The sequence below is a fragment of the Azolla caroliniana genome, unplaced genomic scaffold (assembly GCF_043228905.1).
Source record: "Azolla caroliniana isolate FFs.n. ecotype wild unplaced genomic scaffold, voAzoCaro1.0.p SCAF_12, whole genome shotgun sequence".
Lineage (NCBI taxonomy): Eukaryota > Viridiplantae > Streptophyta > Polypodiopsida > Salviniales > Salviniaceae > Azolla > Azolla caroliniana.
In genome coordinates this window covers 11,842,560-11,914,648 of record NW_028230447.1, presented here as the reverse complement: position 1 = coordinate 11,914,648, position 72,089 = coordinate 11,842,560, and the positions used below count along the sequence as shown (strand labels likewise).

Below are 72,089 nucleotides of genomic sequence, written 5' to 3'. Positions count from 1 at the left end.
ATAATATACATTCGTTGGAGGGAGAAAATACAGAGATCTCTTATATTTACATGAGGAGAAGTCCCTCTTTATAAAGGCCAAGATCTGGCCGTTGGGCTAACTAGCTGTTGGAACTAACTAGCCGTTGGGCTAGCCGTTACAACTTTTAAACATTCTCAACACTCCCCCTCAAGATGGGTGAAAAATATCCACTAAGCCCATCTTGTCACACAATCTAGTAAGACTTACTGGCCCAAGTCCCTTTGTAAGACAATCTGCTACTTGATGTTCAGTAGAAACATGACTCAATTTTAATATTCCATTATCAAGCTTTTCTTTGATAAAGAACCTGTCGATTTCGATGTGTTTGGTCCTATCGTGCTGTACCGGATTGTTGGCAATGCTGATTGCTGACTTATTGTCACACCACAACATCATCTGATTTTCTTGATTCACCTTTAGTTCTACTAGGAGAGTTCGCAGCCATAACATCTCCGCAACTCCTATAGCAATAGCTCTATACTCTGCTTCAGCTGTTGACCTTGCTACTACTGACTGTTTCTTACTCTTCCAAGAGACTAGATTGCCTCCAACAAACATGCAGTATCCTGATGTGGATTTTCTGTCATCAGCACAACTGGCCCAATCAGAATCACAATAGCCCTCAATGTTAAAATGACCATGTTTTCTGAAGATTAATCCCTTCCCTGGGGCACCTTTGAGATATCTCAGAATATGGTACACTGCATCCATATGATCTTTCCTCGGATCATGCATGTAGCGACTTACCACACTTACTGCAAATGAGATATCTGGACGGGTGTGGGTCAAATAAATCAGCCGACCTACCAATCTTTGATACCTTTCACGATCAACTTTCTCTCCCGCAAGTTCAGTTAGCTTGATCTTTTGGTCGATTGGAGAAGCTACAGGCCTACAACCCAACATTCCAGTTTCTTTGAGAAGATCAAGTACATATTTTCGCTGAGATAGAACAACTCCTTCTGCTCCACGAGCTACCTCAATTCCAAGAAAGTAGCGTAGCAATCCTAGATCCTTCACCTCAAACTCTTTACCCAATTGCATCTTCAGTTGGGCAATTTCTCCTTCATCGTTACCTGTGATAATTATATCATCCACATACACAGCAAGCAATGTAGTATGGTCCTTGTGTTGTCGAAAGAACACTGTATGGTCTGCATTCGTCTGTTGGTATCCCATACCCACCATAGCCCTTCTTAACCTGTCAAACCAGGCTCGAGGAGATTGCTTTAGTCCATAAAGCGACTTCCTAAGTTTGCAAACCTTACCTACTGTTTGAATTGTACCGAAACCTGGGGGAACATCCATGTACACTTCCTCCATCAACTCTCCATGAAGGAATGCATTTTTTACATCTAATTGATGTAATTTCCAATCCTTATTCACTGCTAAGGAAATAAGTGTTCTAACAGTGCTCATCTTCGCCACAGGTGCAAAAGTCTCATCATAGTCAATGCCATATGTTTGACTATATCCTTTAGCCACCAATCGTGCCTTGTATCGATCTATTTTTCCCTCTGGGGTCTGTTTTATTGTAAACACCCATTTGCACCCAACCGCCTTCTTTCCCGGTGGTAGTGACACAATCTCCCAAGTTTTGTTCTTCTCAAGAGCTCCGAGTTCTTCTTGCATGGCTGCTTTCCATTTTGGATCTTCTTTAGCAACCTGCCAACACTTGGGTAAAGTGACAGAGTCTAATGATGCAATGAATGCTCTATGTGTAGCTGATATGTTAGAATAAGAGATAAACTGAGCAATATCATGAGGAAAACCATAACGATCAGGAGGGACCCCTGCATTACTGCGAGAGGTCCTCCTAATCTCGATAGGAGAAGGAGAGGAAATCATATCACCTGTGATTTCTAGGTTCGGGAGTTCTGTAGGTATTTCAGAAGTCGAGGCAGGTCGGGACATGGAACTTGATGGCACATGTGGTGCTGAAGACGTGTTCACATTTCCGTCTTTCTGCCTCCTCTTCCTTGTATACACCTTTAGCTCCCCCTCAACTTGAGTCCCAACACATATAGGCTCCTCGTCTTCATTTCCTTCTTCTTCCGTACCTCCTACGCTCACTTCTTTCTCAGCTGATGTAGGGATCAGCAAAGGAATTGATCCTATTTTTAGCAACCTCTCACAATTATCTCCTTCCCTCATATTTTCAGTCTGAATTAAGTCATCAAAGGGTGAAGTTACCCCTTGTTTATAATATGGCTCTGACTCTCTGAAATGCACATCCATGATCACAAATAATCTCTTCTCTACTGGACTCCAGCAAACATAGCCTTTTTGTGTGGCAGAGTATCCCACAAATACACATTTTACAGCTTTAGGATCAAGTTTTCCTACTGATGGTCTACTGTCCTTTACAAAACACACACATCCAAACACCTTCAAAGGAAGGATTCCAGAGTTATTGCCTTGCAACAACTCACATGGAGACTTCCACTCCAATACTCTAGAGGGCATTCTATTGATCAATGTGGCAGCCGTCAAAACTGCCTGTCCCCACAACTGCTTTGGGACATTCATAGAAATCATCATGCTTCTCGTTACCTCTAGAAGATGTCTATTCTTCCTCTCTGCTACTCCATTTTGTTCTGGTGTATATGGGCATGTAGTTTGATGTTGTATTCCTTGATCTGAGAGGTATGCCCTAAATGTCATGTTAGCATACTCTGTTCCATTATCAGACCTCAACACTTTTACTACTGCACCATATTGAGTTTGAACTGCTCTATGAAAATCTTTAAAACAAGCAAATACTTCATTCTTTTTCCTCATCAAATATAACCAAGTCACACGAGAGAAGCAGTCAATGAAAGAGACAAAATATCGATATCCATTAATAGAACTTGTGGGACATGGTCCCCAAACATCGGAGTGTATTACATCAAATGCATGGGAACTCCTATGACCCGAACTAGCATATGAACTTTTAGTAAGCTTACCAAATTCACATGCATCACAAACAAGTTTTGTTTTATCCGCCTTTTCAAAAAGGTGTGGATACACCCGACTCAAAATGCCATAAGAGGCATGTCCCATGCGTTGGTGATGAAGTATTAACAAGTCCTCATAACTCATTCTAGATCCCCTTACATCTATTCCCTCTACCATAGATGCTAATGCTGAATCCAGCCCTTCACGATCCAAATACCATAGTCCACTATGCCATGTGCCAGTCCCAAGTCTCCGACCTGTCCCTTTCTCCTGGAATATCACCTTGGGAATATCAAAAGAAACAACACATTTTAGTTGGTGTATGATAGAACTTATAGATAATAAGTTTACTGGGAAAGAAGGAGCATGCAACACATTAGACAATGTCACAGAGTCGGTACATTTTACTGTACCTATACCCACTACAGGTTGTATAGTACCGTCAGCAATTTGAATGCTTTCTGGCATTGATAAGTGAGTATATGAGGAGAATTCACTAGCATTACCCGTCACATGCCTAGATGCACCAGAATCAATTATCCATTCTGGTGTAGAGGCAAGAGTATTTGTGTTGCTAGTACTTGTGGCCGAATAAGCATAGGTGGTAGTGTTACCTCTTGACATGAATGAAGTATCATCTGCGGCTCTTTGCTTCCTCCTAAGTATTTCTAAGAGAGCTTGATCCTCTTCGGTGAACACCACCTTAGTTCCTTCCTCTTCTTTTGCTACCATCAAGTTTGCTTGGTAACCTCCTCGTGCACCTCTTCGGCCCCCTCGACCACGACCTCTAGTTTGTCCACGTCCCCCATATTCTCTCTCCTTAGATGGTTTAGGGCAAGCATTCTTGAAATGACCAGCTTCACCACAATTGTAGCATTTTCGATTTTCACTTCCGCTTGTATTGGATACCATTAGTGCCGATCGTACCCCTGGAAGTCCGGTAGTGTCAGAGAGCAGCTTCATTCTACTCTCCTCTTGTATCATAGTCGCGATTGCCTCATCAAGTGTAGGAATTTCTGCCTTAGCTAGAAGAACTGCCCTTCTTTGATCAAATGACGGGTTGAGATGTTTCAAAAATTGCATAGTTCTTCTTTGAGCAGAAATTTCCTTGCTCTTACACTGAGGATCATTGCACACTGTCACAGGCGAGAAATGATCGTATTCTGCCCATAGACGCTCCAACTCTATGGCATATTCCTGGACCATCCTATCTCCCTGGCAAACAGCATCAATCTCCTGCTCGATTTGAAATACTCTCATGTTGTTTCCCCTCCCTGCATACGTCTTTTGCAATTTCTCCCATATCTCCTTTACACTTAAAATTCCATCAACTGTTGTGGCGATTGATGGAATCATGGAGTTTAGGAGCCACGTGTACAATGACATGTGGGTAGCTCTCCATGCTTTCCATTCATTGCTCGTTTTGATAGGAGGCTCTTTCTCTTCTCCCGTAAGGTAGCCGTCAAGGCTTCTTCCTGCCAAGGCACCTATAATCCGACGCGACCAGCTCAAGTATGTGGCTGGTCCATCGAGTTTGAACTCAACTGGGAGGAGTTCAAGTCGGGGTGGTGGTTGCATTCCTGTCACACCTCCAGATGCTACTATCTCAGCCTGTTTCATGTATTTCACCAATGTTTTCACCTCATCTTCATTCAATTTTGAGAACACATCATCCATCTTGTCAACTTGGCCTATCTCTGCTTTCCTCTTCTGACTTTTTTTCCCAAGTCACCTCTCAATCACATAGCAATGTCATCCCAAATGAAACAAAAATCCCCCTTTCCTCTCTTGAATGCTAGGACAGTGCTGTTCCAATCACTGTCATTTCAGCAGAAGGGTAGATCTAGGGTTCTGCAGAGGACAGATCTAGGGTTTTGCAGAGGACAGATCTAGGGTTTTGCAGAGGGGCGGATCTATGCTCTGATACCATAAAGAAATATGAGAAAGCACATCTGTTCTGTAATATACATTCGTTGGAGGGAGAAAATACAGAGATCTCTTATATTTACATGAGGAGAAGTCCCTCTTTATAAAGGCCAAGATCTGGCCGTTGGGCTAACTAGCTGTTGGAACTAACTAGCCGTTGGGCTAGCCGTTACAGCTTTTAAACATTCTCAACACGGACGCATTTCCTTTACCCTTCACCGATAACGTACTAGACGTCGTCGCGGGACATGAGATGTACAGTTTTTTATATGGCTTCAGTGGGTATAACTAGGTGCGCATGCATCCCGAAGACCAAGAAAAGACGGCATTTGTCACGGACTGGGGAGTCTATGTGGCAGTCATCATGATGTTCGGACTAAAGACGGCGCCGGCAACATTTCAACAGACAATTACGGAGATCTTTGGGGAATACATTCCGGCGTTCATGCAAGTTTTTTTAGACGACTTTGCGGTATATGGGAGAACAATAGACCATTTTACGCACTTACAACTGTGCTTGGAACGTTGCCGCATTGCACGCTTAAGCCTGAAACCCGCGAAATGTGCTTTCGGCGTGACCAGCGGGACTCTCCTGGGCCATATAGTCAATAAGGAGGGAATAACGGTCGATCCGAACAAGATCTCCGCGATTACACAAGCCAAAACTCCGACAAACGCTAAATCGCTCAGCCGGTTTTTAGGACAAATACGGTGGCACAGTCGGATAATACGATATTTGGCGGACTTCGCCACGCCGTTACATGCTGCCGTACACCGGACTCCTTTCCAATGGACTGCAACGGAGGATAAGGCCTATGAGGCACTTAAGATAATGCTCACACAGGCCCCGTCGTACAACCCCCAGTTTGGGCGAAGCCATTCCACGTGTTCGTCGACGCCTCGGACATAGCAATAGGAAGTGCACTAATGCAACTCACCGAACCAAACTGGTACCGGCCAGTGTACTACGCTAGTCGTAAATTATCAACAGCAGAGCGTAACTATTCCACAACGGAGTGGGAGGCGCTAGGGATGATCTATAGCATCAATAAATTCCGGCATTATTTACTAGGGAGGAAATTCACGTTCCACGTGGATCATTCGGCGCTGTTGTATTTGGTGGAGAAACAAGCCTTGACGGGGAAATTGGCTTTTTTGAGCAAAATCGAGAATGGAGAAACAATACAGAAAGATGACGACGATTTTCCGGACGCCGACATCCTCCGGGTAGCAGCACTAGCAGAAAGAATGGAATCAACCTTTCCGGACCGGTGGTTTATGGAAATGACGTAGTTTTTTACTACGAGACTGCCCCCACCACAATTACGTACAGACGAGAAGAAACGACTAGCCGTCCGAAGGCGTCACTTCTGCCTCGTAGAAGGAGTTTTATATCACAAAGGAAATGACGGCATTTGGCGACGTGGGGTACGTCAGGATGAGAAGCAGTTTTACGGGAGGCGCACTGTGGCACGGCAGGTGGCCATTACGCGGGCGATGTTACAGCTCGGAAAGTATGGCATGCAGGCTTATGGTGGCCAACAACGCAAAAGGACGCATTCGAGTATTGTAGAAAGTGTGATTTGTGTCAACGGATGGGCCAGCCCGCGGAGGGCGCAAGGATGCCACACCAGCCCGTATTATTGCTAGACCCCTTCCAAAAGTGGGGATTGGATTTTGTGGACCCCTTCACACCGGCGGCAGCCCGTACGGGCAATAAATACATATTGGTAGCTACGGATTATTGCACCAAGTGGGTAGAAGCAAAGGCACTACGTGAAAATACGGCGGCCATCACAGCCAGATTCCTTTACGAGCACATCTGTGCCGATTTGGCTGTCCGATTGAGCTCATCAGTGACCAGGGGAGTCACTTTCTCAATACGGTGGTTCGGGAACTAACACATCATTACGCCGTAGTCCATAAAAAGAGTACGCCATATTATCCACAAGCGAATGGGTTAGCGGAATGCACCAACAAGATGTTGCAGACCATCTTGAAGAAAATCTTCAATGAAAATAGAACGGACTGGGATACCAAATTACAGAGTGCGTTATGGGCGTACAGAACCAGCTACAAAACAAGCATACAGTCAACACTGTTTCGACTAGCGTTTGGGCTGGAGGCTATGATGTCGGTCGAATTTCAGGTACCCAGTTTGCGAATTTGGGTACGGGATCGACTATCGAAAGCCAAGTCGATGGAGGTACAGCTTCACCAACTACTTGAACTCGGGGAAAAACACGTACACAGCATGGCTGTGTTGGAGCAGGAACAACGACGGCGTAAAGCGTTTGTGGATCGACATTGGAACGCAAGAGAAAAGGAGTTCGTCGTCGGTCAGGTAGTGTTGGTTTTCCAAACCCGAATGGGCCATATGCCAGGGAAGTTACGCTTCTGCTGGAGCGGAACAAGGCACATTCCAACTAGGTACGCTAGCCAGGGAAGTAGTACGACAAAAGATGAATGGGTTCCGCCTTAAACCTTACCTGAGCTCTATGCCACCTAATCCATTCACCGCCAAACAAGACAAAGTCGGAGAACCCGCGGCGTAAATGGGCAGCCCCACTTGTACCATAATGTAAAAATAGGTTGTATATAACCGTTACAAAAAAAAAAAAGAAAAAAAAGAAAAAAGAAAAGAGAAGATAGCAACTATTAAAAGGACTAAATGCATGCACAGACTCCTAGTTCAAGAACACGCGGCACCACGATGGCTCACTGCCCAATGAACCCTAAGCCACAAAAAGAAGGAAATAGAAGATCTTCTGCACAAAACAGAAACCCACCTTCTAACTTTCAACGCTCCCATCGCTCCTCCCCCTCACCTTCTCCTCCATCCTATCACAGAGCTCCAGCCCACCGCAACCACCAGTCTCCTTCCCACGAACCTATTCTGGCGATGTTGATCTTCATCTCTACTGCCTTACGCTGATGGCTCGTGGAGAAATGCCTGGATGGGTACATCCGGGTCGTAGAGGCACCCCCACACCCGGATGCCATGGACATCGTCAGGAAATTGAACATCGACACGGTCACCAACTCTTCCATCCGGAAAAAGTTGGACCTGTCATCGCTAGGCGAAAGGCATTTCGAAATCCCTCTTGTAGAGGCACTGCAGCGATATTTTGGGCCATACTCCTCCTCCGCCAAGGCCTATAGAACAAAGCAGATCCCGGATCCCTTCTTCCGTGAAGTTGCCAAGTTCCTGTTAGAGGTCGGCTACGTACATGTCAATGCATACGGGATGCCCAAGCAGAAGGCGGGCATCATTATCGATACCTTTGAAGGACGTGCGGTCAACTGGGGGGTCATCACAGGGCTGGCGTTACGGGAAGGCCTGCATGCGTATCAGGCAGGAAAAAAGCTCAGGCCGATCATACAACAGTACCTTACGGTACTATTCCCACCCCGAGGCCTGTCGGCACCACAACCCAGCCGACCCACGCCCCCGCCCCGATCTGCGAAACGCAGGTTAATGGAGTTAGCGGCCCCAAAGTAGGAAGAGGAGCCCCAACCCGCCCAGCCAGACACACGGACAACGCAGGAGGAACAGCCGACACGTTCCGTGGTAGCAGCCTAAGAGCCCAACACCGAAACACGGCAGGATAGCCCCAGACCAAAACGGCGTAGATTGGACAGGAAAGATGGGTGGGGATTGGTCAAAGACGTCCCCACGACGGCAGAAACAACGACTGACGGCAAAGGCTCTGCAGCTACGGCGCACAATATCACCTTCGAAATCATCCGGGAGCCACGGCCGATCATTACGACCCAGTCCCAACGAGGGAAAGCCGTATTGACAACGGAAAGCGAGGTGTTGGCATATCCAGATATCCCAAATACGGCCCATGAGTTCAGCGCCCTCTTACAATTCGGAACCTCTTTTGAGATCATGGAATTCCTGGCAACACAACAAATAAAAGCCTCCCAACGAATGATCGAGGAGCACGCAGAGCGCCAGATGATCGAGCGCGCCCTGACACAAACGGCAGAGAGTGACGATGACGACTGGCTAGCCAGGGTCGGCAGATAGAGGAACGCCGGGGTACGCCGAGTAGGGATGGAGCTACCCCCATTAAACACGGCCCTAGATGAAGTCCATAGGGAACTGGCAAAGGTCAGCACGGGCGCCAAGGAGATGGCCATTAAAAATAAGAATGTTTGGAAGAAGGTGAAAATGACCCAAGCCGAGCTGCAAAAAGCCAACGAACGCATCACGGAGTTGGAAGCTAACGCGACTACGGCACAACACACAACTCCGCCACCAAACCACGCCATCGACTCTTTGAAGGAAGAAATTGAGGCTCAAACCGCCATCGCCTCGAAAGCAAAAAGGGTCGTGCAACTTGCGGAATCAAAAATTGACCACCTTCGAGCTGAACTGCGCCAATCCTCAAACAGAGAAAAGGAGATTCGGGCTAACGGCCGGAAGGCAGTAAAAATCCTTGAAGAGAAACTCACTACGGAGGTAGCTCAACACATCTGGACAAAAGACGAAAACGCCCAAATACAGGATGAAGCGAAGAAATCGGACACAACAATCGCAGGACATCGGGCCTTATTAGAGAAAAAGAAGGTATGGTTCGACGAGCAGCTGGTGGTCGAACAGGAAAGAAGGCATCAGCTCGAAATCTGCCTAAACAATGAAATGGGGAAATTAGAAGAACAACATGCAAAGGAATCCCAGCTGTGGGCGGGCCTGAAGGCCATGTACGAAGAAGCGGTGGCGGTTAAATAGCAAGAAATTGCAAACCCCCAAAAGTCGATGGAGGACGCACGCAACCGTTGCCAGGCCATCACAGACAACGTGCATATCCTTCTCCAAATAAATCGGGAGAGGTTCACAACGCAATTGAAAACGACGTTGGACAAAGGATGGATGGCGTGGGCAACCCAGGCAGCGGAATTGCACGCGTATCGTGCGAACTGGGAGAACTGGCAAAAAGACAGCCGAGGTTTCTATAAACTAAATGAGGAGAGCATTGCGACCGTACGAGAGGACCTAGCGCAAGACTATCGTGCACTAGCGGACCAACACTCCGAAGAACTCGCGCAGCTCTTAGACAATTTTGGTGAAATCCAGGAGGAGCTATTTCACCATATCACACAAGCCGGCAACACGCGAACAAATGAGGAATCCAGCGCGACGCCAATTCCGGGCACGGCCGGAGAACAGGAACCTCAGGCCAAATCACCAGAAATTACAACGATGGTGAACAACACGGACCGACGAGCGGAGTCCCCCACAGTACCAGACAGCGAAACCATTGCCCAAGAGGAGGTTCATCCGCACGAGCCCACGCTATCATCGGACCACACGGAGAACAGCGCGAGCCAGGCGGAATCACAGCCCCACTCCCTGGAACGTACAAAGACGGTCGACACCACGGAGGAAGTAACGATTGAGACAGTCGACACCACGGTAGACTTCTATGTAAAGGAACGTATCATAATAGAATTCTATCTTCTCTGAAAGTCTGTGTATAGCTATGGTTAATCTACTGTATGTCTGGAATACCTGAGCGTGTAAGAACGTAAGTGTAACTATTGCTAAGGAGTTGGTTGTAGTCGTCTCCCTTATACGTTGATAAGTTACAGGGAACATTCCCCTACGCATTACGCATAGACACCTATTCGTCGTTCCACAACCACTTGGAGGTCTAGGTCAAAGGACTGACCGTAGACCGTGTTCCTAATCGGTAACAATAGTCTCAAACATTGTCTACGTGATTGTGAAGAATATAAAGACATGGAAAATCGAGACTTGGTGTATTGGAAAAATGGTAACATTTATTTAACTAAAACTAGAAGTCCGCTTACAAAGAACTTTGGTGATGGTGGTGTTAAGGTTAAATTTGAAGAAGTTGAAGCAAAGAAGGTTTCCGCAATGCACTACTCGGCAACGGCAGGAATGCGCCTCGATGACATGCCATCCCGATCATCATTCTGGGAGAAGGTTGTAAGTACCGCACAAAAGCAAAAGATGAAGATGGAAGACCTTCGTGTTGCTGGAGATTTTGTAAGGAAAAACACTGGAATTAATGTTCCAGTAGATGCTATGACGGTCTATGCTCAGATGGTAGAACACCAAGAGCATGAGGTGATAGTGGAAGAAAAAAGGAAAAGGCCGGATGATGAGATTGGCTCAACAAAAAAGCATGAGACAAGAGCAAGCAAAAGAAAAGAGATGGATGCAAAAGTCGAAAAAGGTAAATCTGGTCCTTCATTCAAATTAATGTTTGATATTGAAAAGGATATAGATTTAAAGAAAGTTTTAGAAATAAGAATACTAGACAGTCGAGTAGAATTTACACTAAGAGAAGTGTTAGGTATTGCAAAAAAGGAATTTCATGATGAAATAATTGATATTGTGCAAAGAAAGAAGCAAATAAATGAGCAAGTTAAAGAGACAAATCCGAAGGTGGCATATGAAGTGGTAAGCAACGAGTCGAACAATATCATTGTTGACTCTCAACATGCATCAACCTCGATGATAAGTTCAACAAAGACAAGAAGCCACTACTGAGCATCATGTGAAGATTGGAAATGTTCCAGACCCAGTGATGGCACTTATTGATCATGGTTCTGAAATAAATATAATGAGTGCTGATTTTTACAAGAAAGGTAAATGGCCAATTGATACTTAGCATGGTTGGCGCGTAAAAGCGGCCACATTAGTCACCGAAGATTTATTTGGTGCATGCCCAAATGTAAAGGTTACTATTGGTGATATAGAGGTAGATCAACATTTCTTTGTGTAGGAAGGATCTACCTATCCAATAATCTTGGGGCAACCATACATTACAACGGTACGGATGGAGACCAACGTCCTCGACAATGGTTCTGCCTATGCGAAAGTCCGTAGCCAAGATGGACGACGAACTGTACAATTTATGACAGTTCGCCCAAATCATGAGAGGAACAAGCAAGAGCTTCTTGATCATTCAATACCAAACGATTGTGATGATTTTGATAATCAGGTTTTTGACTAGGACTGTTGCGGGTGAGGGTTGCAATAGTCCCATTATTAAAAGACCATCATATAGGGCATTATAACATATGAATAAGTCATTTCATGTTTCTGAAAGTGGTGCTATATGTGTGACTAGGATGTATGAATGCAAGAGGAACTTGAAAAAGAATGCTAATCTGTTTCAGCATGCATTGAAGGATAATGGAGTACTTGAAATGGAAGAGCAGATTGAAAGTGTTATGGAAGAAATTTCTTTTGCAAATACTTTAGAAGAGTTAGAAATGTATTTGAAAGAAGATGATGCGAATGTTAGAAAGATACATGTAAACTCGGTTGATATGTATTATGAAATTGATAAGTATAATTGTAAATATGAAGAAGTAGAAGGTTTATGTAACACAAAATATAAAACAATAGATAAAAAGATTAAACCTGCTGCAATACCATTACCTATTGGTAGCAAAGAGAAGATGAAGGCAGCATCAACTAAGCTTATGCTTCGACCAATAGAGAAGATTGGACATCACTTCACTCCATATACAATAAATAACTTAAGAATCAGAGGGGGTGAATTTCTTCTGCAATCAAAGATCGCGACTTTCAAAGACATGATCTTTAGGCATGGGAAAGCGTTCGCATTCAAAGTTGAGGAGATTGGTTGTGTAGATCCAAAGGTGGTAACGCCAATGGTAATATTTACTATCCCTCATATTCCTTGGAATTTTAAACCTATTGCAGTACCGAGAGCTCAATTACCTCAATTGTTGGAGCTACTGAAGGATAAAGTCAAGATGAAGATTTTAGAGCCTTCAAATGCACCATACTCCAACCGATGGTTCACCGTTCCAAAGAAAGATGGCTCTCTAAGATTCATTCAAGATCTACAACTAGTCAACAAAGTCACAATCCGAAATGCAGGAATTGGCCCGATCGTTGATGAATTTGCAAAAGCTTTTGTTGGGAGAGCAATTTACTCTATGGGAGACCTATATTCAGGATACGACCAATTTCAACTAGCAATTGATAGTCGCAATATCACAACAATGAGAACACCAATTGGGTTGGTTCGAATGTGCACTCTACCTCAAGGTGCGACAAATTCAATTGCTCATATGATGAATGCAATGAATAAGGTTCTACATGAGTACATCCCAAAGGTAACTATGCCATTTTTAGATGATATTCCTATCAAAGGATGCTTAGAAAGAGAGAAAGATGAGACTATGGTTGGAACTGGTTGCAGAAAGTTTGTGATGGATCACATTAATGATTGTGAAAGTATTTTAAATAAGCTTGAGCAGGTACATTTGACACTATCAGGAACAAAGTCAAGCTTTGGGCAGAATGAAGTTCTGATAGTTGGTCATATGTGTGGGTGGTATGGGAGGAAGCCTTCACCGATCAAAATTAACAGAGGTGTGAGAATCAGTAACAAAGGTGAGAAGATTTTTAGGTGCATGTGTATTTTATCATATTTGGTTACCACACTTTGCACATGTCTCAGATCCTCTCTATCAACTTTTAAGAAAAGGAAAGAAGTTTATATGGATTGATGAACATACACAAGTTGTTCAACAATTGAAAGAAGCATTATTGAAAGCTCCAGTTCTTCGTCGACCAGACTACAAAGGTGAAAGACCAATTATAGTGACAGTTGAGTCTAGCCCAATCGGGATTGGTTGGGTTATCAACCAAGAAGATGAAGAGCAACATCGATATGCTATCAGGTTTGGAGCAAAGATATTAAATGATAGGGAAAGAAATTATGCGCAAGTTAAACGAGAATTGTGGGGTTTGCTTACTGTACTAAAAACAGATAGAGATTACTTGATTGGAGCAGATGTAGTGGTTGAAACAGATTGTTTGCCACTCATCGGAATGATAGCAAGTTGCACGACACCAGGTATTGCAATGCTTCGGTGGATTGCATGCATCAAAACCATGAACCCAGAATTGCGGCATATAAAGAGCAAAGAGAACCCTGTCACAGATATGTTGTCAAGGGCAAGGTTCATAAATGAAAAGCTAATGCAAACTGAAGATAAGAATTGGGCAACTACAAGCCATCAATTTGTTCATCAAGTATCTATTACACCTCATGATGAGTTTAATGTAAGTATAATGTTCAAAGACACAGAGTATGAAGGTCAATAGTTAGAAATAAGAAAATTTTTAAAGACTCAAGAAGCCGACCCATCATGGTCAAAGAAACAACTAAATGAATTTCAAAGAAGAGCATTCAAATTTTTTTTACATAAAGGGCATCTATGGAGGCGCCCAAAAAGGCCAACCGAAAATCCTCTTCGACACATTTGTAAGGATGATATTAAAAGAAATTTAATTACTGAATTCCATGATAGTTTGTGGGCAAGACATAGAGGCATATGGGCGACATTTATGAAATTAAAAGAAAAGTATTGGTGGCCCCATATGTATAAAGATGTAATGAAATTTGTGGAAACTTGTGAAATATGTCAAAGGTATTCAACTATTCGATATTGAGATGAGCTAAAACCAACATGTTCATCATTAATGCATTATAAATGGATGGTTGATCTAGTGACAATGCCACTTGGGCAAGGTCAAATGCAATATTTAGTACTAGCAAGAGAAGACCTTACAAACCAAGTAGAAGGAAGACCACTACAACAAAAAACAACTAGAGCTGTATGTAAATTTTTGTTAGAAGATGTAATATGTCATTATGGGTGTGTTGGTAAAATAATTGCAGATAGAGGAGAACTTGACTCTGATGAAGCTAGAGAATTCTTTAGCCGAATAGGGGTCAAATTATCACTTACAACTGTGTATAATCTAGAAGCCAATGGAAAGATTGAAAGAGGACATAGCCCAAGTGTTAAGCGATCATGAGAAGTTGTGAAGGTAAAATAAGAGATTGGCCATGCATGCTACCTTATGCACTATGGGCAGATCGAACAACACATAGCTTAGTAACAAGATATATGCCAACTGAATTGATACTTGGCCAAAAGCCCATCATGCCAATAGAAGGATCAATTATGTCATGGACATCTATTCCATGGAAAGAAGAGTTGAGCACAGAAGAATTATTGGCTTTGCGAATTCAACAATTACAGCGTCAGCCTGAAGATGTAGAATTAGCAGCCCAATGATTAAAGGAGGCTCGATTGAAGAATAAAATTCGTTTTGATAAAACTCACAGGATTCGACATAAGAAGATAGAAGAAGGGGATTGAGTGCTTGTGTATGATAGCAGTTTAGATAATCAACATAGCATCGTCCGCAAGTTCTCTAAAAGATGGTTTGGGCCTTACATAGTAAGAAAAGTATATGATAACTTTACTTATAAGCTTAGTGAATTGGATGGGACACTAATCCTAAACGTGCTAGCTGGAAAGAGGATAAAAGTATTTAAGAAAAGGTTTGAGCTTGAACCTCCTCCAATAGATCAACATGAAGATGAAAGATAGTGGCACATGCTGGAGGATGTGCAGGTCTAGAGGGGGTGGATGTCGTGAAGTACGAAAGCTTCACACTAAAAGTCTACAATAAGATAAATACATAATGAAAAAAAAAAAAATCTTTATAATGTTAATAACAAACTATGACAATATTATACATTATATGTAGAGACAAAAAAATATATATCTATTATATTACATGGGCAAGAGAGGACCTGAACTAATAAACCCTAACTTATGACACTCAAAGGTTACCATTTAGCCTATACTAATAATTTACAAAATAATATATGATTTGAAGTAGTATTTTATAGTCTAGACCATGTAATATAATACATGCATAAAATTACATGGGCAAAAGAGGACTTGAACCAACAACCTCAACCTTATGGCACTCACACCGTACCATTTAGCCTATACTTATAGTGTATGTAAGTATGTGTCTTGTTTTCATTTTAATTAGTATTATATGGTTTAAACCATTAAACGTGCTACATGTGCACCATATAGCACACATGCAAGAGCCTCTCTGCATGTGCGCCACATGGCCCACATGTAGAACCATCTCTTCCCTATAAAAGGAGAAGGAAGTATAGACAAAGGGAGGCAAGAAATAAAATGGAAATGATTATATTGGATCTAGAGAAAGATACATTGTAATAGAGAAAGAGAGAGAGAGAAAGGTATTCTTAAAAGAGAAAAAGAACAACTAGCTTGGTGGTGGTGGTCCTCAACTCGCAACAGAAGGGCGGCGGTTCGAATCTTATACTTGTCAAGAGATTGAAGGGAAGACTATGGTCTACCATTAAGAAAGAGAAGAGTGATTACCTTGTGAGATAAAGCTCGAAGGTTCAACGAAGCTCACAATCATTTTGTAACTCATTCATCAAATAATTATAAGTTTCTTTCATTCCTTCAAATATCATTCTATATCCCATCTTGTCATATCTTGTTGATCTCTATTTACTCCATCTCTACTCTTTCGTCTCTTCCGTCCATAATCCCAGTGATTCCGTCCTCACTTTCACGATATCTTTTGTCTACGCAACGATACGCTTCTAGGCGAGCCATGCCACGATAGTGTGTTGAGAGATCAAGCTCAACTTAGTTTAGTTAGTTAGTCAACCATGTAACTTCGTAGTTACCTAGATAGAATCTAGTTAGAAGTGTTGACTATAACACCTTAAATAGGACCTTGTACTTAAGTGGGATATTCTAGATCCTCCATTCCTAAGTACATTTAATATAGGACTTACACCTTAGTACCTATATTCAACTCACACATGTGCACCTTTGCACATGAGATGTATATATACCTCATTGTGGGTATTTTTGTATTTGATGATAATAATGCTAATTTAATATAGTTACTCATCCCCCATCTTGTGTTCTTCATAAGTGTTAACTTCCTCTCTCTCTCTTCCTCTCACACACATACACACACATATCACTTAATCTTCTGTTTATCAACTAATCACATAATTAGGTACTAATTAACCCTTGCTTAATTACTTACCTAATTCTTAACACACTTCACCGGAGAGAACGTGCTCGCGAACAAAATGATAGTGCACCTCAATATGCTTAGTACGGGCGTGAAAGACGGGGTTCTTAGCCAACTAGACGTTGTTGAGGTTATCGCAATAGATCATCATCGGATCAGATACCTCCACATGCAGATCCTTTGATGGAAATAATCGACACTTTCCAAACTTCACCTCTCGGCCACAACCAAGGAAACACACGAATCGTTGTTGCAGAAAATGGGAAATGCAAAGGTAAATAGGTGGACACACGATTTAACGTGGAAAACCCTGTACGGGAAAAACCACGGGAGTACAAGACTCCGAACCAAAACTATGCACAGAGAAATATACAATGGCGAGCTGCAAGGCGACGACCTTGAGCTCGCTGTCCTCGCCACAGGCGGCGGAATTACACAGAGGCGTCGACCTCTTCCTCTCTCACGCTCTATCTCTCTCACGGCTGCTCTCTCTTCACTCCTCTTGAGTGGAAAAACAGAAAAATGAGTAGCAACATAAAAACTGTTTGCCCTAAGTCATATTTATACACATATGACTTTAGGGCTATTTACAACTATAGCCTCAAGGGCCCTTGGCAAACATATTCACAGATATGTCCCCGCATCCGGATCTCTCTCCGGGTACATTCGTCATCCGGCTCCGAAGCCGGGGTCTTCATCATCCGGTTCCGAAACCGCAACCGGGCTTGTCGTCATTCATCTCCGGACATCCGACCATCCCATCCGGAGGGACCGTAATCCCAACAAACTCCCCCTTCACTTCGGCATGGGATGTCTCTCCAATCCGATCCTCTTCCGGCATGCTTCCAGCTTGTCGGGTGTGAGCACCTTGGTCAGCATATCCGACCCGTTCTCGTCCGTGTGGATCTTCGTCAGCACGAACTCCTTGTCTTCTATCCTTTCCCGGATCCAGTGATATCTTCGCTGGATGTGCTTCGTCCGGGAGTGATAGGCCGCGTTCTTCGCAAGGTGGATTGCACTCTGACTATCGCAGTAGAGTCGGTACTCCTCCTGCCAGATACCGAGCTCTCTAATGAAGTCCTTCATCCATATTATTTCCTTGTCGGCTTCAACAGCCGCCATGTACTCCGCCTCCGTGGTTGACAACGCAACCGTCTTCTGCAGCCTCGACTGCCATGAAACAGCTCCCCTTGCATACGTCATCACATACCCTGATGTGGACCGGCTGGTATCTGCATCAGCCGACATATCCGAATCGGTGAAGCCGTCGAGTTCGGGCTTACCGGAGCCGAATCGGAGGCACACGTTTGCCGTGCCCTTCAGGTATCGGAGTATCCACTTGGCCGCGTTCCAATGCTCTTTGCCGGGATTGCTCATGTACCGGCTCACCACTCCGACTGCATATCCTATGTCCGGTCGGGTACACACCATTGCGTACATCAAGCTCCCGACGGCAGAGGCATATGGTACTTTCATCATGTCCTCCTTCTCAGCCTTTGTCTTGGGGCTCTGCTTGCTGGACAGCTTGCAGTTTGCCGGGAGTGTTGACCCGACCGGTCTTGCTTCCGACATGTTGAACCGGTGAAGCACCTTTGTCACGTACTTCTCCTGTGACAGCCACAACTGCTTCTTCTTCCGGTCCCGGATGATGTGCATCCCTAGTATTTGCCTCGCCGGACCCAGGTCCTTCATTGAGAAGGTTCGGTGAAGAGCCTTCTTCAGCATCCGTATCTTGACCTGGTCTCGTCCGACGATCAACATGTCGTCCACGTACAGGAGGAGTATTAGAAAGTCTCCTCCTTCGAACTTCTTCACAAACACGCAGTGATCGGACTGCGTTTTGTGGTACCCTTCGTCTGTCATGAAGGAGTCGAACTTCCGGTACCATTGCCGGGGAGCCTGCTTTAGACCGTAAAGGCTCTTCTTCAACCGGCATACCAGGTGCTCCTTCCCTTTCTTCTCGAATCCTTCCGGTTGCTGCATGTAGATCTCTTCTTCGAGGTCACCGTGAAGGAATGTCGTCTTCACGTCCATCTGTTCTATCTCGAGGTCCATGCTTGCCGCTATGCTCAGCACCGTCCGGATGGAGGTCATCTTCACTACCGGGGCAAATATCTCGTCGAAGTCGACGCCCTTCTTCTGCTGAAACCCCTTCACCACGATCCTGGCTTTGTATCTCGGGGGGTTTCCGGCATCTCCCGGTTTCAGCTTGAACACCCACTTGTTACGGAGTGCCCGTTTTCCTTTCGGCAACTCCACAAGTTCATATGTGTGGTTCTCATGCAGGGAATCCATCTCCTCCTGCATGGCACTTAACCACCTGCGGCTATGGGTGTCATGCTTCGCTTCTTCAAAGCTCTCCGGCTCCCCCTCGTCGGTTAGCAGCACGTGCTCTGGTTCCGGAAATCTCCGGGGAGCCCTTCTCTCTCTTAGAGGATATCTCCGTTCCGGAGCTTCGGTAACCGGTTCTTCCGATTCTTCTTCATCCGAATCCATTTCGGGATCGGGGCCGGTTCCGGTATCATTTTCATCTTCTTCGGCCGGTTCTGTTTCTTCACCATCTTCGGCCGGATCTTCGAGTGTTAACCGGTCCCTTGCCGGTCGGGACTGCTCCTCGTAGAGTTTATCCTCACCGGTCGACTTGGAGCTCTTCATCTTCTTCTCCGACTCCCAGTCGGCGAGTGTCTTGTTCTCCATGAAGATGATATCACGACTCCGGAATATCTTCTTGTCGACCGGGTCCCATACTCGGTAGCCGAACTCGTCATCGCCGTAACCGAGGAATATGCATGGCCGGGTCTTTGGATCTAGCTTTCCTCTCCGGTCCTTTGCCACATGCACGTATGCGAGACACCCGAACACCTTCAGATGCCGGTAGGATACTTCCCTACCGGTCCACACTCTCTGCGGCGTGTCTCCGTCCAAAGGTACTGAGGGTGATCTGTTTATCACGTATGTCGCCGTTGACATCGCCTCAGCCCAAAACCCCTTGGGTAATTCCGCATGCGCCAGCATACTCCGGACCCTCTCCATTATGGTCCGGTTCATCCTCTCGGCCAGCCCGTTCAGTTCCGGCGTCTTCGGCACAGTAAACTCGAGCCAGATTCCCTTCGAGCGACAGTACTCTGCGAACTGCCCCCGGTATTCCCCTCCGTTATCCGCTCGTATCGCTTTCAGCTTCTTGCCGGATTCCCTTTCCACTCTCGCGTGGAGTTCTTTGAAGACGCACAACACTTGGTCCTTTGTCTTCAACGGTGCCGTCCACAGCTTCCAGCTGTGATCATCAATGAATGTTACGAAGTACTGGGCTCCGCCATGTGACTTCGTTTCTACCTGACACACATCAGTGTGCACCAACTCCAATGGTGCGCTACGTCTCGTCGGTGGCCTTGAGTGGAAGGAGGTTCGGTTCTGCTTACCGGCCAGGCAATCGGTGCACTTCTCCAGGTGCACATGCTTCATTGGAATAAGGTTGTCTTCTGCAAGCCTCTTCATCCCCTTCTCACTCATGTGGCACAGTCTCTTGTGCCACAGCTCACCGGCAGTGTCGGCTGCCACGTTCAACTCTTCCGGACACAACCAGGCATTCATAAGGTACAGTGTGTTGACTTTCCGGGCCCGAGCCACTATCAGGCTCCCCTTGCTGAACTTCATTACGCCGTTCCGGATGCTACCTGAGTAGCCTTCATCGTCTAGCCTCCCGGCCGAAATCAGGTTCAATCGAACCTCCGGAACGTGTCGGACATCCTTCAGCAGCATTTTGCATCCGGTCGAGGTTGTCAACCACACGTCTCCTATGCCGGCAATCCGGCACGTACCTTCATTTCCCATCCGAACACAGCCATGCTCACCGACTGTGTAGGATGAGAAGTATCTTCTCTCCGGGGTCAGGTGGAACGATGCTCCGGAATCGACCACCCAGGTCGTCTCATCGCCGGCAATGTTTAGTTCACCTTCTTCGGTGATGAGCATGATTTCTTCCTCACTTGCCGCGAGTGCCGTCGTTCCTTTCCGGTCCTGCCCTCGCCGATCCGGACCTCTCCGGTCCGTGGCTCCCCGGTATGCACCGTTTCTCTCCGGTGACTTCTTCGAATCGGTGTCGTCGGCTCCGTTGTCCTTTCGGTAATGCCGACAATTCTTCCGGAAGTGCCCCGGCTTCCCACAGTGGAAGCATGTGGGTCTTCCTCTTGACTGCGACTGGGTCCCCGACTTCTCCCGTCTTTGCGGACTCCGGTTCCATTGTCTTCCCCGTTCCGATTCGGTAAGCAGCGCCTTCGAGTCGGAGGCCGGTTCTTTATCTCTCCGACGCGCTTCTTCGTTCAAAATACTTGTCTTTACCGTTTGTCGGGACAAGTTATCTTCCGTGCAGGAGGTGCTAAGAGTCACCACCAAGTTCTCCCAGCTTTCCGGCAATGTACACATCAGAATGATGGCTTGCATTGCATCCTCCAGCGGGAACTTGATCGTCGCAAGCTGGTTCACGAATCCCATGAACGTGCTTACGTGTTCCACCATACTCTCGCCGTCCCGGTACTTGAGGTTCACTATCTTCCTCATCAGGGAGGTCCGGTTCAACGCATTCTTCCTCTCGTAGAGGCCCGACAGCTTCCGCCACATCTCATATGCGTTGATGTCGTTCGCCACATGTTGTAGAACGCTCACGTCGACGTATTGCCGAATGGTTGCAACGGCTTTCCGGTTCAGAAGCCTCCATTCCGACTCAAGTACCCCCTTCGTTATTTCCGACCTGTCAATCGGTTCGTACAGGTCCCGAACAATCAAAAGATCCTCCATCTTGATCTTCCAGTCGGCGTAATTCTGCGCATTCAGCACCATCATCCCCGGCTGCCCGCTGTCGCCGCCTTCCATTTTCTGCAGCAGCCTGCTCTGATACCAAATTGATGGAAATAATCGACACTTTCCAAACTTCACCTCTCGGCCACAACCAAGGAAACACACGAATCGTTGTTGCAGAAAATGGGAAATGCAAAGGTAAATAAGTGGACACACGATTTAACGTGGAAAACCCTGTACGGGAAAAACCACGGGAGTACAAGACTCCGAACCAAAACTATGCACAGAGAAATATACAATGGCGAGCTGCAAGGCGACGACCTTGAGCTCGCTGTCCTCGCCACAGGCGGCGGAATTACACAGAGGCGTCGACCTCTTCCTCTCTCACGCTCTATCTCTCTCACGGCTGCTCTCTCTTCACTCCTCTTGAGTGGAAAAACAGAAAAATGAGTAGCAACATAAAAACTGTTTGCCCTAAGTCATATTTATACACATATGACTTTAGGGCTATTTACAACTATAGCCTCAAGGGCCCTTGGCAAACATATTCACAGATATGTCCCCGCATCCGGATCTCTCTCCGGGTACATTCGTCATCCGGCTCCGAAGCCGGGGTCTTCATCATCCGGTTCCGAAACCGCAACCGGGCTTGTCGTCATTCATCTCCGGACATCCGACCATCCCATCCGGAGGGACCGTAATCCCAACATCCTTTAGGAGCCTCTTATGTTACGGGCATGACCATATAATATCCCGTGGTGAGAATTTACCGTAGTATTTTATACACGTGGATAAGTGTGAGGGTTAAACGAGAGTGTAAAGAAGGGGAGTATTACTTTTAATCCTCGGGATTGAGACAACCCATTAGGCCAAGTGTGAACTTGCCTAGGGGCCTTGGGTCTCGCTACGATCCGCTTGTGCCACAGGTCGATATCTGATTCGACCTTCTATCCTTTTGCGAACATTGTGGTGCCGACGTCGTTGGTGTCGAAGATGAACATCCTCCCGTCCCGACACCCTTGCGCAATGATCCAACCCTCTTCCTCAATGAAGCACTCGAGGTGCGTAAACCGCACCTACATCCCCTGGTCAATGATCTGCCCAACTGACACCGGGTTCTTTGTGATTGTTGGGACATGTAGTACGTTCATAAGCTTCCCTTTTTGTCCGACATGACTCAAGGGAACTTCGCCAACATGCACGATCGAGTGAGGAATGTCGTCTCCGGTTTCGACAACTCCTGGTTGCTCCGGCTTTTCCAAAAACGAGAACCACTCTTCATGGCTCGTCATGTGGTTTGATGCTCTGGAGACAATGTACCACACTTCCTCTGATCCAGAAGTGGTCTTCTTCATCGAGTTTGCCTTGTGCTTCATCACAAAGGTTGGCCCTTTTTAGGTCTTACCGGTTCCGGATCCTTCTAATCCTTCTACGTAGTGCGAGCTTTGTTGGTTCCCTTGTTCAACCTTGCCGGATCTGAATTTATCCAAATTGTCGCGCTTCTCCCAGCACTCGCTTTCTAGGTGGCCTTTCTTGCCACAATACCAACATTCCGTGTCGCTTTGACTCCCCTTGCTTGTGGAGGGTCTGGAATTGTCGTCGGCACTATCTCTGTGCCTCTGGTTCTGCTCTTGATCGGAAGACATGCTATTGGTTGGATGAAAAGTTACTTTCAGTTAAATTGTGAAGTAATGCCCACTACATGTAGGATGCACCTCTCTGATAATTACACACGTTGGGAAGTTTATGATGTCTATCGATCTGATATGGTGGGCTCACATAATAAGTCTTTCACATATAGCCAATTCACAAGATTATGGAGAGCTCGGTTTTCAAATGTTATCATTCCACGTAAAGTACGCATGGGGTATTGCTCCATTTGTGCAAATCTTAAAAGTTTGGCTAAAGGTGCAAAGACATCAATGGAAAAGAATATGAGTAAGAAGTTACTACAAGAACATCGTGAGGCACAATCGTTAGAACGAAAGAAGGCGATGGATGCATCATAGAGAGAAGTGTTTGAAGAGGCCCGAACAATACATGTGCTTAATGATAGATGGCATGGACCAGAAGAAGACGTGCTTGCCGCATATGTGGAGGCTCCCCAAAGACGTCAATGATGAGTGCCTTGTTCAAATGCACTTGGTGGGATGCTTGGCTTATAATAGGTCAGTTGGACCTCACGTCTTCATTACATACCCCAATGTTCACAATGACCCTAACCTAACAGTTACAATGATTCACCGAGTTTTGATGTCTTGGGGCCAACCTTTCCCCCTTGTTCTATACATTCAATTGGAGAATATTGCTAGAGAGAACAAAAATTCAACTGTGTTTGGCTATCTAAGTATGTTGGTCAACCAAGGATTGTTTAGAAAAGTGAAAGTCAATTTTCTTTTGGTTGGCCACACACATGATCATATAGATCAAATGTTTAGCACATTCTCCAGACAGTTGTCTCAGTATGATGCTTTCACATTACCTAAACTATTTGATGTCATTTGTGATGCATATACACCACGCCCAAAAGTGTTACACTTGAAGGAGGTATATGACTTTAAGAGATATATATCAGATGGGGGTGTTGGGAATGTTAAAGTGCTTGCTCAGTTAAACAATATAAGCTTCAATCACATTTTTATGATAAAGAAAAATGAAATAAGTGGTTCTACGCTTTTGTATGCTAAACAATATTCATCTTCTACAACATGGGAACCTGAAGGTGGTTGCCAATTATTACTTTATATGCCGAGTACAATTGTTCATGGAGCTAAGCAAATTCCAATTGAGAAGAAAGGATAGTTGCATAGTGACTTGGTATTGGAACAAAAACGGTTATGGCTCCAAGCCTTAGAAGAAAAAAGAAAGCATATTGAGGTTGCCAAGAAATACATTGCACAACAAGACACATCATGGTGGGATGTATTTTATAGTGATCAGAAAGGAATTATAGACAATTGTGTATTTGGTGAAAATTGGAATTTGGAAACGCCATTCACATGGTCGCTGCAACATGATCGTGTAAATAAAACTCTGGAGCAACCAACAAATGCAATTAATGACAGTTTGGTCCATCCACAACAAAGAGACATTTATGTGGGACCAAGGATGACCAAAGCAGCCGAAGCTAGATGGCAAGGCAATTTGCAAGAGCTCACGGCGGGGATGTTGATTGCAACGGCCCACTATTGCGTGTCGACTCACCTCGTCCTCCACGCCCACGGCGCCGATCCGCCTCCGTGTACAGCATCCAGCTGTCCAATTGAGTGGTCCTCAACCCACTCACGTGATTTTCTTCGACCATCAACATAGATTGCAGGTCGAAGAAGGACGATGGTTTCTCTCAAGTGCAAATCATTGTTCAGATTGGCCTGTACTGTTGTGCTACACCATAGAGGCATATCTAGGTCGTCTCCTCCTCATCCACCGTCACGTTGATGAAACTGAGCATATCTGTTATGGGCATGACCATATAATATCCCGTGGTGAGAATTTACCGTAGTATTATATACACGTGGATAAGTGTGAGGGTTAAACGAGAGTGTAAATCAGGGGAGGACCATGTTTTTGAGTTTGAACACATGCTTTGCAATAATAAAAAACTATGAGCCATCATATGCATAGATAAGTCCAATATTGCACATTCTTTCTTGTGGGGTAATCTAGTGTGTCTAATATGTGCTCCAAAGTGTATTGCATGTGTATAATCATGGGCTTGTAATAAGTTGTAGCCGATTCGACGGGATACCAATTATTGTGTTCCTTACGAAGTTCTAAGAACAGTTTGTATCTCCAAGTGCCGTGCAAATTAGACGAGCTGAACATTGCTTTGTTGAGTCTCTTTGATGGCTATCATTCAAGGCGGAACAATAATGGAAAGTACATAACTCTGATTATGAATGGTGGCAGATCTTAAAATGTAGTTGGCATTCTAAATTACTATTTGTATTTGGAGAGTTTTGATTGGAGGTTTGAATTTGGGATTAGCTCTAAAGTGATGTGGAGTAGCAACAAACAATTTGCATCTTTTGCGGTGTTCAAATGGAAGATAATACACATCGTTTCATACAATGTCCAATTACTTATCAGATTTGGAGTTACATTTCTCAAATTTGGCAAGTTTTGTCATGATGTTATTTGATGCTGAGACAATTAGTGTTTGCACAAATCACATAGGTTGACCCAAAATCGGAGATGGAGATCATTTTCCTATTTCTAAGGTATTGGGGATTACATCATAAATGGGATATGCGTAATGCTTTTGTATTTGATGGTAGGTAGGCATGGAATGGAGTCAAAGAATATTTACAAAAGTTGAAGGGAGTTCTAATGTGGCAGTTTTCTTTATTGGAGCAAATAGGGAATCTTTCCTCAAAGGGAGTTCATCATGTTGGCTAATGACAATTCAACATGTTCCACTACTACTACACGTGTAGTGTGGTTAGTGGGTGACCATACTCACTCCATCCATTGTAAGTACAATAAACATTCCGTTAAGTGCACAATTTGATATTGGGGAAAAAGTTTCTCTCTCATTGCAAAAAGTGATGTGTTATTTCAGTGATAAACTAATTGCAATGTTGACATTGGAGATGAGGGACTCTTTCTACCTGATTAGGGGCACGTCCAACAAGTTATAGGTGGGTCGCATTGTAGCGAAGGAGATCAAATTATGGGCACATTCAACATGCTATAGGTGGGCCACATTGTAGCGAGAGCCATTGTTCCCAATGTAGCCATGATCAAAATCACCACAATAGCTGGACGGGAGTCAATGGTACCTCCTCTAATGATACCATAGCCACAAAGTTTATGGTTCCCAATGTATCCATGATCTAATTCACCCACAACAACTGAATGAGAGCCAATGGCACCTCCTCTGATGATACGACAACCACAAAGTTACTAGAGAGTGTTGCAACATTCACAATCAATTGGAATTTGAAAATTTTCTGTATGTTGCAATAAATCCATTGACTCCATAACGAAATTGACATCCATAACCATGATGTTGAGCTCTCCTTTGCAACTTTTGTGCCTTGATGCCCATGTCAAGACTGACATCCATGGGATTTGCGGGGGTGGTGCATGCATTCATTAGTACCCATCACCTATCATGGCAACGACCTCTTCCCTCAATGTCCTCACCATCAACAACTACTTACATATCTCTCACAAAGATGACCTCCCGTCCCGTTCCGTCCTATGGATGGATGGATCAGGATGGATGGAGATGCCTGCTTGGCAAATGTCAATTTCTTTCCTCCTTTCATGAAGGTCACAAAATTCTCTTCATTCCACCGTCGTCATCAAGGATACCCACACAAACTCCACAAAATTGCTTAAGTTATGGTCATGGCGTTGTCGTACCTTTTTCTTCATACCAACTAAGTTTTCCAAACATACATACATACATACATAGAACGTAATATTCGTGTTCGTGCAAGCATTCAAACATTTGAAAAGGAAAAAATGTGTGCTTCTTTTTTTTTCTTTTATGTAATGAATTTATTTTCATTACAAATTCAGCTCACCCTAGTGGTAAGGAGTCGTGTTATTGGTGTCTATGTCTTGGGTTTGATTCCCACTTTTTTCATCTCTCTCTCTCTCTCTCTCTCTCTCTCTCATTAGTACCATGTCATAGCAAAATTTTATGTTAGTTATCATAGTTTTTTTCTTTTTCTTTTCTTTTCCTATTATTGGAACTAAGTACAACCTAGTGGTAAGTTGTCGTGGCAAAATTTTATGTTAGTGTCATGTTCCTTTTTTTTCTTTTCCTTTCTTTCTTTCTTATTAGAAATTAGCTCACCCCAGTGGTAAGTTGTTATGCTACTACTGCCTATGTCATGTTTTCTTCATATTCTCGAATATACATTTTATGAGTTTTTGAATGTTTGATTATAATTTATAATTTATAATGACATATTTTGATTCAATCTCAATAGTTCATACTCATTTTTTTGTAAAGTTCTAAAGTGAGGATGATAGAGATGTCTTGATTCTTTTTTTTCTTTTTTTTTCCAAAAAAAACTCCTTCCATTAGTTATACAATTTTACAGATGAGATTAGTATATACAAATCCCTATAGGGACACGATAGGCCCATCTTATGTGGATGCCCACCGACTCAATAAAGGGGGAGGACAAGCATTGTTGGATGAAGGCTAGTCGTTGTCTTTCAACTCCATCGGAGTCACCCTTGAGGCCATCATATTGGCTCTTTAGAGTGGCTACCACTTCACTCCATATCTCTTGCATTAACACTATTGGTTGCACGGTTTGGTTGGAGAAGACCTGTCCACACCGTTGTTTCCATAGAATCCAAAGAGTTATTGGGCTGACCAATTCCAACACAGCTTGAGATTTGGCATTGATAGGAGTTGAGTGGACATTGTCGATGGTGGAGAAAAAAACCTCTTGTGCTTTTATAACCAAAGTCATCCCCTCTTCCTGATTCTCATATCTGTCAACTGGGGCCTGCCATGATAGCCAACATACATTCCCCCACTTGATTGAGCCTTGCACCTAACATAATTGCAATAAGCGGCCAACCCCCCCCCCCCTCGCCATATTCGATGGGACTTTGGGCAATCCCATAGAGCGTGTCGTATTGATTATACTACAGTTGGACACGCTACATAATTAGGAGAGCTAAGGTTCCCACACTACCATGCACCAACCGGTAGTTACTTATGTATTAACAGCCATTGGAATGGTGATTCGCCTCGCATGTTGTTGTTTCCAGAGTTTATGTTTTCTAGAACTTTGCAACAGCCGGATCTCAGGCAGATTGAGCGGCTATAATATGGCGACCCAATCTAGTTGTGAATTGAAAGAAAGGGATAGGTTTGCTTCCTTGCCCCCCGTAAGGATCACACCATGTCCATTGCAAAGGGTCCCAACTGACCTTACGTAGCCATGTGTTTTCATGAGTACATATGTGCCAATCTGGTTATACTTTGATCAGATCAGGATCTACAATCCATTTATGCCCAATATATACTAGTACTCGAATTGCCTTACATTGTGTTGATGCCTCATTGTCCTACAGTTCAGAGCCTTCAATCTTGTCCGGTGTGTCCCTACCTCTTGGGAGCAAAGAGCCCTCCTCCTTGTAGCCTATCCATTTCTCCGTTGTCGTCCTTTGATGAGCAACTTCCCTAATCAGTAGAGCGTTAATGATATTAGATCTCATAGCCCATCTGCCCCTGATTCCATGGAGGATGTTGGCCTGGTCTTGTATTGGCAATGACATAAACAATCTCCAACATTCTATACTTTTTCCTGGACCTTCCGACATGTATCCCCATGACAACCCCTTACTTGATCCAATTAGTTGATTAGATTCATCCCTAATACATGGGTTCCAAAGGATACGTTGACTGAGCTAGGCAGGTTCGGAATTAGGTTGATTGCACTTGAGTCCTCGTCTAATGTCACATCACGCCTTCCACATGGATGCACTAAATCTATCCTCTAGTTGGTGGGAGAAACTAGGTTTGAGATCCATGTTTAGAATCCATCCAGTTTGGGGGGCCCAATTGGTCCCTTTTCGTGGCCTAAAGTAAGTGACGCATAACTACAATAACATTTTCCAGCAGTCATTCCCTGGTTGGAGTCCTCGCACCACAAATTTGGCGAGTAGGGCTTTTGATTATGAGAGGGGATCAATAAGACCCAATCCTCCTCTCGACTTAAGTGATGTGAGTATGGGCCATGCCACCTTGGCCCGAGTTGCATGATCTTCCTTACCATACCAAATGTAGTTGCGTACAGTCGTTGAATTTGGTGTATACTTTCCTTGGAGATTGTCCAACATGATAGGCTGTATCATGCTGTCGCGAGTAATACTTGGTTTGCCACTATGATGCGCCCCGCTAGCGAGAGTTTTTTTGAACTCCAATGTATTAACTTTTGTCGTATGGAGTGAATAACTAGTCTAATCATAGTCTCCGAAGGTATGTTGAAACCAATTTGGAAACCCAAATATTTGGTGTTCTCACCTTGATTGATCCACTTGAAAGTGGGATCTGGGTGCCACGCAGGATGTGCATCATGAGAGGGCCATATTGCACAAGATTTGTGCCATTTGATCATGGCATTGGATCACTTGCAAAATACATCTAGACCACTTTCTAGCTTTTGTAAATTTTCCAAGTCACCTTACAAGTAGACCGCGGTGTCATCTGCAAATTCTATATCTAGGAGGCTTTGGTGAGAATGCGGCACACGAAGAACACATAGGCTTAGATGTCACGAGTTGAGAAAGCTAGAGAGTGCTTCGGCGTATAATAGAAATAAGGATGGAGCCAATGGGCATCCCTGTCGTACAAACCGCGATATTAAAAAGAAAGGGAGATGTATTGATTCTTAAGAAGCATCCCAAAAGTATGCATGTGATACAATGCAAATTTGCAACCATATTTATGTTGGTGGTTCACAATGGATTAGAGTCCAGTTATTGGGATTGAGAGTGAATCAATATATAATATAGACCATAGTTAATCCAATCCAATCCAACTTTGAGATGATTTACTATACACGTTTGATTGAATCATTCTCGAATGAGAATGCACGTATGATACGTATGGTTCATTCTATGATGATCATTGATACATTATTACATACACACTTCCATGCTTTTGCTTGCCTGCTGCAGCTCTGTCGTCGTCTCAGAGCACACAGGAAATCCGCCCCCCCCCCCCGGCCTTCACAAGGGGATGCGAATGCAGCTCCTCCTCCTCCTTTTTTCAGAGAAACTCGCATCCACAGTTCAGAATCAGAATCCACAGATCAGGAAGGAGAAAGTGAAACGGACACAGATTAAGTGGAAAAAGAAAACATTGATTCTTTTCGGAAATCTCTCTCTCTCTCTCTCTCTCCAGACATTGCATATGGCGGCTCAAGCAGCGATCTTCTCTGACACATGGTTACAAGAGCTAGAAGAAGCAGTACGTCTTTCAGAAGACATCACTAGCAGATTGAGAGAGCGCGACCTCATCATCTCTTCCTCTGGGAACCCTTCTCACCTCGAATCTTCCACTCGTAAGAAGATCACTGTTCTTGGTACCTGCCTTGATCGTCTCGAATCTCTGCTTCAAAACCCTCCGGAGAAACCTAGACTGTATGTTCCTTCCTTGTTCCAACTCCTATTCGCCATTCTGAAGCAATGAATTCATATGCGTTCATTTTGCATCTTACTTCTGCATATTCAGTTAATTCTTTCTTCATTTACTGTACTTCAGCATTTTGCTTTCTTTTGTGTCTATTCTTGACAGCCTTTCATTGTTGTTATGATTACTTTTGCAAAAATTGTTTCATAACCTTCTGATTTCTTTTGCTTCCAATCTCCACTGTCTTTTGAGTCTACATCTCTTTGATCTCATTTGCATTGATACTTTAGCGCATTGCTCTCATTTGCATTGATTCGTCATCACTTTGCTTTCAATTCGTCCAATGTATGTGTCTTGGCCCCCTCTCTTTTGCAGATGCCTGATCATAAAAGTTCTCGCAGCCATATAGAACCTAGGAGAAGGAACAAGGCTGTTACCAAGAATATTCTAAGCTAATGGAACAAGATTTTTAGAACATTCAAAAACTCAGGTGATAAGGAGACAATGGATAGCCTTTTTGAGTATCAAGCATCAGCTGGAAACACGTAGAGCATATATCACATGCTCCATATACAGATTATTATGTAACTGTGCAATATCTCATGTTTCATAAGCTGGGTCAACATCATTATAGAGTATGTTTTGTTTCTTTCCTGGGCTTTTATTCAACCTTACTTGAGCTGAGAAAAGATATAGTTTTTTGCCAATCTCAAGAATTGAGGTTCATTCATACCATGTTCTTTTGAGAGATTATTATTAAAAAATGACCTCTTTCCAAGTGCATGTTTTTGAATGTATAGTTGGGCAAATTTTGGAAAAGTTGCTAATAAATAGTAATTGTGAAGGCAGCACGAGGATTAGGGTTTAGGTCAAAAACAGAGAGGGAGAGAGCCTGAGTGAGAGACAAAGGGAGAGAGAGAGATGTACGCTGTCTTGGGTACAAAGAGTGTACCTGTTTTTTGGTTTTTAGATATTATGTATATACAAGTCAAAAGTGTGCTACGAGTGTGTTCACACTCATGCACTAATAAAAGGCACGATGGCCCTTTATTCCCAACCACCTCCCACCTAAAGGCAATGTGCCATGAGAAGAAAAAAAAAGAAAAAGAAAAAGAAAGTCAGCTAAGTCCAAGTATGTACAAAGCTGAACTACATACATCTATCCAACTCCCATCATTTTTCGGCAATGAGCAAATCGCTCAGCTGGAAGACCCTTCGTGAGAAGATCTGCAGGATTATTATTTGTATGTACTTTGACAAGCTCAATGTTCTTGCTGTCAAGTACATCTCTGATGAAGTGATACTCCACCTCTATGTGCCTCGTCTTTGCATGAAAGACGGGATTCCGAGCTAGCATGATAGCACTCTGGCTGTCACAATGAAGAATAGGTAACTTTGTAATGCCAAGATCTCTCACTAGATATGAAAGCCATAAAGCCTCTTTGCATGCCTCAGTGGCAGCAACATACTCTGCTGCCTCTGTAGTAGACAATGCAACAAACTTCTGTGGTCTGGAGATCCAAGAGACCGCTCCTCCTATGAAAGTAAACATGAACCCAACAATAGACTTCCTGCAGTCTGCGTGACCAGCATAGTCTGCATCCGTAAAACCAACGACGGATGCCTTTTGCTTTCCAAAGCAAATGCCCAAGTCCTTTGTGCCTTTGAGGTATCTCATAATACCTTTCACCGCTTCCCAATGCTTTTTGCCGGGATTTGCCATGTACCTACTAATCACTCCCATTGCAAAGGCAATATCAGGGCGTCTATCAACCATCGCATATATCAAACTGCCAATGACTGAAGCATATGGAACCTTAGCCATTTCAGCCTTCTCATCATCAAATGTAGGGATGTCTTCTGCACTAAGTTTCAAATATGGAGGCAATGGAACCCCAATTGTTTCCCCCCCTCCATATTGAAACGCTGCAAAACCTTAGAGATATACTACTGCTGAGATAGAAAGAGTACCCCTTTCGACCAGTTTCGGAGTATTCGCATGCGAAGGATGTGATTTTCATCACCAAGATACTTCATATCAAAGCTGCCATGAAGGCTTTGCTTCAATGAATCCAAGGCATGAATATCCTTGACAGCAATCAACATATCATCAACATACAAAACCAAGATAATCAGGTTGCCATCTCCTGCCTTCTTGGTGTACAAGCAGTGGTCCACTTGACTTCTACGAAAACCTTGAGACTGCATAAATGCATCAAATTTATGATACCATTCTCTTGGTGCTTGTTTCAACCCATACAAGCTCCTTTTGAGCTTACAAACCATCTTCTCTTTGCCTTTAGCCACAAAACCTTCAGGCTGCTGCATATATATGTCTTCATGCAGATCGCCATGTAAAAAGGCGGTCTTCACATCCATATGTATGAGCTCCATATCTTCAGCTGCAACTAAGTCCAAAATGATTCTTAATGTAGTCATCTTGACTACAAGCGAGAAGATCTCATCAAAATCAACTCCATATTCCTGCTTGTATCCTTTTGCAACCAATCTTGCTTTGTACTTTGGCGAGGAATCAGCAATGACCTTCATTTTATAAACCCATTTGCATGGAAGTGTTTTCTGCCCTTTAGGCAACTGCACCAAATCCCAAGTGTCATTTTTCTCAAGAGATTCCATCTCTGACAACATGGCTTTATACCATTTCTTATTGTCCTGTCTGTCCATTGCTTCCTTGAAGCAAGTCGGTTCGCCACAATCAGTTACCATGACATAATCAGCCACACTGTTTGCATCAGGAACAAATCTGTCAGGCTGTCTAGTAACTCTAGAAGATCTCCTAACCCAAGGCTCATTGTTTGGTAGCTGTGGAGCCTGCAAATCATCATTTTCAACTTGCTGTCCAGGCATTTCAGCCTGCAAATCAGCATTAACAACTTGCTGTTCTAGCCGTTCCTGCACATTTGGTGGCTCATCATTATTGGCAAAGGCTGGCTGATCATTTCTAACCTCATTTTCTGCATTTGCAGGTAAGTTTACAGCAGGTGTTTGCTGCTGTACAGCGGGCACATTGTTTTGTCTAAAAGGTATTTCTTCTCGGAATACAACCCTCCGTACTTCCTCGGTCTTTTCGGGTTGTTTATGCATGCGATTTTCCTGGAAGATAACATCATTGCTGCATACTATTTTTCTTTTCTCGGAATCCCACAGTCTATACTCCATTTCACCCTCGTCACTGTATCCTAGGAAAATACATTTGCAGGATTTTGGCTCAAGTTTGTTGCGTTCTTCTTTATGAATGTGCACAAAAACCTCACAACCAAACACTCTCAAGTGAGCATATGAAGGTAGCTTACTCGCCCATGCTTCTTGGGGTATTCCCCCTCCCAAAGACCTGTTAGGGGACCGATTAATCAAGTGAACAGCTGTCATAACAGCCTCTGCCCAAAAACCATGGGGTAACGCAGCATGAGACAGCATAGTACGGACCTTATCTTGAATAGTCCGATTCATACGCTCTGCAACTCCATTTTGGGGTGGATTATAAGGGGCAGTGAGTTTCTCTTTATCCCTTTGCTGTCACAAAATGCTTGAAAAGCCTTGGACACATATTCCCCACCATTGTCAGAGCGAAGACACTTAAATGTCTTATCAATTTGATTCTCAACTAATGCCAAAAATGTTCGAAACTTGTCGAGCACTTCATCCTTGCTACGAATAGGGTAAACCCATACCTTCCGTGTAGCATCATCGACAAAAGTGACTAAGTATTTCTTTCCCCCTAATGATAGCCCTAGCATCGGACATACATCTGAATGTACTAACTCAAGCGGGGACGATTTCAACGAAAGAGACTTTTTATGAGATGTTTGTACATGTTTACCATAAATGCAATGATCACAATGTTCAAAATCAGCATAGCGAAGACATCGCAGGTAACCCAAACGAGACAATACTTTCATACCAGTTTCACTCATGTGTCCCAACCGGCCATGCCACAAAGAAACACTAGGCTGCTCGGTTATGGCAACAACATGGTCACTCACACTAGATACATGGAGAGGATACAAAGTATCACTTTTACTACCCTTGGCAATAACTCTAGATCCCTTACAAATCTTCCATTTCCCATCACCAAAGGTTGTGTGAAATGCATCATCATCTAGCTGTCCTGTGCTTATCAAGCTCTTCTTGAGCTGAGGTACATGCCATACATGCTGAAGTGTGAAAGCAGAACCATGCTAAAAACTGTAATTGCACAGTGCCAATATGTGCAATTTCACATGCATAGTTGTCCCCAAGATGGACAACACCATGTCGACCCCCTATGTAATCTGAAAACCACTCACGATGAGGGGTGACGTGAAAAGAAGCACCGGAATCGAGTATCCAAGTGTGCATGTCACCATCCGTATCTGCAAGTAAAGCATGTTCTCTATGGCATGATGAAACAAAGAGTACATCATTTCCACTATCACTATCATGAGTGACTACATTCACCTCTTCAATTTTAGTATTTCCTTTCCTCGGTTGAATGTCTCTCTTTTCTTCTATGAAATCATCTATCTTCTTGCCCTTTCCTTTCTGTTTCTTCCATTTGAAACAATCACGTTTAAAGTGACCCTTTTTGCCACAGTGATGGCATTCTACATCTTTACCACGTGATTTACTATTGCCATAACTATCAGATTTGCCTCTCTGTTGTGACCTACCCCTCATATGCAACCCACTAGAGGACTTATTGGATGCATTGTTTTGCAGACTCATCTCTTCCACGAGTAGAGAACTCTCTACATCGGCATAAAGAAGCATCACATTTGAATTGCGCATAGCAGTCTTGAAAGTATCCCAACTTTTTGGCAAGGTGCAAAGTAGAAACGTGGCCTTAAACTCATCATCAATGATGAATTTCAAGGCAACCAACTGGGTGAAAATGGAATGGAACTCACTCAGGTGAGTGGACATTGGTGTGCCCTCTGTCATATGCAAATCCATAAGTTTCTTAAGCCAATAAACTTTGCTAGCTGCCATCTTCTAGGCATACAGTTCCTCTAGTCTAGTCCATATAGAATAGGCACAGTCCAAACCTTCAATATTAAACAAGGTATCAGAAATCGACAACTCAATAGTCGAGTGTGCAAGCTCGTTCAACTCTTGCCAATCATCTTGGTCCATATTTGTAGGCTTTACCCCTTTGACTTTAATAGGCTTTGTATGCTTCTTTTGCAGTAGGATGTTGTAGCATTGCGTTTTCCAAACCGCAAAGCTTCTTGATGTGCATAAGGTGACTATTGTCACTGTTGCTAGTCATGATTTCTTACCCCAAACGGAGGACCAAACCTGCTTTGCAAAAAACCCTAAACTTTGCTTTGATACCAGTTTGAAGGTAACACGAGGATTAGGGTTTAGGTCAAAAACAGAGAGGGAGAAAGTTTGAGGGAGAGGCAAAGGGAGAGAGAGAGAGATGCATGCTGTCTTGGGTACAAAGAGTGTACATCTTTTTTGGTTTTTAGATATTATGTATATACAAGTCAAAAGTGTGCTACGAGTGTGTTCACACTCATGCACTAATAAAAGGCATGATGGCCCTTCATTCCCAACAAATTGTTTATTCAAATATAACACATACCGCATACCCAGAAACAGGGGCTAGCTGAATTGTCTCAAATCTTTACTTGACTTGTAGTTAGTCTTGTGTGGCCCTCATGATGTGAGCAAATATCATGTTTTGGGTAGAGCTGATTATAGTATATGCTTATTGAGACAGATGTCTCTGTTGGAGGGTGGCAGCTCCAGCCCTGCACTCTCTTTCATATTTATTATCTTTGTACTACATTCTCTCTTTTCTCAGATTCTTCTCTCTCTAGAATCTGCAACTCTTTAAATGCCTTCTCTCTCTAGAATCTGCAATGCGTTAAATGCCTTTTCTCTCTTCTACCTTTTCCAAGATATTCCTAGTTTTTTTGTACCTGTTTGGTAGTACAAGAGTCACTTAACTACCAAACAGCCATTTCACCCAATTTTGTATAAATAGGCTATACCAAACATTCCCCAATTTTGTATAAATAGGCTACCAAACATTCCCCAATTTTGTATAAATAGGCTACCAAACATTCCCCAATTTTGTATAAATAGGCTATACCAGCCTCTTTTGTATAAGTTTTCATTTTCTTTTTTGCTACTTAAAACAAGCTCTATTCCTTGGCTGTGTCTCTACTCTTTGCAACCATTTTTTCTACTGCTGTCTAACAGCCTTCTCACAGCTTGGCTGTGCCTATTTTGTTTTAAGTCTTCCGCTGCTGCTATTAACAGCTTTTCTCACATGGTATCAGAGCAGTGAGGTCTCCATATCCTCAGCCTGATTTTTTTTTGCCAAAGAGCACACAGACCTACCTTCTTTTATCCCTCCCTCCCAACCCTACAGAGGAGGCTCTTCTGTTTTCTTTTCCCCTTATCTGAGCCTCATCTAGCATCTAGGGAGAAGTAGAAAGACCCTGAGTATCTACTTACAACTGCTGTAAATTGTCCAGCTGTAGCTCAAGAGGAGGATATCCATGGCCTCACATGCCACCATTGTTTCATCAACCATTCCCCAACTCCCGAAAAGAATCCATCTTGGATGGGAACAATTACTTGGATTGGGAGCTACAAATAAAGACCTTGCTACAATACCATCGTTTATGGAATGTAGTCAATGGTAGTGACAAGAAACCACCAGTAACTTCATCCTCTTCAACCAAATCAGTTGCTGGCTCATCTAACGCTGAGATTGAAGCTTGGCTAGATAAGGATTCTCGTGCTCATGCTTTCCTCATGTTTAATATTAAACCGAGCATCGCTCGTCAATTTCAAGATAAAGATGACGAGACAGCCAATGAACTATGGACAACCATCAAAAGGAGGTATCATCGAGCTAATCATGCTCAAATGATAGCTATTGAAAGCCAACTAGCAAATCTCAAGATTCATGACACTCCCAACATCATGGATCAAATAACGGAATTTGTCACTCTCCAAAAGGAACTAGTTTCTTTGGGAAGCAAGTCCACTGAAGTTGAGTTTGTGCATCGTCTAATGATAAAGTTGCCTGAGTCATTCTCAGCCTTTTGTGACACCATTTCTCTTCTTCCCAACACACCTGACATGAATACATTTCTTGGTATGCTACAAGATAGGGCAACAAGGAAGAAAAGTGCTCAAACTTCCAATGAGACGCTTCTACATGCGACAAGTAAAGGCAAGTGGAAGCAAAATGGTAACTCCTACAACAAACCCAATCCAAGACCGCCAAACAACCCAGCTTACAAGGAGCTCACTTGTCATTATTGTGGCTACAAAGGTCACATTCAGCCAGATTGTCGGAAAAAGAAAAGGGACAATGCTAAGAACTCTTCTTCTACCAGAAATCAACCTACACCGAAATCCAACTCGGCCCACTCAGCCAAAGAAACAATTTTCCTTGGCATTGAGGAACATACTTCACATTTGGCTGGACCAACTACTTCAACCATCGATGAGTGGTTAGTAGATAGTGGTGCCACTTCACACATGACCTATGACAAATCCATTTTGCATGATGTGAAGCCTAGCTCTTCCCAAATCTCTATAGGAGATGCCTCAAGCATTGAGGCTTCATGTGTGGGTAATGTGGTTCTTGACAATTCTTCAAGTGAAGAACCTGTCGTTCTTCAAGATGTGCTACATGTGCCTCGCATCTCTACCAACCTACTTTCGGTTTACAAAATCACCAAGCAAGGTTATGGAGTCTACTTTGATAGCTCAGTTTTGGAAGTGATTGACACCAACAGCCTACAAATTGTAGCTAGTGGCACACAAGAAGGGGGTTTATATCACCTAAAAAGCTCCCATAGCCCCTTGGAAAACTCCAAATCTCATCTTCTTCATCTTCTTCAAGGCTCTCATGCCTTGGTGGCACAAGAAGATCCCACGTTGTGGCATGCTAGGTTTGGTCATCTCAACTATGATTCTCTTCAAAAGCTCTCCTCCTCCCAACTAGTTGAGGGTCTTCCTATTTTCAAATCTCCCAATACCCCATGTGTTGCTTGTCTTCATGGCAAGCAACATCGAGAGCCTTTCCCTCATGAAGCCACTCACCGAGCAACATCTATCTTGGAGTTAGTGCACATGGATCTTTGTGGTCCCATGAAAACCACTACTCTTGGTGGTGCACGCTACTTCATGCTTATAATTGATGACTTCTCCCGCAAGGTTTGGGTTTATTTTCTTGTAGAAAAATCCCAAGCCTTCGCAAAATTTCAAGAATGGGTAGCTCTCGTGGAGAACGAGACATCGAAGAAAGTTCGAAAGATCAGGTCGGACAATGGTGGAGAGTTTATCTCCAAAGCTTTCCACCATTTCTGCTCTCAACGAGGCATTGCTCGCCAATTTTCTACACCCAATACTCCTCAACAAAATGGAGTCGTGGAAAGGAAGAACCGGACAGTCCAAGAGATGGCTCGTACGATGCTATCTCAATCTGATCTTCCTCTCTCGTTTTGGGGTGAAGCTGTCAACACAGCAGTCTACATCATCAACTGCTGCCCAACAAAAGCAGTTGCTAGAATGACGCCTGAAGAAGCATTTACAGGTGTAAAGCCCTCAGTATCTCATTTTAAAGTCTTTGGTTGTGATGCTTATGTTCACATTTCAGATCATAAAAGGACGAAATTTGAGTCCAAAACCAAGAAATGCAAATTTCTTGGTTACAACACACAATCTAAAGCATACAGGTTATGGGATTTAGAGTCAAAGTCCCTAGTCATATCTAGGGATGTTCATTTTGTGGAGTCTCAGCCGGATGACTCTAGGATTTTACCTGAGTTCATGGTTGAAATCCAAGCTCCTCCGGAATCTCCTATTTTAGACGAAGATGTCTCATCTTCAAGCCCCCCATCTCCTCCTACTCAATCTCTAACTTCGCCAACAATTCAAACCTCTCCCTCAACTCCACTTGTTTCCACTCCCTCTACAAACCAACTTCCACCACTTCCCAAGTGGCTTCAAGCCACCATTCGTGATTCTCATCTCTCCGATGCTGAACTTCATGAGTATACATCTGGTTCTCGAACACGTAAGTCACAACGGCCTCTTCACTCATGCAACTTTGCCTTATTGTGCACTGTTGTGCAATCAAAAGAACCCACAACAGCAAAAGAGGCCCTTGTTCTTCCAAAGTGGAAAGTAGCAATGGAAGTTGAACTTGATTCCATTGAGCGGAATCATACATGGGAGCTGGTCCCACGGCCTCCACATCGACAAGTCATTGGATTGAAATGGATTTTCAAGACCAAATACCATGCTGATGGTACTTTGGATAAGCACAAGGCACGTTTAGTGGCAAAAGGCTACTCACAAGTTGAAGGAGTGGATTATGAGGAAACTTTTGCTCCAACAGCAAGGTACACATCTATCCGATGTGCGCTTGCACTTGCTGCTCACAACAAATGGGCCATTTTTCAAATGGATGTCAAGTCAGCCTTCCTTAACGGTGACTTGAAAGAGGAGGTTTATGTTGAACAGCCTCCAGGTTTCGAGATTTTAGAGCAGAAAAACATGGTCTACAAGTTACACAAAGCCTTGTATGGCTTAAAGCAAGCTCCCAAAGCTTGGCATGACAAAATTGATAGCTTCTTTCTTTCTCTTGGGTTTCAAAACTGTAATGCTGACATCAATCTCTATGTTTTTTCCCAAGATAATTTGCTTTGCTTGATCATATTATATGTTGACGACCTTCTAATTACAGGGTCCCTTGCATCTAAAATCGAGGAGGTCCGCGCTGACCTCAAAACAACCTTTGAAATGACTGATCTAGGACTTTTCCATTATTTCATAGGTATGGAGGTCTATCAATCACATGGTGGTATCTTTCTCAGCCAACATAGGTATCTCAGGCAGCTCCTTGAGACCTATAGCATGACAAATTGCAAGCCACTCTCCTGTCCAATGGATCCAAACTCAAAGCTATCTCGTGAAGACGATTCTCCCATATTTGAGGATATCACGAAATATAAGAGATTAATCGGGTCCCTTCTTCACTTAACTTATACCAGGCCTGATTTGTCCTATAGCGTGAGTATTCTCAGCCAATTCTCAACTGCTCCAAGACAAAGTCATTGGCAAGCAACTATTCGAGTTCTTCGGTATTTGGCCAACACACTCGACTATGGTCTATCTTTTAGAGGCGGCATTGAGCTTGTTGGCTACTCAGATGCTGATTGGGCAGGTGATATTGATTCTAGAAGGTCCACATCTGGCTATTGTTTTATGTTAGGTTCAGGCTTGATTTCTTAGAAATCGAAGAAGCAAAACTCAGTTTCTACTTCATCAACGGAAGCTGAATATCGCGCCTACTTGGATACTTGCTGTGAGTTGCTATGGTTGATGCAATTGTTTTCTCACATTGGTGTTTTGCAAGCCTCTCCTATTGTAGTTTTCACCGACAGCCAAAGTGCACGTGCCTTGGCACATAGCTCAGCATTTCATGGTAGAACAAAACACATCGAAGTGCACTGCCATTTTGTTCGTGACTTAGTGAAATCACAAGTCATCAACTTGGCATATTGCCCTACTCAAGAAAATGTGGCTGATTTATTTACTAAGCCACTTCCAAGGCAAGCCATTGATCAGTTCCTTGATCGACTCAATGTTGGACTGCCGTTCTGGAGCTGAGAGGAGGTGTTGGAGGGTGGCAGCTCCAGCCCTGCACTCTCTTTCATATTTATTATCTTTGTACTACATTCTCTCTTTTCTCAAATTCTTCTCTCTCTAGAATTTGCAACTCTTTAAATGCCTTCTCTCTCTAGAATCTGCAATGCTTTAAATGCCTTTTCTCTCTTCTACCTTTTCCAAGATATTCCTAGTTTTTTTGTACCTGTTTGGTAGTACAAGAGTCACTTAACTACCAAACAGCCATTTCACCCACATTCCCCAATTTTGTATAAATAGGCTATACCAGCCTCTTTTGTATAAGTTTTCATTTTCTTTTTTGCTACTTAAAACAAGCTCTATTCCTTGGCTGTGTCTCTACTCTTTGCAACCATTTTTTCTACTGCTGTCTAACAGCCTTCTCACAGCTTGGCTGTGCCTATTTTGTTTTAAGTCTTCCGCTGCTGCTATTAACAGCTTTTCTCACAGTCTCATGTTGAGAAAATAGATTTATATGCTTTCAGGGAAGCCACAAAAATTTGGTTTAAAGAGTGGTGATAAAATAATATTGCTGCTGTAAAGTCCGAACTTCACAATATCTAAAGCAGAAATGGACCAATGCTGCACGCAGTAGAATATGTGCTATCTTTAGAAAGATTTGCCTGGCTTTTTGTTGATATAGTCCTGTTTCTCTTGCAATGTTTTAGTAATCTTCCTTCTATCTCTATTATTATTTAGAAAGTTTTATGAATATTTGCAAATACACCATTATCAGTAGTACTGTAAGTATATTTTATGCTATCCCCCCTTTTTTATTTTTCTAGTATAGATAGAATATCACAAGGCTAATAATAGAACAAGTGTGTTGATCTTCTAGCCAATGTAAAATCTTATTATCTCTTATCTTCGTAAATCATTATAATGTATGCTAAGTATTTGTGCTTTTGGGTTTATTTAGGACTGAAGAGGAACTTCAACGAAGGCAATATATGCTTTCAGGTTTACGATTAAAAACAAAGCAAATGGCATCAAGTTTTAGTACATCTCCATCAAAGAGGTGAAATATCGTTCCTCGTTAGTGGCTTTTGTGTCAGTCCAGATTAAAAATTCTATAATAGTGCTAATGTTGACATGGGAATTTGATATCATACATGCTTGCGCCATCATTAGAGTATTCATAATAATATAGTTAATGTGCTCAATATTATTATTATTACAAAGCGACATCATCCTCATAACAGAAATTTCTAACAACAATTAATCGATCATTTATCCCTAGCTCTCGAGTATAAATATGTTTATTAAACTTCTGCAGTCTACAATGGCCATGCATGAGATAGACCATCACCGAATCATTAGTAAATCTCTCCCTTATTGTTGTTGCCTAGACTGTATGAAGTATATATTCTTTATTCAACTCCATATTTGATCTTAGACATCATGCACTTTACCCCCTGCATTTCACTTTATGTTGATTGAAATTCATCTGCTTTTGTTTAGTTCTGAATGAAGAACTAAAGAATCAGCAATTTTAAATAGATGTAAATACCTATTTAGTCATGGTTGTTTTGTTGATGGTTGCAAGAGTTGAGGTAGTTAACGAACTTGTTGGGTATTTTGGTATCTACAAGGACACCATATTTTGGTATTAATGAGTCCAAATTCTAATTTATAAAGAACACACCATATGGGTAGCATTCAAAAAAGGATTAAGATCATAGGATCTAAGCAGTAAAATGTAACAATATCCTACTGAGTCTTTGTAAGGCTCAGTAGGATATTTTGGTATTAATGAGTCCAAATTCTAATTTATAAAGAACATACCATATGGGTAACATTCAAAAAAGGATTAAGATCATGGAATCTAAGCATTAAAATGTAACAATATCCTACCGAGTCTATGCAGATTCATGTTATTATTTCGTGAAGGGAGAGTATTTTTGTGTTATTGCATCATTAATGTCATGGGGATTGTCAGCCAGTTTAACCAACTTCAGCAAATGGATTCCAGGCAGGCAATTTATGCATTTTTTTTTGGCCTCTTAAAAGATGTTAAGATCTCTCTCTCTCTCTCTCTCTATGCTCTGCGTTTAGGGTTTCGGCTCTGCGTTTAGGGTTTGCGTTTAGGGTTTTGGCTCTGTCTGTCTTTTTTGAAATGTCTATCCTCTGTGTTTTCTGCAATGCCTGATCCTGTGCGCTCTTTTCCAAATCTGATTTCCTGTATCTTCTGCCAACTCTGTTCCTGTATTCTTTCTGCCCCGTAGTAACTTCTATTCTTTCTGCCCTCAACACACCATGGAGTCCGAAGGGACAGACACTGAAAAGATGGATCTTAACACGCATGACGAGGGTCCAGATCTATTGAAGACAACAAGAAGATATCATAGACGAAAAGGACGGGACCTGAATAGCGTCAGAAGGGCGCATAAGGAACCTAGAACGCAGGCCCCATCCGACATTCCATCCGATGTCGAAAATGGGAAACATGATCTTTTACGCCATTTGATTGCGCAAGAGATCAACCGTATTAGAGAAGATATCGAAATAGCACTAAAGGAAGAAATGAAAAAGGCGATAGAGAAACAGAAATCAGAATTGTACGCTTCTATCAAGGCTGAGTTATTAGAAGAGATACGGAAAGACATTATAAGCCATGTGGAGAAATTACACTTAGAGCTCAAGGATGACATGACACAATACCTTAAGGATAAAATATCCTCAAGTAAGGTTGAGTTAGGAGCTATAAAAGTGGATTTCGAAAAAGGACAAGAAGCAGTGGAAAGATGCATCTCTACAGTGAAAGCCAATGTCACGAAGGAAATGCAAACATGGGCAGACATTGCCAAAGATGCCAAAGCTCAAGCCCCGCATGCCCAAAACGAAATTAAAGCAAATGCTCCTTGGATAGAGGTAGTAAAAAAGCAAAAAGGAACATCCATGGATAGGATGGCAATGATGAATGCTACTTTAGAAGAAGAAGCCAAGAGGAAAGCTCGTGCATTGCATGTACGAGTGGTTGGTTGGGCCGAAAAGGGAAGTCCACAAGAAGATGCCAAGAATCTCGCAACAAAGATTGGAGCATCGGATATTCCATTTGCTTCGACATGGAGAGTGGGAAGAGATGAGTCTAGAGCTAAAGCCCTTATCATCCGCTTCATGGATATTGACAAGAAAAAAGCTTTCCTCTCTAAACGAAAGGCACTCAAGGGTGAAAAGATATACTTAGATGACGATCTCACTCCAGCCCAAGTGGCACACCGCAAAGAAAACATGCCACGAGTGCTTGATGCAAGAAAGGAAGGTAAATGGGCCGTATATAGAGACGGCAAGGTCATTATTACAGAGAAGAGAACCGCATGACGATATATGGCCTATGAGACCCTACGCATGACCATATGGAATTGCAACGACTCTCTACGGACAGATGTCGGATATTTGGAAGATACATTGAAAAACACAAATATTGCTATGTATACAGAGACTCACCAATGTATGGCTAGCAAACTCCCCGAGGTCCAAGGATACAGATGGGAGTCAATATGTCGCCCCCAACCTCGGACACAAGGAAGCACTAGAGGTTCGGGATGAGTGGCTATGCTATACAAAGAGGAGCTCCATGGTAGAGTGCATGTTGTACATAAGGATGTAGATGCACGCTACATGTAGATATGCATAAAAAGAGGGGATCTTAGTGAACTATATATTGCAATTTGCTACTTTCCACCTGCCTATTCAAGGTTTGCACCTCTAGGTGAATCACCATATCTACCACTATATGATGATATCATAAGATTTGCTACTATGGGGGATATAATACTATTAGGAGATTTTAATGCACGAACCAAGGATGAACAAACAACTATATTTAACACCAACGAGGCTGTTTATGGAGAAGTTATGGTGGAAGAGGTTGGTCTAAAGAGAAAAGCTCAAGATATGAGTGCTATAACTGAATATGGAAAACACTTTCTAGCCTTGGGAAGCGCGCATGGATTTGTGATATATAATGGCTTGTCACAATGGCCTGGATCAGATGCTTTGACATGCTGGAACCCAAAAGGGGGCTCAAGCACAATCGATTATCTAATGGGATCTCCATCTCTTATACCTGAAATAAAAGTGTTCACTATATCGAGAAGACCTATTGGCTTGGCAGCTGATCATGCATATCTACGCTTTGAGGTAAAGGATGGATGCACAAAGGATGTATATGCTAAGGAGAGTGGGCTGGCCAGGTATCTATTCACTCGCGAGACAATTGATGTCTATAGTTGTGGTGTATACAATGGCATGCTAGATTTGGATCCTTTCGCACCCCTTGAAGAACTTACCCAAGGTTTATCCAAATCATTGCATAAAGCAGCCACAAAAGCCTTCTCTCACACAACGGCTAACCCCCCCAAACGCGGTAGAGTAATACAAAATAGTTGGTATGATGATGAATGTCGTGATACAAGGAGATGCTTGCAACGTGATATAACTCGGGGTATTTATACATACAACCAAGCGAGAGCAACCTTCCAACGCCTCGTAAGGAGGAAGAAGAGATTGTATTTGGCTAAATTTGAAGATCATTTGTATCGCTTGTTTCTAGGACGAGAGAGTAAAAGAGCATGGAAAATGTTTAATGAGAGGCAACCCACCACACAACTGACCTCACCTCAGGTGTGGCACGAATATACAAAGGTCCTATATGATACCCCGGGGCAACCTCCTCTTCCCCACCCGAATGCCTCACGCCCACATGAATCAACCTTCTTTACACCACAAAATGTAAGAAATGCCATTGATAGGCTACAATTCGGGAAGGCCCAAGATCATGATGGATTGGTGGGTGAACACTTTATCTATGCCCGTGACACCTTGCTCCCATTGCTAGCACACATCTTTAATAGAGCCATGTGCGAAGGTTTTCCTACTAGATGGACTCAGCATACCATTGTGCCAATCCTTAAGAGTGGAGACCCCATGATGCCAAGCAACTATAGGACAATCATGATTGGCCATTACTTGGCTAAACTATATGGCTCGATTCTGGAATCAGAATTGAGTATATGGGCAGAGCAAAATGGCTGCCGTTCAATTGGACAGGCAGGCTTTCGGAAGGGTTTCACAACTTTGGATCACATATTCACCCGCCGGGCCCTTATTGAGGAGGGCAGAGCCCACAATAAGAGGATTTATTGCTGCTTTGTGGATTTCCGAAAAGCCTTTGACACTGTGCCACGTGCTCGGCTTATGCAGCGGCTAGAGGCCATTGGTGTTCCTATAGATATGCAATGGGGAATCTATGCACTCTATGAATCTGTTTCAGGAAAAGTTCGGTCTCCTAAGGGCTTGTCAGAGGTGGTGGCCAGCACAATTGGCGTGAAGCAAGGATGCCCACTATCCCCCACACTCTTCGGTCTCTATATAGATGAGGTATCACAGTACATAGAGAGATTTGGTGGTTCCGGAGCACACCTAGCAGGTATAGCTATACAGATATAACTATATGCTGATGATATTGTGCTGATCTCTGACTCTCCAGAGGGACTACAAAGACATCTAAATGCCTTAAAACTATTTTGTACGGACAAAGGTTTGTCAATCAACATGAGTAAAACTAAAGTGATGGTGTTTAACACCACCCAAGCATGGGTAACAAGATCAGAACTAGAATTCTTCTTGGGAGAGGAAAAGGTGGAATACACATGCTCCTACACATACCTAGGAGTAACATTTACTGGACCTAGGTTCTCCTTACAGGAGGCCGCTTGTGCCCGACTTTCTCGTGGATATGCAGCCCTGGGTGCTCTCGAAAGACAATGTGCACATTTGCAGTTCCAAGAGCCACGGACTAAGCTGTGGTTATTTGATATACTTGTCACACCAACTCTTCTCTATGGAGTAGAGACATGGGGACCGAGTCTTAACAAGGCAAATCATTGGAAAGACTTAGAGAGACCTTTAGTGTCAATGATTGCTCGCATGATAAGGAGCAAAGCATCGGTGCCCCACGATATAATCCGGGCAGAGATGGGAGCAACACCTATAATAACCGAGGCATTGTTCCGATTAGTGACATTTATCCAACGTCTTTGGGAGCTCCCTAAACGAAGGTACCCAAGGTTGGCACTTATGTCATCAAGACAATTGGCTGAAAATGGAGACACTCATTGTTGGTATGTTGAAATGCAGCAATGGTTCGAGTCACATGGCATGAGTATAAATGCACTACCCCCGTTCCAATATAGCTTGGACTGTTCCCATCTCAATATGACCAAAGTGGAAAAGAATAGAGTGATCCGAACTGATATTATTAACTTAGAAAACAAGATAACATGGATTAGCCCCAAAATAGCACTTGGTACAAAGATGGCCCACTATAAGACACACTTCTTACATACATCGGAGGATGGATTTGTCATAAGGCCACCTTATATGCGCTGCGTAGTGTGATAGGGCAGCTGCGAACCTCATCACATCACCTACAGATTGAGGTGGGCAGATATACACGACTACCTCTAGAAGAGAGAATTTGCCAATTGTGTCATTAAGGAGTGGAATCTGAAGAACACTACGTTTGTCATTGTAGTGTCTTTTATGAAATCAGAGGGAGATACCATTGCCTCTTTAAACAAGGCTTTGGCCCACTACGCAAGGTAATGGAATATGAGGACCAAAGATGCCTAGGACTTTTCTTGCTCGAGCTCAAGAGACATCGGGAAAAGTTGTTGAAGAATACAACCACACAAGCTCATCCACAAAGAACAATCACAACTTTCTTTAGCTCCATCACTCCTAATGCTAGAAGTCAACCCCAGGATATAGAAATGGGATCCAGACCAAGATATAACAAAGGGGTTACGATTGATCGGGCAATGGCAATTTGCCGTGCACGTAGGCCCCGACCCCATGGACCACGACCCCGACACCCTTGTCATCGACAAATAAAAGCCATTATCTCCCGCCATCGTAGGTGCTTCCCTCGCTTTGGAGACATTTCCATTCTAGATCGACCTATGATAGAGATCTTTCGGAGACAAAGGCTATAATACACCTAACTTGAGAATCTCGCATGTGCCAAAAACCAGATTCTCTCGTCTCTTTTCTCTTCATCTTATTTACTTTTATATTTATTGTGTAATATTTACTTTATTTTGATTTGTTCTCAAAGACGAGAAAACATTTAAGATGTAATCTCTTATTCGGTCTTATAGGCCATTTTGGCCTCTTAAAAGACGTTAGTATATCTTTCTTTCTTTCTTTCTCTCGATGTGCTTTTGCATAATGAGAATGACATATAATGTTGAGAATCAAACTCAACTTCCCTATGGTGTGAACACATCCTAAGACTACAAGTTTGTGGACACACCACCACCACTATGTAACATAACTAATGTGTCATAAGACTTAACTTCTATGACATAGTTGGTAGGTAGTTAAGTTTACACCTCTTTCCCAAGTAGTAAGAGAGCGTAGAGAGAAGGTGGGTATATAACCACCTTCTCCTCTCCTTTGTAGTTGTTGGTTGTTATTTTATTGTTTTTTGTTTGTCTTGTATCAACTATCTCTCTCTCTCTCTCTCTCTGAGGCTCTGCATTTAGGGTTTTGGCTCTTTGTCTCTGCATTTTCTGCAATGTCTGTCCTCTCCTTTGCGTTTTCTGCGATGTGAATGTATGTCTGCGTTTTTTGTAATGTCTGTCCTCTGTGTTTTCTGCAATGCCTGATCCTGTGCGTTTTCTGCCAAATATGATTGCTTGTATCTTCTGCCAAATCTGTTCCTCTATGCTTTCTGCCCAATAGAAATTTCTAGAATCTATATTGTTCTTTTTGCCCTCAACATCTCCTATACCTACTGTCCTAAGACACCATGGAATCTGAATGGACAGAAAATGAAAAGATGGATCTTAACACGCATGACGAGGGTCCAGATCCATGGAAAACCCCAAGAAGATATCATAGACGAAAACGACGGGATGGAAGCACCCCGAATAGCGTTAGTAGGGCGCACAAGGCACCTAGAATGTAGGCCCCATCCGACATTCCATTTGATGTCGAAAATGGGAAACATGATTTATTACACCATTTGATTGCGCAAGTGATCGATTAGAGAAGATATAGAAATAGCACTAAAAGAAGAAATGAAAAAGGAGATAGAGAAACAGAAAACAGAATTGTATGCCTCTCTCAAGGCTGAATTATTAGAAGAGATGTGGAAAGACATAAGCCATGTGGAGAAATCACACTTAGAGCTCAAGGATGACATGACACAATACCTTAAGGATAAAATATCCTCAAGTAAGGTTGAGTTAGGAGCTATAAAAGTGGATTTAGAAAAAGGACAAGAAGTAGTGGAAAGATGCATCTCTACAGTGAAAGCCAATGTCACGAAGGAAATGCAAACATGGGCAGACATGGCCAAAGATGCCAAAGCTCAAGTTGAGCACGCTCAAAACGAAATTAAAGCAAATGCTCCTTGGATAGAGGTAGTAAAAAAGCAAAAAGGAACATCCATGGATAGGATGGCAATGATGAATGCTACTTTAGAAGAAGAAGCCAAGAGGAAAGCTCGTGCATTGCATGTACGAGTGGTTGGTTGGGCCGAAAAGGGAAGTACACAAGAAGATGCCAAGAATCTCGCAACAAAGATTGGAGCATCGGATATTCCATTTGCTTCGACATGGAGAGTGGGAAGAGATGAGTCTAGAGCTAAAGCCCTTATCATCCGCTTCATGGATATTGACAAGAAAAAAGCTTTCCTCTCTAAACGAAAGGCACTCAAGGGTGAAAAGATATACTTAGATGACGATCTCACTCCAGCCCAAGTGGCACACCGCAAAGAAAACATGCCACGAGTGCTTGATGCAAGAAAGGAAGGTAAATGGGCCGTATATAGAGACGGCAAGGTCATTATTACAGAGAAGAGAACCGCATGACGATATATGGCCTATGAGACCCTACGCATGACCATATGGAATTGCAACGACTCTCTACGGACAGATGTCGGATATTTGGAAGATACATTGAAAAACACAAATATTGCTATGTATACAGAGACTCACCAATGTATGGCTAGCAAACTCCTTGAGGTACAAGGATATAGATGGGAGTCAATATGTCGCCCCCAACCTCGGACACGAGGAAGCACTAGAGGTTCGGGAGGAGTGGCTATGCTATACAAAGAGGAGCTCCATGGTAGAGTGCATGTTGTCCATAAGGATGTAGATGCACGCTACATGTGGATACGAATAAAAAGAGGGGATCTTAGGGAGTTATATATTGCAATTTGCTACTTTCCACCTGCCTACTCAAGGTTTGCACCTCTAGGTGAATCACCATATCTACCACTATATGATGATATCATAAGATTTGCTACTATGGGGGATATAATACTATTAGGAGATTTTAATGCACGAACCAAGGATGAACAAACAACTATATTTAACACCAACGAGGCTGTTTATGGAGAAGTTATGGCGGAAGAGGTTGGTCTAAAACGACAAGCTCAAGATATGAGTGCTATAACTGAATATGGAAAAACTTTCTAGCCTTGGGAAGCGTGCATGGATTTGTGATATATAATGGCTTGTCACAATGGCCTGGATCAGATGCTTTGACATGTTGGAACCCAAAAGTGGATGCAAGCACAGTCGATTATCTAATGGGATCTCCATCTCTTATACCTGAAATAAAAGTGTTCACTATATCGGGAAGACCTATTGGCTTGGCAGCTGATCATGCATATCTACGCTTTGAGGTAAAGGATGGATGCACAAAGGATGTATATGCTAAGGAGAGTGGGCTGGCGAAGTATCTATTCACTCGTGAGACAATTGATGTGTATAGTTGTGGTGTATACATTGGCATGCTAGATTTGGATCCTTTCGCACCTCTTGAAGAACTTGCCACAAATTCCGACTATGACAATCATGGCGGAATATTCGTGATGTGACATAGGGCAAACTCTATGTCGGCCTCTTGTTCGACTAGTACGTCCAACATAGAAGATGTTTGGTTTGTCGACTCAGGCACCTCGAACCACATGACGTCTCATCAAGAATGGTTTCGAGACCTAAGAGAACCAGATCGACTTGGCTATGTTGAGACTGAAGATGACACCACTCATCCGATATGATATGTCGGCAATGTACCATTTGGCAAGAAGGCAACCGAATGTATATCGAAAACGTCTTGCATGTTTTGACCATAATAAAGCATTTGGTCTCAGTCAGCCAAATAGTGGAACAAGGCATGCAAGTCCATTTCAATCACGAAGGCTGTTTCATTGAGAAGGAACGATGACTCATTACTCACGGACAAAGAGAGTGCCGGATGTTCATTCTCGATTCTCACGAGATGAAATCAGCTATGTTTGCGAAGGGTCATGAAGCCGAATCCGACATAGAGCTATGGCACAAAAGGATGGGCCATATCAATCTCCACAAGCTCAAGGGCATGCAATCAAAAGGAGTTGTCATTGGACTCTTGATGTTCAAGGATAAAGAGATTGAAGGCGTATGTGCAGCCTGTCAATTCGGCAAACAATATCGGCAACCGTTTCCGAAAGAAAGAAACGTAAGCAAAGACCTCCTGGACGTAATCCACTCAGATATGTGGGGTTCAGCTTAGACGGAAACATTCGGAGGATCCCAATATTATGTCATGTTCATCGACGACTTTTCTAGACACACCTGGATCTATCCGATGCGCCACATTAGCGAAGTGTTCACACACTTCCAAAAATTCAAAAGTGGAGTTGAAATGGCAACTGGCCGACATGTATGATGTCTTTGGTTGGACGGAGGTAAAGAATACTTCTCCGACGCTTTCATAGCATACCTTCGACAAGAAGGAATTTGGCGGGAGTTTACTTGCCGACACACACCTTAACGGAACGGAGTAGTTGAATAGAAGAATCGGCACATCCTCGAGGTCGTAAGGGTCATGGAATGAGAAGAACTTGCAAAACGGCAAAAGCTTGATAAAAAATCAGAGAAATGCATCCTCATGGGGTACTCACTTAAGCAAAAGGGGTACAAATGTTTTAACCCCACTACTCGAAAAGTTTGTGTGAGTAGGGATGTCGTATTCAACGAATCAGCATCCTAGTATGCACCAGATGTCGACCTGATTCCGACCGACCTTGACATTGACTTGGAGGAAGACACTCTATTGAGGCCTACACCAAAGGATAGTCAAATATCAACAAGGCTGAGTGGACCTCAAGAGCCTCCAAGCGATCAAAGCACGTCACGGCCAAGTCCAAAATCAGACAAAGGGAAGGCCAAAATATTGGAATATGAAGATGGCCAATCGGATGGAAACGAGTCAGCTCACTCACGAGAAAGTGAGTATGCTGAATTTGATGTGCCTATCATGAGGATGTTAGGTGTAAAGGCTTGTAGTTCACAAATTAGGTAATTATTCATATATGTGAACACATTGTTCACCTGGACAGGACACCTCCTTTTGTAATGTGAACACACCTCTTTCTTTGTAGGGTTAACTAATATAATAACCTTTTTTTCTAGTGTACCAATCAAGGCGGTTGGGTACACCCAAAAATCTGTGTCTCTACTCTCTGTTTGCTGAACATCATCCCTCAATAGCTGCTCCCTAAAAATCATCCCTCTTTTCCTTTTAACTAGTATCAGAGCCAAATGTTTTTCCTCAGCTTTGCTGTTTTTTTTAGATTCAGAATCAGCAGAAAACCTAGTTTTTTTTCAATTCTTCCAGACCCTTTCCTATTGGTATTCTGCTCAATTTCTGAAGAAATCTGTCATAAATCTTGGGAGCAATGGCCTCCACTTCAACTGAAGTGAAAAACCTCTTTGAAATCAAGAGATTTGATGGAAAAGGTTTCGAATTGTGGAAAGAGCGTATGCTGGGCATCCTCTTTCTAAGCGATTGTCAAGATGCTCTCGTGGAAAAGAAACCAGAGAGCATGGAAAATGATGATTGGAAGACTCTGAATAAGAAAGCCATTACATATATTAAAATGGTTGTTTCTAATGAGATTCTTGTAGATATAAAAGGCTTGACTATTGCCCATCAAGTTTGGGAGAAACTTAAGACAACTTACGAGAATACTACTCCTGTGAATCAGGTGCATTTGATGAGAAAACTTGTCAGTACGAAGCTTGATGAGTCGAAAGGTGCAACTGAGCATCTATCGTTATTCACGGGTACTCTCTGCCAACTACAAGATTCAGGATTACCAGATTTTGATGACAAGCTCAAAGCTATCTTCCTGCTTATGACTTTACCCGATTCTTGGGAAACATTAGTGGTTTCACTATCTAATAGCCCCAACTTGACCTTCAATGGTGTGCGGGGCTCTATTCTCAATGAAGAGATTAGAAGACAATCTAGCGAAGAAGGTAGTGGTTCAGCATACAATATTAGGGGGAGATATGATGACAGGAACCCAAATGCAGGACAAAGAAATAGAAGTAAGAGTAGAGAAAGGAAAGCAACAAGATATCACATGCTATCAGTGTGGCCGTAAAGGTCATAAGAAACCCAATTGTAGATATTGGAAGATGGAACTAGAAAGGAGGAAGAATGTAGGAGAGAAGAAAAATAAAGATGATAAATTTAATACAACCGAGAAAGCTAATATGGCGTCAAATGTTATCATCGAAGACCTATCTGGTGAAGATGGTGATGTACTTTGTATTACAGGTGATGCCTTCATAGCTCATGTTCAAGACATGCAAATTACCAAAACAGATGTTATTGATGCTTTACTGTCAATCGATGATGGATTGACACAGACATGGATAGTAGACTCTGGGGCTTCTTTTCATGTTACTCCATGTTTGGAGTGCTTTACCACATTTGATGCAGGCAGTGATGGAAAAGTTTATCTTGGTAACAATAGTGCGTGCAATATTGATGGTATTGGAACCATACACTTGTCTTTGGATAATGGTCAAGAGCTCGTGCTCAAAGATGTTAGATATGTGCTTGGCATTAAGAAAAGTTTGCTATCTGTAGGACAGATGGATTTGCATGGGTACACCACATTATTCGGTGGTGGATTGTGGAAACTAAAGAAAGGATCTATGGTTATTGTGAAAGGTTGCAAAAAGGGCACTCTCTACTGTTTGCAATGTAAAGCTTTACCCGGAAGGTTTCTTGCTATTGTTAAATTTGACTCTCATTTAGAGCTTTGGCATAAGAGATTAGGACATATGAGCCAAAAAGGACTCGAAGTCCTTTCTGCTATAAAAAGATTTGATGTTAAAGGATCAAAGCTGGTTTTTTGTAATGATTGTCTATTTGGCAAAGAAGTGAGAAATTCTTATTATTGTGGTGTCTCTCGTAAACCAAATGTGCTAGATTTGGTGCTTTCTGATGTATGTAGCATGCCTGTAAAATCTTTGGGTGTAGTTGAATATTTTATTTCCTTTATCGATGATTATTCTAGGAAGATTTGGGTGTACTTGATGAAAAAAAATGGTGATGCATTTAAATCTTTTCATGCATTTGTGACTACCCAAAAAGGGACAAAACTGAAATGTCTTAGAACAGATAATGGGGGTGAGTTTACATCTGCAAAATTTTAGTCCTTTTGTGACTTACATGGTATTAAAAGAGAGCTTACAGCTCCATATAACCACCCTTCATCAAATGGGGTGGCAGAAAGGTATAATAGGACCTTGTGTGAGTGAGTACAGTCCATGCTGTCCACAGCTAATCTCCCTCATGAATTTTGGGGAGAAGCATTAAAAACCGTGGTTCATATATGTAATTGTTCTCCCAACAAGTCCATAAAGAATGGAATCCCTGAGGAGGTTTGCTCTGGCAAACCGGCCTCATATGAACATTTACGAATTTTCAGTTGTGATGCATTTGTACACATTAGAAGTGAGCTGAGAAACAAGCTCGATGCTAAGTCCACCATGGGCATTTTTATGGGCTATGGTGATGAAGGTGAAATGGGCTATAGGATTTGGTTACCTCAGTCTAGAAAAATTGTACGTAGCCGGGATGTTGTTTTTAATGAAGAAAAATTGCTGAAAAATGCTTGTTCCTCTGTTGGGAACTCTAAGTGCGTTACATTTCAGCAAGTACAGCCATCCACAAAATCAGAAAATAAACTTCATGATGCTATTCCAAAGGTTGAATATGATGATCAACCGGTTATCTTTGAGCTAGAAGAAGTTGGACAGCAAACAGATGATCATGAAGGTGTTGGCCAACGAGATGAAGGTACCGAAGAACAAAATATAGATGTTGAACAACATGCTAGACATGGTTTGCAACGGCCAGAAAGTGTTGAAACTGATTTTCCTCCAGATTTAGAACCGATCCTAGAAAATATTGATCATTGGGTACGTAGGTATATAGATATGACCCCTCTTTGCATTATGTCATGCTGTCAGATGAGGGTGAACCTCTTACTTATAAGGAGGCAATGTCATGTGAACTTAGCAGTAAATGGGAGCTTGCAATGCAAGAAGAAATAAAATCTTTGTATGCAAATGATACTTGGGATCTCGTGTCCTTATCTAAAGGAAGGAAAGCTCTTCCAAATAAGTGGGTTTATAAGGTAAAGGAAATTGAAGGGAAACCAAAATACAAGGCAAGATTAGTTGCCAAGGGTTATGCACAGAAGGAAGGTATTGACTTCCAAGAGGTCTTCTCTCCCGTTGTGAAGATGACTGCACTTCGTGTGCTCTCACTGCAATGCTTAATTTGGAGATGTACCAAATGGATGTAAAGACCGCTGTTTTGCATGGTGATATTGATGAAGAGATCTACATGAAACAACCTGAGGGTTTTGTAGTCCCTAACAAGGAACATTTGGTATGCAAACTAAAATGTAGCTTGTATTGCCTAAAACAAGCACCACGATAGTGGTATAAGAAGTTTGATACTTTTATGCTTTCTCAAGTATTTGATCGTAGCTATGAAGATCATTGTTTATACACGATAAAAGATATCAATGATAGTGCCATTATACTTGTTCTATATGTGGATGATATGTTGTTAGCTAGGAAAAGAAATACTAGTCTTGATGCTCTAAAAGATAAACTGAAATCGGTCTTCTCTATGAACGATTTGGGAAATGCAGAGCATATTTTGGGCATGAGAATCAGTAGAAACAGAAAGGACAAATTGTTGTTTTTGTTACAAGAAAAGTCCCTTGGAGTTCCTTTGCTGTCATATCTTAAACTTAGCAAGGCTGATTGTCCAAAGGATGAGATGGAAGTCAATGCTATGAAGGGAATTCCTTATCCATCAGCATGTGGTTCTCTAATGTATCCTATGGTAGCTACTCGTCCAGAAATTGCTTATGCAACGGGAGTAGTCAGTCGCTATATGTCTAATCCCGGCAAAGCACATTGGGAGACTCTCAAGTGTGTTTTCAGGTATCTTAAAGGTACACAGAGAAAATGTTTATGCTATGGGAAGGGTGCATTAAGTTTGCAGGGATATTGTGATGTAGACATGGCAGGTGACTTGGATACACGTAAATCTACTAGCGGGTATATATTTACAGTTGCTGGTGGAGTAGTTTCTTGGTGCTCCAAATTGCAAAAGATTGTAGCACTGAGTACTACTGAAGCTGAATATATTTCAGCTACAGAAGCTTCAAAGGAAGCTATATGGCTCAGCAGACTTGTTGAAGATCTTGGCATGTCCGTTAGTACTCATGTGTTAGGATGTGATAGCCAGAGTGATGTGTATCTAGCTAAGAATGCCATGTTTCATTTGCGCACCAAACACATGATGTGCGACATCACTTTATCAGACAAGTTTTGGAGGATGGTCTAGTCACATTGACCAAGATCAAAACACAGGATAATCCTGTAGATATTCTCACTAAAAGTCTTGGCAAAGCTCAACATGAGCATTGCATACAGTTAGTGGGAGTTACTTGAATGTTCACATCGGACCTTTAAGTGGGACGTTGTTAGGTGTAAAGTTCACAAATTAGGTAATTATTCGTATATGTGAACACATTGTTCACCTGGACAGGACACCTCCGTTTGTAATGTGAACACCTCTTTCTTTGTAGGGTTAACTAATATAATAACCTTTTTTTCTAGTGTACCAATCAAGGCGGTTGGGTACTCCCAAAAATCTGTCTCTACTCTCTGTTTGCTGAACATCATCCCTTAATAGCTGCTCCCTGGAAATCATCCCTCTTTTCCTTTTAGAGGACACCCGGGGCAAAGAAAGCTTTCCCAACGGCAAATGAAAAACTCCATTGCTCCAATCGAGAAAAGAACCTAGTCAATTGATTCGGCTACAACAACCATATGGCATATCACTATGCCTTTATGATGAAGGTGGCGATTGTTCGGGAGTTGGAAAGATTTGCTGAAGCCCCTCAAGATCCACGATTGCTCAAAGCGATGAATGAGGAAATGCAAGCCGTTGGCAAGAACGAAACTTGGGACCTTGTTCCTCATTCACATCACTATAAAGCAATTGGTTGCCGGTGGATATATAAGGTGAAATACAATGCTGATGGCACAGTCAATAGGTACAAAGCCTGACTTGTAGTCAAAGGCTACGCGTAGACATACGGAATCGATTACGAAGAAACCTTTGCCCCGGTGGCAAAGATGACGACAATTCAGACCGTAATTGTGCTTGAAGAAGAAAAGGATGGCATCTCCATCAAATGGATGTTAAGAACGCCTTTCTTCAAGGTGAATTAGAGGAGGAGGTGTACATGGTACAACCTCCCGGTTTCAAGTCAAGCACACATCCGAAAGTGGTCTGCCGACCCAAAAAGCCTCTATACGGCCTCAAGCAGACGTTGAGAGCATGGCACTCGAAGATAACTCAATATCTTATCAAATCGGCTTTAGAATGTCCAAATCTGACAATTCCCTGTTCATTTGGAGCGACTCCAGAGTACAATTATTCATCATAATATATGTCGACGATTTGGTCATTGGAGGAGAGCACATAGTTGATATCAATAACATCAAGAAGCTCCTGTCCGGCCAATTCGAAATGAATTCGATTTGGTCATTGGAGGAGAGCACATAGTTGATATCAATAACATCAAGAAGCTCCTGTCCGGCCAATTCGAAATGAATTCGATTTGGTCATTGGAGGAGAGCACATAGTTGATATCAATAACATCAAGAAGCTCCTGTCCGGCCAATTCGAAATGAAGGATATGAAGGAGCTCCATTACTTCCTTGGTATAGAAGTAATTCAGACCCTAAATGGCATCATGATCTCCCAACGACACTACATTCTGAACTTACTGTTTAAGTTCAGTATGACTAAGTGCAAATATGTGGCAACCCCTCTTGATCAAAATTTGAAGCTAGATCCCGACTTTGAAATAGAAGAGTGCGAACCGACTCGCAATCGGCAACTGGTCGGTAGTCTAATCTATCTTACCACTACACAACCCGACCTCAGTTATCTGGTTGGCCTCCTTAGTCAATTCATGCAGACATCTCGCGACATCCATCTGGATTGTGCTAGGCGAGTGCTAAGGTATGTAAGTGGTACTATGAACTACGACATCCTCTACAAATAGACAATACAGGTGCTGACTAGGCCGGCCTCCATGATCAGACTAAGCACATCGAGGTGCATTACCACTTTATTTGAGAACGTGTCCTAGTTGGAGATGTTGACTTGCAACCTATCGGCACGAGCCTTCAGACGGTCGACATCTTCACCAAAGCCTTAAGAGGCGACAAGCTGCAGCAATTCACGTTGGATCTTGGTTTGTCACCCTCCGACTTGCCGAGCTTGAGGGGGAGTGGGCCTGTGCCGAAAGCAGGAGCCAGCATCATCAAGCACGACTTGGACGAATCTGGATGAAGACGAACGAACAAAGGAGGTAGAACGGACCCGAATGAACAAAGGAGGAAGAAGGTTGAACCAGCTCTCACAGCCGAAGTCAGAGCTGACCATGGAAGCCGACCCGGATACCAAAAAGATGAAAGCGACTTTTTAGCGACTGGGAGTTGAGCTTGAAGGGGCGTGTTGAGAATCAAACTCAACTTCCCTATGGTGTGAACACATCGTAAGACTACAAGTGTGTGGACACACCACCACCACTATGTAACATAACTAATGTGCCATAAGACTTAACTTCTATGACACATAGCTGGTAGGTAGTTAAGTTTACACCTCTTTCCCAAGTAGTAAGAGAGTGTAGAGAGAAGGTGGGTATATAAACACCATCTCCTCTCCTTTGTAGTTGTTGGTTGTTCTTTTCTTGTCAATACAGTGTTCTTGTTTTTTGTCTGTCTTTTATCGACTAACTCTCTCCCTCTCTCTCTCCATCTCACTCACACATACACATACACATCCCTATTCTGCTGCACAGAATCATACACTCTATTCTTTACATATAGAAAGTGTTCCACAAAGATCCTTCCGCATTTAGAAAAGGCTATGTGAATAGCCTCATGCATGCATTCAGAAACTTGGTTCATGAAGAGCCTTATGAATTCTTTAACCTTGATGAAGAGCTTGCCGCTGGCTAAGTAGATAACAGACTGGAATATTTAAATGAAAAACGAGAAAATCATCATCAGCATATGTATTAAAAGCTCTTTTGCAAGGCCTTTTGGATGGTGGTGATGGCATAAACAGAAGACTTCATGGAGAACCTTATGGATTTTAATGGAGGAATGGCTTCTGGGTGGTGGAATAGACAGCAAATGAGATTCCGAAGGCTGATAGAAGTGATAGATATATATTGTGGGAGAGAGACATTGTCAGCAAGCCGGTCTGGCATCTGTAAGAATTTAACCTCAAGGCCGATTGAAGTGAAAGACACTATGTGACAGAGACATCATCAGTAAGTTAGTCTCGCATCTATAAGGATTTTACTTGTCCAAATCTGTACTCATGGTCGGAGCTGTTTCGAATGTTTCCTCCTCACACAACACTGGTGAACATGATACTAACAAGGGAATTTCAAACATTTTGATGGTATCAGAATCTATGGTACAGTTTTGCTGATTTCACACCAAACAACTGTTCCATGGATAATATTGTTTATGCAAAGCATTGCGAGTTCAGAAAAGGATATCATGTAAAGGAGATTGAACGTAAACATGATTGAGAGATGAATTTCCTTGTGCAATGGTTTTCTTTCATAATATTGTGTTAGATTATCAGCGGATAAACTGAATTTGTCTTTACACTTCTGGTTACCGTTTACTTTATGGTTTATATTTTGGAATGAGAAGAAACTAATTCTATTTATGATCTGTTCATGATTCAAATATAGAGCTTAAAGCTCTATATTCGAGGTTGATCGGAAAGTATTCTCTAAACAGTATGTGACATACCCTCATTCCAGGGTCGTGCCGATTAATAAAGATAAAGAGAGACATGTAGGGCCACATCCAATCGGTAGCACAGATAGTTGCGAAGCTCATGCTCTACTCAGTCAAGGTATGTGGTTTTTAACTTGAACTTTCTAAAAGATAATGGATGCATATATTCCTGACTTTTATTATAGCAGGTTCACATGTGGCAGTGATGGTTAAAGACAAGAGTGCACATGCTCCCCTCCTTGTAAGTTTTTGATCATTATGACTTAATATATTGTATTGCTTGAGATACGAAAGCTAGCACTCCAGTAACTAGAAGATGAGCATACAACCGCTTGAAAACAAATAAGTATAAGAACCAAAAATTCAAATGCGACCCTGTTTCTAGTTACATTTTTCTGTGGTTGTTTCCAACTAGCATTGTGTTGTGCAGGGAGCTGAGGCAAAAGAAGCTCACCAGGAATGCACCTTGCAGTTCTGGTGTTATATTTTCATTGGCATCTTGGTTTTGGCTATGCTTGTATGGACTATAATTTGGATTTGGTGAAAGGTTAAAATTAGTAACTCAGATTGTGTGTGTGTGTGTGTGTGTGTGTGTGTCTGTGTGTGTGTGTGATAGCACATTCTTTCCAGGCAGTAACTTCAGATTTCGAGGTTCCTCCTGCATTTCAAATAACATGGGATGTACAGTTAATTAGTCATGCATGATATCGCACATGTACACCTTGTAAACAATATCAAGAAAATTTACCAGTATCCTTGTATCTTTCACTCGATCAAAACCCAGATCATACGGCAAACTATGTGCCAATCTTTTATACAGACCTGAATGTGATCTGCAAATTGATAACTTCATATAGACAGTGTCATCCTTTAGCGCTTAACATTAACTTTTCTACTGTCTAGTTTCTGGAAATAAAATAAAATGAAATAGAGTTAGCAAGCCTAGTAGAAGCTTCTATCTAGTTACTAGAAGTGTCTTGCAATATAACTATAGTAAATGTAGATTAGCAAACCTCATGATCTGATTTGCTGTTGGCATATTGGGGCATAACTAATTAACTACATGCAGTTGCAATAACTATAAAAAGTGTAGATTAGCCATTCTCATATGCTGACAACCTATTGAGTAAATCCTTCTTCTAAAATAATTCTTTATATTTCATGTGGGGGGTTCATGAAAAGATATAAGATGGCTCCTTGGTCTATCAATTCATGAATTTATTTACGAGGTAAATGAGTGGCTAGGAGGGTTTGCAGTTACCACAGGACCCATAGTATTGCAAATAAACATTTATATATCTATTGGTATGTATGAACTTATAAAGATGGTAATTCTTTTGGGGTACCCTTCTTGAATGTGATACAAAAGTTTATATAACAAGTGCAAGTTGATGGTATTCAAAGTTTGGTATCTATCTCAATGATTAACGTTTCTTTGTGAAGGCAAAGAGTGCCATTTAATTTACCTCCATATCATCTTCATTTCTCTTCATGTAAGTAATTGGTCATTGAATCGTGGTATTGCTTTGAAAGTGCAAGTAGGTTGATGTACGATCCATTAACATCAATGCAATTGCGCCTTCCCATAAATACTTAAAATAGTAAATCTTATGCGCATGCTAGTTTACATACTTTGGACTTCATATCATACTTATTCAATTCATGTGTCCATGCATGTGTTGCATTGAAAGAAACCTACCATATTCGAAATTCCACTTGAATTAAAATTTTTTGGTACAAACTCACCCCAAAGCTAAAATTGGGAGCCAGTAACTAATCATTTGTTTGCATTTCATTTTGTAGCTTTTGTAAAGCCACCTAATTTCTTTGGTTTTGTCATGACCTTTCTCTTGCATAGAGAATAAGAAAACAGCAGTGATATGTTCTCTAGAACAAGTAAAAGGAGAATAATAATGTTGATAAAAAGATTTAGAAAGACTTTGGTGTGTTCTCTAAAACAATGTAAATGTTTTAGAGATAAGTTCTATGCCTTTTTAGCAACTTCTACTAAGACAAGCGTAAATGCTTTATTCTAAGCATTGCATTAATCTTCTTGTATTTGTATAGTAGCTTAACGTTAATGGAAATATTTTTATGCTTTGTGTGTGCCTTGATTTCTTTCTTACCTTGTTAAATGTACTGATTAAGACCTTATGTTGAATAAATTAACTTCATAGTTTAATTATTTACGAGAGGAGAGATGCTTGTTTAAACTTTAACATGGTAGTTAGATAGATAAATGTTTTTTAAGCGTTTATAAATGGGACAATATTGACTCATGCGACTTGAGTGCACAAGTTTTCTTGATGTGTATCTCCTTCCTAAGACAGATATTCATGGTTTGAAGCACAAAGTGATAGGTTTGGAAGTGTGAGTGTACACAAGTCCCATCAGTCAATATTGGCCTCTATAGACACCTAAAAAACATTTATCTATCTAACCATGTTAAAGTTTAAACAAGCATCTCTCCTCTCTTAAATAATTAAACTATGAAGTTAATTTATTCAACGTAAGGTCTTAATCAGTACATTTAACAAGGTAAGAAAGAAATCAAGGCACACACAAAGCATAAAAATATTTCCATTAACATTAAGCTACTATACAAATACAAGAAGATTAATGCAATGCTATGAATAAAGCATTTACACTTGTCTTAGTAGAAGTTGCTAAAAAGGCATAGAACTTATCTCTAAAATCATTTACATTGTTTTAGAGAACACACCAAAGTCTTTCTAAATCTTTTTATCAACATTATTATTCTCCTTTTACTTGTTTTAGAGAACACATCACAAATGTTTTCCTATTCTCTATGCAAGAGAGAGGTCATGACAAAACCAAAGAAATTAGGTGGCTTGAGAGCTCTCAAACCATGCACAAAATACACAAATGATACAAGCTAGATGACACACGATTTAATGTGGAAAAACTCTCTATGAGAGAAACAACCGAAGGACAAAGTCCAAAACAATTCACTACCAACAAAGAGAATGCAAAAGAAATATACAAGCTTTACCACTAGATACACTAGAATGAAATAAAGTTATGTAGGAAACAATACCATCGACAAAGTAGGGACTACACACAAAAGGGAATAACAACTATACTCATAAACACATGAGTGAGGGAAGAAACTAGGATGATGAAGCCTAGGGGTCAGAATAGAAGGCATGTATAGATCACACTTTGAGTAGTGGAGTGATAAGAATGAGTTGAACATTGAGCTTGTTGTGTGACGTTCTTAGATCTGCAACTCTCCCTCTCTTTTTCATATTTTTCTTCTTCATCCAAAGAAGAACGGTCATTTGTTTTTTTTCTTTTCACACACTAAATAAAAAACCATTTCGACATAGAACCCTTTAAAAATAACTAAATGGGCGTTTGTTGCCCTTTCACACACATAAGAATAATAAGTTAAAGTGACCGGGCACTTCAACACAAAGTTTCTACGTTCGATTAAAACATACACATATAAGTTCAACCTTCTAGGTGGTCTCTTAACTATGAAAGCCAAGTTAGTACCCTCTCTAATATGTCATTATAGCTTTCATGAATTGCACTATTTGTAGAGCATGTAAAAAGCAAGTGACATTTATCCTCTACTAGGGCTTCCTTGCACACCTTAACATGTTTTTTTATATTTGACGTATTTTTATGGCATAATGCAACTTCAATACCTATTGTGTGTGATCAAATGTGAAGGACTTTGAAGGCTCTATAAAACTTCATACTCATGTTGGCAATGAGATAAGGTTGAATATGATCAATAAGCATTCTTGTCTTATATTGAACCCAACATTCAAGGTTGATGCTTGCAATGTAATATTCTAAAATTTTCATTTTAGCATATTCTCCTTTCTTCCATAGTGGTTCCATTAACTTTTCGTTATTAACTACATATTGCATAACATTGCTTGAAAGCTCCCAAGATATTTTCCACAACCCATCTTTTGAGCCATTTTTTGATTTCAACTATCCAACTAGATGAGATAATTTTTTGTTGTGATATTTTAGTGGCTTACATCCAACATTCCAAACAAGATATGACAATCTATGACTTGACATATTTTTTACTTTTGTAATGTATCTATATTGTTAAGAATCAAACCCAACTTCCCAATGTAATGGCTTTCACACTAGCAATGGACACACTAGGTGCAGGCTAGTTTTGTAAATAGTAGAAAGGGTAGTTGCCTAAGTTAGTTGGTATTTAAACCAAGCCTTTTGTAACTAAGTTATTGTTGGATGTATGTCATATTTTCTAGTATAGCTACTTGCTCTCTCTCTCTCTCTCTCTCTCTCTCTCTCTCTCTCTCTCTCTCTCTCTTTGTATTACACACATAATTTTCTTCCGCTGCACAAGATCATCAAATCATCATCCTTAATAATTTCAATGATTTTAGCAATCCAAAAGGGATGGCCCAACTTATCCCCCCCAACTAATGTTGCAACCAGCATACCAACTTGCAACTCATGTAGATTGCCTTGCCATCTCGCCTCAGCAACATGCGATAATCTTGGTCCCACATAAATATCTCTTTATCGTGGACGAACTAGATTATTCAATTCAAGATTATCTAGTGGTTTAAAAAGTGTCTTGCTTGCCATTGATGGACCACCAATATTGCATTCCTTGTAGTGGCCATACTCCCGCAAGTAGTTATCTAATATTGTACGTTGATGATTAAAGAAGTTATCCCACCATTCCACATCCTGATCACCAACGTAGTTTTTGGTTCTCTCAATATTTTTGTATTTTTCCTCAAGGCACCGCATCCAATATATCTTTTGCTCTTCAATTGAACTACTAGTAGCCAATCTTTTGTGGTTGTCATAGGGCATTTGTTCTGCACCATAGATTACTATATCTGGGAAATGCAATAAGAGCCTACGTCCGTCTTGTGGCTCCCATTGCGAACTAGAAGAATATTGTTTGGTATACAACATCGTCTGGTTGTGACCGACCACACTTTTTTGGATGAGGAAGACATGGTTAAAACTTATATTATTAAGCTTACCAAGAACCCTACATCGAGTCCCATCACCATCCACACAAAAACGTTTAAAATCATAAACTTCATCTAAATGTTGTACATCTGGCTTTGGGGTATAAGCTTTAGTGATAAACTTTGACGGCATAGGAAGTGTGAAAGCATCACATATGGCTAATTTCTTGGAGAATCTACTAAACATTTGATCGATGTGATCTTGTGTGTGACCAACTAGTAAGAAGTTGACCTTAATCTTTTTGAAAATACCCCTATCTACCAACATGCTTAAATAACCAAACACAGTCGAGTTCTTGTTTTCTCTCGCCGTGTTGTCTAGTTGCACGTATAGTACTGGTGGGAGTAAACCTTGCCAAGTCTGCAAAACTCACTGTTATTGTAAGATTAGGGTCATTGTGGATATTTGGATAAGTTGGGAACACTTGAGGCCTTATTGTCTGACAATATAGAAGACAACCTACTAAGTGCATCTACACTAGGCATTCATCTCCAATATCCTTGGGCAACCTTCGAAAGTCTGGCAAACAAGTTGTCTTCTGATCCATCCCATTTATAATCAAGCACATGTACCTTTCCGGTGATTGAAGTGCTTTTTGACGATGGTGCATAGCTTTAGATCTTTCCAACGCTTGACTTTCTCGATGTTCTTTTAATAAATTCTTATAATTGTTTATTTCTTCATCTGTTGTCTCACTCTTTGCCATGCTTTTTAAACTTGCACATACAGAGCAAACACCCATCCGGACCTTGCGGGGTATGACCACATTATTAAACTTCGATCTCCATAATTGATTAATATGCTAATATTGTATGTAAGGTACACTTTCTAATAACATGCCATCCTTATATGCTTGGTATACCTCACGACGAGTGAAGTTATTTGACAAATGTAATCTTCCAGTGGTGGGCATAACATCACATTGCTTCGAGAAATATATCTCCATCCATCTAACAACATGCCGCCCAATCAAACCCTTACATGTAGATTTTGTATTATTGAAAGGTACCCATGAGCCCTTAACTAATCAATGTTGAATTCTCTGGAGCCTCATGTTACCAATGCTATAAGCAATCTTGAAAGCTACTTGACAACTCTTCATACTAAGTGAAAGGTAATATTCCACATGTAGAGAACTTGAAACTGCCGTGTGGTCCTTAACAAGTTGCATATGTGAAATCAAGAAAGTATCTTGTTTGTCGCCATTAAGTGACAAATACTTCTATCGCAACCCCCTCAAGTTTGCATTTCCAAATTTTGAAAGACAAAGATTCCCACAACATGGCTTTCATATATCAAATGCAATTTGGCGATTTGAACACAAAAAATTATATCTTTTAACACTCACTTGTCAAGGAACTCTTCGAAAATCTAGAGGCTTATTGACACAATCCTCGTCAACATTTCATAAACTAGAATCCTCATGATTTGTAATTAATTAATTATTTCGTAGTCTACCTAAGTTAAAAGGCTCGATCGAAAAAAGTGAATTGGAACTTTGCCCAACATCATCGTTGGACTCTACATGACACCGTTTATTATTTATATGGTTATATTCCGCAATAGAGAATAACGAGTTATCAGATAATTCAAAAGGCTCAATGGAGAATAGAGAATTTTTACTCGAGGTTGAGATCATCTCGACTAATCATGACTAAGCTCAACTAAGTTGAAAATAGCTCAAAATTTTCTTTTATAATAAGTCAAATTTAAAAATAAAAAAAATAAAAAATAAATTTTTTTTATATAAAGTAAAGGCCTCTTCTCATTGTCATTATCACATTCAAGAAGCAAACGAGCACAAAGTATCTTAAACCTTTCGTTTTCGCCTCCCCGGTTAACTTGAGTTGACATCAGCAACATGAATAAGGGAAAGAAAATTGCCAGGTATATTCTTATAATTGTTTTTAAAGATTCTCTAAAGATTCCCAAAAGATTCCATTTTATTTTGTTCATTTTTTGCACCGATGCATCGAGTTCTTGTTGAAAGAGGCAAATTGTATGATTGATATACTAGAAATAGTAACTTTATTGCTATTTTATTAGCTTTTTTTTAAAGTGTTTTTGATACAAGGTTACATTTAAATTCAAGTGTTTTTCTACTAATTTTGATGAACGTTACCTTTGTTTTAAGGTTTAGAGTATTTATTTTTAAGAATATTTTTATATAATTGTGTTTATACTTGTTGTTTTTAGTGAACTGTGTCAGATGGTACCATCTTTCAAATTGAAGACTCCCTCCCCAACCAAAAAACCTTCCGACCATATGCATAAGCCAGAATCTCGGAAAACTTTGATTGAGTCGGGAGGTGATGGGACCTCCAAGTCTTCGATCGGAAATACTCTGAAGACTATAGCCGAAAAGACTAGGGAGCCTTGCCTCAAGAGCTACTCCCATGTGGAATGGACATTGATCTATTTCGAGGAAGAAGGGGATTTGCTCCTCATACTTGCAAAATCTAAAGGTGAAGGAAAGATTCAAGTGGGAAAGACCGTCAACTACGATCAAATAAAGAACATCGAATATGAGGTCAATGACTCATCGAACCTACTTTTCGATGTTGATAGCTCGGTGGGGATGCAAAGAGTTCGAGTTGATGAAGGCAATTTTATAACAGACTCTTGGCACCCCAAAGCCTTAAAGAAAGATGTACAAACAAAAAACAATTTGATTGTTGCTTTGTGCCTGTATATCAAAGGAGAACTCATGGTCACACAAGAATCCACCCCACCGAAGTTTGCCAAAAGAGGAAAAGCAGAACACAAGAAGTACAAGAAATGGCAGCATCCTGAGGAGGACGAGCCTGAAGTACTCGAGTTCGTTGAGGAGGAAGATACACAACTCAAAGTAATTCCTCCAGGTGGCCAGATTGCATAGGGAATCCTCACCTTAGAGCAAAATTGGATTCAAGAAAAATTGAAAAGACTAAGATTGTCCATAAGAGACAACTATTTCATTTACTGATTTGTTCTATTCAGAGGCCACCAATTGATCCGTGTGAAATGTTACGTGTGGAAGTTATACGAAACATGAAATACCGACAGAGGAAAAAACAGGTTTAATGGAGAGCTTGAGACACAATATATGCGGGAAAGATAGAGAGGGAATGAACACACATGAAAAACCGAATTCAAAATAATGTGTAAAACTCTCTAAATAGGATGTGCTCAGAGAGCACTTTTATCAAGTCCATACGGATTGACAGAAGTATTGAAACGTACTTCAATTCTCATAACTGAGCCCCTACACTAACTCCCAAATATATTCCTTCGCAGAATATTTGTTCAACGGCCTCCCGGTTTTCGCACCGATCCAACCTCTTGTTGTGTATCGGTTTACGCACAATCTGGCCAATGTTGAGCTTGTATCTCAACATTCCCCCTCAAGCTCAACTTGAGGCTCTTCTGGTCCTTCGCTCCGGTTTCTCTTGACTTCACGCCTCGCTCGCGCTCCTCGACCCGTTCGATTCCGCATGCCTCGATCCTTACGATCGGCTTGTCTGCTCGTGTGGCCTTTTCCAGCTCCCTTGCTGTCACGGTGTTGGTGCCTCTTCTGTTGCCCTTTCTTCTGCTTGGCCTTCAGTTGATTCGGCGTCTCCGTATCAAACATCCGAGCCGAATCGGCTGCCTCCGATTTGTCTCCACTTTTGTCTGATTTGGTTGTCTTCAATTCGTCCTCAATCTTGGCCTTATCGCCCTTGTTGGCTTCATTTCCCCCATGTTTGGCTAGATCTGGCTCTTTCTTTCGGCTGCTTGTGGACAAAGAGGACACGCTCGCGGACAAAGTGGTAGTGCAACTCAATGTGCTTAGTCTGGGCATGAAAGACGGGGTTCTTCGCAAGTTGGATGTTGTTGAGGTTGTCACAGTAGATCGTCATTGGATCGGACACCTCCACCTGCAGATCCTTAAGTAGCCGCTTCAGCCATATGGCTTCTCATGTTGTGACAACCGCTCCTCGATACTCAGTCTTTGTGCTCGATAGTGCAACGGTCGACTGCTTCTTACTACTCCACGTGATCATGGCGATCCCAAGGGAGAACGTGAATTCGGATGTGGATCGGTGATTACCGGCGTTTTCGGCCCAGTCAGCGTCTGTATAGCCGACTAGCTGCGCGGCAGTACCGGTCCGATATAGTAACCCCCGGTCCTTAGTGCCATTGACGTACCTGAGTACGCATTGCGTGACTGAAGGTGCTCCTCGGTTGGCCGCACCATGAACTGACTAATCAAGCCGATCGGGTAACTGAGGTCCGGCCGGGTGATAGTCAAGTAAATGAGGCTTCCGACAATCTGTCGGAACCTTTTCGGGTCACAGACCTTGCCGGAGTTGGGGCGAAGCTTCATGGTTCTATCGAGAGGAGTTGAGACGGACTTACAGGCTTCCATCCCGAACTTGAAGAGTATACTCAACACGTAATGCCGTTGGCTGATCAGTATGCCTTCGGGGGTTCGGATCACTTCGATCCCGAGAAAGTAATGAAGGTTCCCCAAGTCCTTCATATCAAATGATGCTGCAAGCTGGAGCTTTACGCGGTCAATTTCACCTAGGTCGATGCCGGCGATGACCAAGTCATCAACATAAAGTAAAATACTAACCGGCCCAAGTTTACCTTGCCGAATGAACAATAAAGAGTCTGATTTGGATGTCGCAAATCCCATTCGACGCAATTGCTGCATGATCTTCGCGTTCCAGGCATGCGGGGCTTGCTTTAGTCCATAAAGGGACTTCTTCAACCGGCATACCACCGAAGTGTTCGTTCCGGAGTGAAATCCGGGGGGTTGTACCATGTACACTTGTTCCTCAAGATCACCTTGCAGTAACGCATTCTTTACATCCATCTGATGTAAGTGCCACCCCTTCGCCATAGCTATCGCAAGCAAAACACGGACGATCGTCATCTTCACGATCGGCACAAACGTCTCATCGTAATCGATGTTGTGTTGCTGGGCCTAGCCTTTTGCTACTAACCAAGCCTTGTATCGATTGACCGAGCCGTCGGTGTTGTACTTTGACGGGAACTCAAGGCTCCTTATGCGCAACGCTCGGCCACAACCGAGCTTTGAATCATACACAGAAAATGGGAAATAAAACACGACACAGAGAAGAGAAGAGTACACAAGATGTTTACGTGGAAAACCCAAACTAGGGAAAAACCACGGCAGCCCACAGACTGCAAACTATCACTATGCTAGAATATACAACAGTGAGTTCACGGAGGCAACGACCTCGTGCTCACAATCTTCGCCACAGGCGGCGGTTACAACAGAGGCAATGACCTCTTCCTCTCTCTCTCTCTCTATCTCTCTCTCTGTACACAATTACGCGCTCTGATCTCGCGCAGACAAGAATTAACAACAATAGTTACAACAAAAAAAGGTTTGCCCTAAGTCATATTTATACTAATATGACTTTTCGGCTATTTACAAATATAGCCACGATGGACTCTCAGAGACATATTTACGAATATGTCTCTTCATCCGGAGAGCACTCCTCACCGGGTCTTCACCATCTAGCTCTCCGTAGTCGGGTACTCCTCATCCGGTTCTCACCGGGCCTGCACCATCCGGTCCTCCGTAGCTGGGTATTCCTCATCCGGTTCTCACCAGGTCGGCACCATCCGGTCCTCCGTAGCCGGGTACTCCTCATCCGGTTCTCACCGGGCCTGCACCATCCGGTCCCCCGTAGCCGGGTACTCCTCATCCGGTCTTCATCGGGTCTGTACCATCCGGTCCTCCGTAGCCGGGTACTCCTCATCCGGTCTTCACCAGGTTTGTACCATCCGGCTCTCCGTAGCCGGGCACTCGTCATCGGGTTTCCCATCCGGAGGGACCTGTCTCCCAACAAACTCCCCCTTCACTCCAGCATGGGGTGTCTTACCAGTCTGATCCTCTTCAGGCATGCATCCAGCTTGTCGGGTATCAGAACTTTGGTCAGCATATCTGACCCGTTCTCGGCCATGTGGATCTTCGTCAGCGCGAACTCCTGGTCATCTACTCTTTCCCAGATCCAGTGATATCTTCGCTGGATATGCTTCGTCCGGGAATGGTAGGCCGCATTCTTAGCAAGGTGGATGGCACTTTGACTGTCGCAATAGAGTCGGTATTCATCTTGCCGGATACCGAGCTCTCCGATGAAGTCCTTCATCCATAATATTTCCTTGCCGGCTTCCACAGACGCCATGTACTCCGCCTCCGTGGTTGACAATGCAACCGTCTTCTGCAGCCTCGACTGCCACGAGATAGCTCCCCCTGCATATGTCATTACATACCCGGATGTAGACCGGCTAGTATCCACATCAGCCGACATGTCCGAGTCGGTGAAACCGTCAATATGAGATCTTCCGGAGCCGAATCGGAGACACATACTTGGGGTGCCCTTCAAATACCGGAGTATCCATTTGACCGCGTTCTAGTGCTCCTTGCCAGGATTGCTCATGAACCGGCTCACCACTCCGACTGCGTATCCTATATCCGGGT

At 42.4% G+C, this 72,089-nt stretch overlaps 3 protein-coding genes across 4 annotated transcripts; 2 read left to right on the top strand and 1 right to left on the bottom strand.

Annotated features, from left to right (window-relative positions):
- Positions 1–30,341: 30,341 nt before the first annotated feature.
- LOC147857138 (syntaxin-52-like) lies at positions 30,342–61,358 on the top strand. 2 transcript variants are annotated; one of them, XM_087328812.1, is made up of 5 exons: positions 30,342–30,727; positions 42,298–42,396; positions 60,631–60,725; positions 60,796–60,848; positions 61,038–61,358. In XM_087328812.1, exons 1-5 carry the CDS (start codon positions 30,498–30,500, stop codon positions 61,149–61,151), a joined length of 591 nt encoding a protein of 196 aa, XP_087184938.1. In that variant the 5' UTR covers positions 30,342–30,497; the 3' UTR covers positions 61,152–61,358. The 2 variants fall into 2 exon arrangements, with proteins under 2 accessions (XP_087184938.1, XP_087184937.1); XM_087328811.1 differs by having other exon boundaries at positions 30,498–30,727; positions 60,793–60,848.
- On the top strand, positions 45,423–46,894 carry LOC147857139 (uncharacterized). The gene has a single exon (XM_087328810.1). It carries the CDS (start codon positions 45,426–45,428, stop codon positions 46,827–46,829), a length of 1,404 nt encoding a protein of 467 aa, XP_087184936.1. The 5' UTR covers positions 45,423–45,425; the 3' UTR covers positions 46,830–46,894.
- A 3,785-nt stretch (positions 61,359–65,143) lies between the features above and the next one.
- Positions 65,144–65,878, bottom strand: LOC147857137 (uncharacterized). The gene has a single exon (XM_087328134.1). The coding sequence runs from the start codon at positions 65,876–65,878 to the stop codon at positions 65,144–65,146; it is 735 nt and encodes a 244-aa protein (XP_087184260.1).
- Between the last annotated feature and the right edge of the window lie 6,211 nt (positions 65,879–72,089).

Bases quoted from the DNA above. Each gene is read 5' to 3' on its own strand.
- LOC147857137 (XM_087328134.1), bottom strand. From the start codon at position 65,878: ATGTTGGTAGATAGGGGTATTTTCAAAAAGATTAAGGTCAACTTCTTA.
- LOC147857139 (XM_087328810.1), top strand. From the start codon at position 45,426: ATGGGATCTCCATCTCTTATACCTGAAATAAAAGTGTTCACTATATCG.
- LOC147857138 (XM_087328811.1), top strand. From the start codon at position 30,498: ATGGCGGCTCAAGCAGCGATCTTCTCTGACACATGGTTACAAGAGCTA. The intron at 30,728-42,297 runs GTATGTTCCTTC...GGGTTTATTTAG, and splicing joins CCTCCGGAGAAACCTAGACT to GACTGAAGAGGAACTTCAAC. The intron at 42,397-60,630 runs GTGAAATATCGT...CCCTCATTCCAG, and splicing joins AGTACATCTCCATCAAAGAG to GGTCGTGCCGATTAATAAAG.